The sequence below is a fragment of the Ictidomys tridecemlineatus genome, chromosome 1 (assembly GCF_052094955.1).
Source record: "Ictidomys tridecemlineatus isolate mIctTri1 chromosome 1, mIctTri1.hap1, whole genome shotgun sequence".
Lineage (NCBI taxonomy): Eukaryota > Metazoa > Chordata > Mammalia > Rodentia > Sciuridae > Ictidomys > Ictidomys tridecemlineatus.
In genome coordinates this window covers 198,542,298-198,614,386 of record NC_135477.1, presented here as the reverse complement: position 1 = coordinate 198,614,386, position 72,089 = coordinate 198,542,298, and positions in this window count along the sequence as shown.

Genomic DNA, 72,089 nt, shown 5'->3' with positions numbered 1-72,089 from the left:
AGTGCTGATTCCAATCCTCGTGGTGAGCTGAAACTACAGTGTTTTGAACTGGGAATTCAGGAGCTCAAGCAGACAGAGACACGTGGTAGAGAACAAGAATCAGAGCCCTCTTGGAACAGAGCAAGCTGAGAGTGTCTCTTGGGGCTGTAGAAGGGAAAACCAGCAGAAATCGAGGGGAAACAGTGCAGAACCTCGTGGCACATTGTATTTCAGCGTTTGCATGAGCACCCACCTACCTTTTCCACCCACAGCGAGTGCTGGCTCTAGTCTCACCCTGGCCTCCAGTGAGCTCTTGTTTCAAGCACCCCCTTGGGTAAGGGCTCTGGAGGGGGCTCCAGGACGCAGTGTCCACTGCACCTCTACAGAGGACCCGGGCTGCATCAGACTTTTTATGTAAGAAGGTGGCTCGGGCCCTTCTCTTTTAAGATCTTACCGTGATTCCTGCCTCGGTTTCCCCCTTTAGGATCCTGGGCAAAGTAATGGGGTTTTAAATCCTTCACCCACGCTGCAAAAGGCAGCCAGGGGCCCTGTTGGTGTGACCTTTTCAGCTCCGTGTGATTTAGGGGCTCGGCCATTTGTCTTCTCCCTTTGTAAATAACAGCCTTCAGAGAGAGGGATGGAGAGCCCTGGTGGCCCTCAGCGCCCACTGGGCAGCTGTTAAATGACTAGACGAGGCTCTATGTGGTCGCCACAAGGCTGCGGGGCTGGATCCTGTCCTCCACCTTGGAGCTCTTCTTTCTCGAGAGGGGATTGAGTTCTCCCTTGGGTGGCTGTGGTAGCCGACTTTATGTCACCGTGACCAAAACACCCAATGAGGACAGCTTGGAGAGGCGCAGACTTATTTTGGCTCATGGTTCAGGGGTCTCAGTCCAGGGCCAGCCAGCTCTGAGGCTCTGGGCCTGGGTGAAGCAGAACTTGGAGGCAGGGGTGTGGCAGATGGGTGTGGTGTTGGGGTGTGAGGGGGCGTGGCAGAAGGACTTGGCAGAGGGACTTGGCAGAGGAAGGCTGTCATCTCAGTGTAGCTGGGAAGCAGAGAATGAGAGAGAGAGAGATGACACTGAGCCTCCAGAACAGCTCAGTGACCTACCTCCTCTAATTAGGTCCCACCTCCAGGAGTTCATTCAGCTATCAATGGATCAATTCATTCTGGATTATCCACGGAGTAGGTCAGAGCCCTTAGGAGGCACTCATTGGCTAAAAGCCCTGCCTTGGAACCTTGCTGTGTTGCAAGGGTCATATTTTATCATCTGAGGCTTTGTGGGGACATTCTGGATCAAAACCTTAACAGTAACCTCTGGTAATATTCAGAGACACTGAATCGCCAAGGAATTGCTTCCATTCATTAAAAACCATCTTATTGAGGTGCCATTAACAAATAAAGAGCCACAGCTGTGTAATGTGTTCTACCTAGTGAGCATGGCAGTCATGAGACCATCATTGCAGTCTTTGCCATGAATCATCCCAGGCTCCCTAAGTTTCCTTCTGCCCTCATTATTATTACTGAGTGATTAGATGCTCTGCATTTTTGGAGAGCCTGGGCTAGGAAGCCAGGGCAGGATAATCACCTCTGTCACACTGGACCACTCCTGGGTGGCCTTCCCAGCACCTGACTGGAGTGGGCTGGACCTGGAGTCTGCAATGGGCTCAGGACCCAGCGGACTTGCTTTAGGAATCACCCAGCCTCAAGGTGAGGTTCCCCAAGGTAAGGTTGCAGAAGTCTTCCACGTAGGAGGAGGCTGTGAACAGAGTGGACCCAATGACTCCGGTTCTCCATTTAGCTTTGCATTCAACACAGTACCGAGAACCTGCCTTTTCCCAGGGTCTACTGGAGTATGTTGTAGATAAAGCTCTACTTGCAAAACTCTCTTAGGAAAGTAGAACAGTAAACAAAGGAAGCTTCAAAGTGGAAAAGGGCTACCCTGCAAAATACCTCTGGGATCACAGAGGGCTTGGCTACCTGAAGGGTTGGGCAGAGTTCCAGAGGAGAAAACTCTGATTATTTATTATCATTAAGATGATAATAAATAAAGCATCCTGCATTTATAATAAACCTTACCTGGGACCCTACCTCAAGAGAAACATCATGAATATATTTCTGGGGCTGGGGTTGTAGCTCAGTACAAAAGCACTTGTCTAGCATGTGTGAGGCACTGGGTTCGATTCTCAGCACTGCATACAAATAAATAAAATAAAGTTTCATCTACAAATTAAAATATATTTTAATAAAAAATATATTTCTGTGACTTAGATTATTTATGGTAAGTCTATTTTAAAATATTATTTAGGTGCTTTCATCAGCTCTCAATATGCTTGACATTTAGGTTGTTTCCAGTTTATTTTTTCTCACTGAAAACAATGCCTTAATAAATGTGCCTGTCGCTCCATCTTGCACAAATCCAATTCTGTTTCCTTAGGCGGCACTCTTTGCGTCTCTTTCAATGTGTTTTTATTACATTCTATTTGTAACTGCTAGAATTTTAAGGACATAACGTGATAAATTATCACAATTTTGATATGCCTGTGGGCACACCCCTTGGCTTGACTGAGTACGTTATTGGCACTGTGAAAGTTGCCCTGTGGCCCCTGTTTATTATAAGTAGATATCCTTCATTTCCAAAGGACATTTTAGGATTGATTTTTATGTGTGGAATTAGGCTAAAAGGATAAGTTTGTCTATCAGGCTTTTGAAATAAGCTGCTAAATTTTCCTCCAAATTATTTTTTGCCTGTTCATCCAGTTTTTTTCCCCCACTGTCTCTATTCTCTCTTTTATTAAAAAATAATTTTATCATCAATTTGATAAATAGCATGTCAAGAGCTTCCAAAGTGCATCCCTTTGGTTATCAAGAGATTAAACATTTTTATTTGGCAAAAAGTGGGATGTCTCAATGCCCACCAAATGTGCGTGTATTTTCCCCTAGGGAGCACATCTTTGTGACTCGAAGATCATTTTTGTGAGGAGTTAGCTGTAAATGTCAATATCCTACATAAATTTTCTGATCAATTTAGTGGGATCTGGTGCAGTGACTGGAGCTGTGCCTGGTATAACTGAAGATAGAAAGAGAGACCTAGAGTAAAATCAAGAGGACTGGAGGGGACTGGGTGTGGGGGAGCAGTGACAGGGAGAGACTGGGAATGCAGCGCTGGTGTCTGGCATGTAAGTCACCAGCTAGATTGGAGATGTTGCAAGGTTGAGAGTGTTGGCCTCTCCCATCAGGAGTCAGGAAAGACTGTTCTCCAAGTATGAATCATGGTGAGTGAGAGCATGCATCCAGGGGTTTGTGCTTGCAAAATGGGCTGTGTGGTGTATTCCCTAAGATGAGGATCCCTACCTGCAGCCCAGGCCACTGAAGGTGTTGTGTGACCTCAGTTCAGCCCCAGCTGATCTGGTCCTGATTTCTTCTCTGTGCACAAGGATGTGGGCACCTGCAGTCTGGGGACTGTACACCTAGCTGATGTTGGTCTTGTGTCTCCTGCACATGAAGTTATATGACTTCAGAAAGAGGGCTTCTGTTGTCCAGTCTGAACCTGTTCAACTTTGCTTCTTAGCCCTTCCCTGAGAAGAAGCAAAAGATCACAGTGAGAGCAATATAGTCTCCCTTCTGTTTTGCAAAATCACAATTTGAGGTGATAGCTATAATTACACCCATGTTTTTGTGCATCTCTTAGCACTTTTCCTATCAGGATGTGAATCCCTCTCAAAGCCTGAGAGTTCTGCATATTTTTAAGATTTGTCTGTATGTTTGGAATAAAGCAAATTTTTAGGATTATAGGGTCAATGTTTATGCCACTTTAAATATGATTGAATAAGATGTGATGCACATAAGTTTCTGAACATGGCTATCTGAGCAGGTATGTTAAGGAAAAAACAAGAAATAAGCTGAAGTTTATCTATGTGCACTTGTGGATTTTCTTGGATATATCTCAAGGTATTGCCTCCTCCCTAGAGGTTTGGGAATCCACCTTTGTGATGAGCAAAGTGGGCATGACAGTGAACTTCACCCACCAGCATTTCTCTTTCAAGGTGGGTGTCACTGTTGGCTGCCCAGACTCCCCTACAGACAGAGATCTTGGATATGGGCTGGGCCTCCAAAGACCTTGCATTCCTATTGCCACTTAGAGCTTAGCCTCTGCTGGCCATTCTGCAGGGTGGGTCGTGACTCTGGTAGAGAGCTGGTCTCTTCAACCATTCCCTTCCTTATCCATGATTCTAAGAAGAGATGGTTGTTATTGGAAAACTGTGCTGCTGTGTTGGGCCATGGGGACGCGACCTGTGCTCCAAGACCTCTTCTGGTCCAATGAGCTTCTGGGACAGATAAGCTAAGCCAACCTCCAAGCTACAACTTAGAACACCTCAAAGGGCCACAACCCCCTGGAGCGCATGGCTGCAAAGCCCTTCCATGTGTACAGAGACTACTGGACACATGTCCTTTAGCTGTCCTTTTTCCTAGAGAGATAGGAAACCAAAAACCAAAATAAAGTACAGCATGCTCCTGGTGGCCAGGTGTGAGAATCACCTGCAAACTTCAGGGCCAGGGAGGAGAGGAAGAAAGGGAGGTGCCAGGTAGAGTCTCCAGGGCACTCAGAATTGCCCAGCAGCTCTGCCTCAGGAAAAGTGCTTCAAAGAGCCTCAAGAAAATATGCCTGTTACTTGAACCAGAAATGCATGCATTTTCTCCTTGAAGAGAAACCTTCAGCAGGGTGCTTAGATAAACAGGCTCCATCTCACTAGAAAAGAGTCGTCTTTATTTCCTTTAATCCTAATGAGGTCAGGAGAGTAAATTCTCTCTGCAGTAATTCTCTGCAGTGTGTCCTGACACTGCAATGTTTAAGAACACAATCTGTGGCCTGGAGGAGGAAAGGAAGGGATTAGAAAAATTCTCAAAGATTTTAAGGCTGGACTTAAATTATCATTCAAAATAAAATAAATGCATCAATTTCCAAATGGACCTTTTGCAAATAAAAATAAATGGGAGAGCTAGGCCCAGTTGAGCAGACCTGTAATGCCTGCAGCTTGGGAGGTAGAGGCAGGAGGATTACCACTTCCAAGCCAGGCCCCACAACTTAGCAAGGCCCTGAGCAACATAGTGAGACCCTGTCTCAAAATAAAAAATATTTTAAAAAACTGGCGATGTGGCTCAGTGATTAAGTACCCCAGGGTTTAATCCCAGCACCCAAAAATAATAAAATAAATAAACAGGAGTATATATGATCTTAACTCCCAACCCTAGTTATTACATTAGATGTGGCAGCCTGTGCCCTCTTCTCCACTTTTTTGGTTTCATTCCCAGTGTACCCAGGAAGTCTTTGTTCTCACCAAGGCCACAGTGTCTAGGGGTTGGGTGTGGCAGGGATGGCTCCTGGAGTGTTGATACTTTTATGTCAACCCAACCTGATCCTGGTTTCCATGCTCCAAGCAGAATGTGTTGGATGTGTGTTCAACAATTCACCCTTTCCAAGGTCCCCTGCTTGGCAGCTTGCAGCAGCTCTGTAAAGATAAGCACCAATGGCCATGTCCACTCCACCATGTGGCACCCACATGATGGAGACTCCCATGGAGCTGTGCTGTGCCTTGTTCTTGGGGACATGGGGGTTGGGCTTCCAGGCACCTCAGCTCCTGGGTGGTGGCAGCTTCTTAACCCACTTCAAGTGCTGGTGGGACCTGCTACTTGCCTTTGAGATCTCAATACCCAAGCAACGCAAGTTAGTTAATTAATAAATTGGACACAATTTTGAGCACCTCTCAGATACCAGGCAGTGTTTGTTCTGGACATGATGGCATGTTAAAGGGCTGACACTTGTCATCATCTGTGGCCATACCAAAGATTCAAAGATCAGTGACACTCACCCTGTCCTACACCCATCCACACTGCATCTCCAAATGTTCTTGAACTCACTGGTGGGATGTTGCCATACGCAGATTCACCTGTGTCCTGAAATTCTTTGTGACTTCTCTAATTTTAATAAATATATTCAAAGGAAATATTCTGATAACCACCAATTGACACCAGTCTGATTTTTTCCATGAATGAGCAAGAGGCTAACACAAAGCTGAAACAAAGAAGCCCACCCCCGATTAGATTTCTTCTGTATACTATGGCCCCTATGGCTGCAAGTCCCCCTAAGTACCAAGAGCCAGGGAGGCACCCAAGGACCCCGGAACCCAAAAGTGGTCCTGAAAACCAGGTGGATGGAAGGAAAATAAAAACAGGAGTGACCAATACTGTGGATGCTATTTAATCCTGGGTCCTCATGTCAGCACTTATTGTCCCCCAAGTAGGGGACCCCGGATGCCATTCCTGTGCTTGACCAGGTGCCGTGTGAAGGTGTGAGTGGCTGTGAGTCGTTTCAGAGTGTTGTGACATAAAGCAGGTGGGTTTGAAAGTCCAAGACGCCAGATGGTTCATCCCATTTACCACTAGAGTCTATTTCTTATTCGGTGAGAGGATGATATGCACTTCAGGGACATCGAGGTGATCAAGACAGAAAAGCCATGGAAAGGGAGTTGACAAAGTGGGAAAGACAGCCTGGACTTGGATCTCTCCTCTGCAGAGCACTGGGGAGCCACCCCACCTCTCTGTGCCTTGGATTTCTCTTCTGTACAGGCAGGATATTGATGGTACCTACTTAATTACACCCTGGGTAAATGTCAGATGAGCTGAGCACTTTAGCTGGTTCACAGTCTGTGGTCAATAAATGTTCTCAGTATGACGTGTAGCATAGACGGGATTTAGCTTGTAAGACACCAAGTGGCCATGATCTTTTTATCTCAGGTGTGAATCGGGAGCCACTGCCATCATCAGATCCACCAGTCAGCAGACAAGGACCTGTGGGGGGCATGCTGATCAGGCACATGTGGAGGGGACACCTGTACAGTTAGTGTCCAGAAGAGGAGGACAGAGCCTCCTGTGGGCTGAGGGGAGGGTGGCAATCTTCCTGGGGTGGGAGAAGGTTGCCTCTCCAGGCCAAAGGAGGTGGCTGGATGCCAGGGACAGCTTCCAGTCATTTCCAGGGGAGAGTTTTAAGATGGAATGTGATGTGATTTGTGACCTTGAAGAACTGAAAGGTCAGGTCAGAGGCGGCTATTTCTCTAGAGCTAAAACACGACTCAGTGGAACAGAAGGTAGGGACAACCCTGAGAAGATTCATGAGTCCAGGGATTCTGTAATACTGGACAAGAGGCCCTGGCCAGTCCTGCCTTAGTTTAAGAAAAATTGTCCCCCAGAAAGAGGGAAAACTCCAGGGGGTGTTTAGGCAGACTCAGAAGACCACAAACAGAAGGAGATGGTGGAAAGTGATGGAGTTGGAAGAAAGGCATGCAGAAGGGCTCTGGGCAGGACACAGAGCTGCCAGCTGAGCACATGCCTGGCTTGAGGGGAGGTGACTGCTGCTCACTAGAGCCTATGATGGAGGAGCCAAGAGCAACTGCACAATCAAACTGGAGCTTCCCTGAGGGAAATGGCCCTCTCTGTGGACATTCTCTTCCCTCTCCTCCATCCACCTGCCACTAGAGGATGACAGGGATGACTCCTGTGTGACTAAGACTTGTCCCCACCCTACCCCCCATACCAATGACTGCAGTGCTCTCCTTCAATTTGCAATTCACCAAGAGACATCACACATTGTGACTTATTCTCTCCAGGTGAGAGGTGTGAAATGGGCACGGGGCAATCCTCATGATCTCTTCTTCAAGAAGACATAGAAATTGCAGTTTCAGGGGGTGCATTCTCTGGCCCCCCTCAAACAGGCCTTCCAGGACTCGGTGATGGACACACGAAGCAAACTTGTTCTTCGTTTCCGAATCTTAGGTTGTACCAACTAGACCAGCCTTCTGAATCGCAGCCACCAGAAAGCACTTTTTGTTTGAGAAATTTTATTATAATTAAATTAGATGCATCCCTAGTGAGTGTGAATTAATTAGTCAGAGTTGGAACCCTGGACACGAATCATTTTTTGAATATCCCCTGGTGATGATAAGCTTGGAAATCATCTATAATATTATCTATATGGAATTATCTATAATCTGCCTGCAGCTGCATTTTGAATGAGGGAACTGTCTCCATTCTCCAGCACAGAATACTGTCTCCAGGGCCAACAGCTTCTTTCACAGCTTTTAGAAAAGAAATGAATGCCTCCCCCCCCTTTTTTTTTGATGTGTTGTTACAGTCCTATTTCCCTGTGGCTGCCATTCCTGTGCTCTAGCTCATGCCATCTTTATTTTTATTTTCCTTTTTATTCTCTTCTTCTGCATCCTTTCTCTCATCCATCCAGCAATAAATAGAGTCATCTATTTCTAAGAGCAAACCTACATCTCTAGGAATAACCAGTGAATAACTACAGCCTCCTTCTCTGCTCCAGGCACCAGGGCCTGTCTGTGACTTCTACAAGGGAAATACATCACTAATAATGCCCTCACCAGTGTCAGAAATGTTCTTTTCCAATACACCTTCAACCCTAGGCATGGATTTGCTGGTCTGCACCCATCCCTGCATTTGCTTCCAAGAGTTTATGCAAAGGGTTCTGATACCCCACCTGGAAGGAAGTGGGTCGGGATGGACACCGATGCAGAGGGAGGTGGACAGAGCCTCAGAAAGGAGACTCGCACAGTTGTTGTGTTTCCTGCCAATGGAAGGGCTTAGGGAACGTGATGACTGTGCCTGAAACGAAAAGAGCCAGGCACAGGGAAAGACACAGCCGAGCTGCAGGGAGCAGTCAGCCAGGAGCATCACTCCCATCCAGAAGCGAGACTTGAGATTTGCGGTTTCCAGACATGCCACGAAGCTGTTTGCAGCAACTGAGATTCACTTTGATGACACTATTTCACAACTAGTGCTATCAGAAAGTCTATAAAAGAGAGGTGCCTGTAAACACTCCAGGACTAAAAGAGAGAAGTCCGCAAACATGGCATAAGTGAAGTGGTTTCTCTCCTGAGTTTTGGGAACCATTATTTGCTCAAGAAATCAAATGTCTTGATGGGATGAATCCCCAGCAGGGGGGCACCATGAGGGAGGATGGCTGGCTGCCTTGGGGGTGAATTTCAAGGCAGACACAAGTGGGGACCAGGGCCGAATCCCTTCTCCCGCAGTGCAGCTGCTCAGAAGATTAGATGGAAAGTGTTTATGTTGAATAATGTCTTCTGACTCCACATTGGGTTGGCATTATCTTAGAAGATGGAGTTTGCTGCTATCGGCTCTCTATTCATCTCCCAGCTCAGCAGCTGCTCAGATTACAAAAACAGAAGAGATGGACTCACCTATCAGGCCTCCCCAAGTCTTCCGCGATGGGCTTCCTGCCTTTTTTCTGGGGTGATTCTGTCACCTTTGGGAGTGCTATGAGACCAGGAGTGAGAAATCTGGGACTTCCCCAAGGCTGACCATGGGCCTCTTTCTAGGATTCTATTTGTCTTAACTTATTGATCACCTAGTCTTTTGAATCACTGGACAGTGATATTAAAAAAAAATCATGTTCTTGTTTATAATTATAAACACAGTTGGCAAACGTAGGCAGTAACTATTGCATTAGCCTCATTTTCCAAATGAGTCTCTGGAGCATGATCTCTCAAATATTTGGGCCAGTCCCTCTGTTGCAAGGTGTGGAACTGGACGTGAACCCAAGTGGCTTGGCGGGAGATTGCTGCATCTCTTGGTGATGGCAATTCCCAGGGAGGGCAGGGGCTATTCCTTGCTCCTGGTCTTGCAGAGATTTTTATTTGCCTTCCCAGCTCAGACACCATTTCTCCCGGTGGAGCTTTGCCTCTGGACTGGGCTCTCCAAATCAATAAAGAAAATATTATTTACTTGTCCTTTCAAATTTTCTGAACTTGTCCATCACTCAAGAGGCTCCCTGGGGCCACCTGCAGCCCCTCTTCAAAGCTCTTTGTCTCCGAATAATTGATAAAATACTATTTTCTCTCCCTTGGTTATAGCAGCTTAAGACGGGTAGAGCTGAGCTTTTTCAGGTAGGGCTGGTGATTCCAGAACCTTCTTGCTTCTTCCCAGCCCGTGCTGACAAGAGAGGTGGCACAGTGGTGCGGGCAGCTCCCCTTTCCCATGCTCTCATCCACCAACTATAGGCCACCACGTCATTGGCTTTCTAGCAGGACTTTCTAAGCTAGGCTCCATCTTCTGCTGGGCTGTGACCAAAAGATTACAGTTTTCCACTTTTGTCAAATCAAGTATTTTTGATACTGGGAAAATTCAATTTCCCCTACTTGAACAAGCATAACTAATAGGCTCCAAATGGCTATAGGTTTAGTGTCATAATTGTTAACGCCCAAATTTTCTCTATCTATAAAACTTCGAGAAACAATTACAGAAAACCTGCTGGTCCCTGTGTCTTGGAGCATAACTGTTTGCCATTATGCACCTCCTGGAATGCCTTGAGTGCCAAGCAGCTCTCTATTGTCTTATCTGGTGGTAAACCCTGGCTCTTTGGGCCTCTGGCATCCCTTTTTGCCACAGCCCTGCTGACTGGGCAAAGTAGTCGGGGCGGGGGGGTGGTGGTGGTGATGAGGAACTTGTATAGATTGATAGAGCAGGAGTAGGAGCCATTTATTTTAGGACAGGAGGGTATTTATACATTCCACACAGCTTATCTGATTAACATAAACTAGATACAGCAGTCAACCAATAAGGAATCTCCACACTTAATGGCTTGCTGGCTTTACTTCATAAACCACTCCCTCTGGCAAAATGTCAGGTGCCATCCTGACTTGTTTACAGACTCTAACACCTTTTTAAATACAAAGGGGGAAAATAACAAGCTTTTTCTCAGACAATGTTTTAATTAACTTATGTAGCTTGTCCTGTGGAATTTACCATGTAGGATTCCCCTCTTTTTAACACTCCAATGTTTGGGGACTAGATCTAGAAAGCTTGTCTTCAAGAAGAACTTGTTTTCTTTTCCCCTGGAGAGTCTCTTGAGTCACTGGACTGTGGCATTTAAAAAAGTCTTTATATTTAATCATAAATAAAATTGCAACATATTTTCAAGACAGTGTTGCTGCAGTAATTAATGGTCTTGAGAAGCCTCGCCTAGCTGCCCATGGCTGGGGACACAGATGGCAGAGCGTGGGAGCAGATTCTGTCAAACAATCATCCATGGGTTAAACTGGGAAGCACATGGAATTCTTTAAGCACTTTTCAGCCACTCTTAAGTACAAAAGAGGTATAATTTTAAACATCACTTGTAGAAATTGTAAAATTAACATCATAGAGATTTAGTGAGTCAGAAGCTTGTGCAAAGTCTTAGCAGAAGCCTCTGCTCATTCTACCTCATGTGGGCACGTGCGACTAGTGTGTCTCTCATGCTAGCATTAAATGCTTAGAGCATAGTCACAAGATAATCATATGCAAAGAATTCCCAGTAAACACGTATCAGTAGCTTATAAAAATAGAAGATTATTTGCTAGAGTCTGTGCTTCTTACGTCTCTGGGGGGGATTCTCTTAAACAAGTAATTAGTCTAACCATTAATTTTTAATTAGGAAAGTCTTTTTGCAAATCCTTTTGGTCTGTCTGGAGAATGGCTGTGAACCACCTTTTGGCTTATTTTTGTCCTCTGACAGTTAGGAGCTTAAGGAAATAGTAGAGCCTTTTCCTGAGAGGAGTAAACATCTTCTGCTGAAACAGTGGAATTTATGCAAGAGCTTTATAGTCAACGGATCTTATTACCCAAACCAAACCTGGAAATTACCACTGATGGGCATGAAAGAGAAATTGCCTTGAAAAAACTTCATGTCAACATTGTCAACATCCCAGAAACAAAGAATGATGATTTCCATTTCCCTTCATGTAGCAATCCATCTGTCAAATGACCACCATGATGATTCCAGAAAAGACAAAACCTGCTCAGGTGCACACCAAGGGATAAAACCGATGGATATTTTGGAAAGTCACAAAAAAGAAATGCCTACTTTAAAAGGCAAGGTGCAGCTGTTGCAGAAAATTGAAAGAATGAAAAGTCAGAGTGCAAGAGGAAGAGAAAACTCAAGGTGCCTGTAACTAAGTAAAATTATTTATGCAAGAATAGCCTAGGTGGTCTGAAACACAGTGAGGGATTCCGGATTAAGGAGGTGGTTAAACATACCCATGGCTTACAATCAGGGAGTCTCTCAAACCAGTTCTGGCTGAGAGCAGCTCATCAGGGGCTCCGGCAGCTAAGAGAAGCAGAGTATGAGGAAGTAAGGGGAGGTGTCAGTACCAAGCAAGCAGATGGGGTGGTGTCACTGTCCTGTGATTCCACGTGGCCAAGGGCCATTTAGAGAAGCTCAGCCACCCTCTTACCTTCCAGCCCTTAGCACCCTCCTGAGTTTTATTGTACCAAAAAGATAAGAAGTTTTTTCTCTTTCTAAGGTTTGTGGAATTACCATGTGGGAGCTGGGTAAAAATCAGGTGTGGCCTTGTGTTCCTTTGGTCCTGCAGTATCACCACTGGGATGGAAACTGAGGTGGAGAAAACTAATGCATTTTCAGTTGGGCCAGAGCAGCGGTCTGACTTCAGATGTTTTTCCTCCCAGGGGACCTTGGCAACACCTGGAAGTTCCTTTTATGGGGTGAGGGTTAGGGGGCTGCTATACTTTTATTTCATAGTGATGAACAAGCTGATTAAGAAGCTTACATGGAAATATACACTTGTGTGTGTGTGTGTGTGTGTGTGTGTGTGTGTGTGTGTGTGTGCGTGCACTCATGCACTCACATGCATTGGGCACCAATCCCGGGGCCTTGTACACACTCACCAAATACTCTGCCACTGAGCTACACTCAGCCCGAACACCAAATGTAGTAGAACTAGAGTAACCTAAACAATATTGAGGAAGAAAAAATTGGAAGTGAGCTGATGTTGAGATAAACAGGGTAACAATCCAACCTTCTGTGTATTGTGAAAATCAAATGGAGAAATGACACTGGATTGAGCATCTTGGAATAGACCCACAACAACATGGTTGATTTAAAAGAAAAGTGGCATGGAAGCCATTTGGTGCAGAAAGGGGGCATATTATCACAAAATGGTACTAGGATCACAGTATCCATAGGACTCAATGGCAACCATACTGCACGTCTCATTTACCAAAATATTAATTTGAGATGATGCAAGAGATAAAGGTAAAATATGAAACTAGAATAAAGTTCTTAGAGCAAAATATGGGGGTTCTCTCTGAAATTCCTGGGCTAGCAAAGAGGTTCTACCAGCACACAAAATCGGTAACTATAAAAGAAAAAAATACATTGAATTTCATAAAATCTTTAAATATTCTTCTCCATGAAGTACATTATTATGCAAATAAGCAGGCAAGGCACTGATGTGGAGAATTTATTTGCAAGGCATATACCTAACAAAGGAATTCTATTCAGACACAAATTAACTTTTTTAACCCAATAACAAAATATTAATCATCCAATGTTTAGAAAAAAATGTTGCCCAAAAGAAAGATATAAAATTGTAGGAAACAGTAGAAAATGTTTCAACATTATTCATTAGAAAAAATCTGTACTGAAAATATTAAATGGCACTGCACACCCACCAGGGTGAATAAGATGAGGTTAGATAAAATCAGAACGCCAGTGAGATGTCTAGTACCTGAAACCAGGGGTAACAGGGCATCCCTGGTTTGAAGAAAGCCCTGAAAAGTTTCTTATAATATTAAATATACAATGAGTTTCTGATCCTATAATTCTATTCCCAGGTATTTACCCCTCAAAAAATGAAAGCATGTTTATTGGAAGACCTATGCAAGGATGTTCAGATCAGCTACATCTGTAACACCCCAAGAAAGAAGAGCCCAAGGAATCATGACAGAATCAAGTAATAAACAGCCATGGCATAGAACGAACATGGAGTATACTGCTAAACATTAAGGAAACAGACGGGCTGCTGATAAGATGTATTAGTTATCTCCTGCTGCATAACAAATGACCCCAAGATATTTTGCAACATTCAAGTGACTTCTAAGAATAACCACAAAATAAATGGTTGCTTTCATAGTCCAGGGATTTGGAAGCATCTCTCTCTGGTTGCCACACACAAGGCTGCAGGGATATTTTCAACCCAGGCTGCAGTCACTGAATTTGGATCTAGAGCTGAAGAATATACTTCCAAACTGGCAACGTTGTGGGAGGCCCCAGTTCCTCCCCGGGGAGATGGTGGTGCATGTTCACCCCAAAGCAGTTGGCTCTCTCCAGAATGAGCAACCCCATAGAGCCAGGCAGAAAGGGGAGGCCTTTGAACACCTGCTCACAAGACTCATGCAGTGTTGCTACTGTTGAACACCAGCAGATGGCCAAGAGTGACTCCCACGTGACAGACAAGAATCAGCTGCTATTAGAGGAAGAGAATCCTGTGCAAGTATCTGCTGAAATAGTTTCACCTTGCTGGGCATGACAATAGCCATTATGGGATAAGGTGTGAGTTAGACTACACACCCTTCCAACATTTACTGAACACTAAGAAAAGGTCCCCATCTCTCACTACACAATTATATCCTCCAATTCTCAAATAAAAAGGTAACATCAGGAGGAACTTATCTTTCTCTGTACCTAAACTAGAAACAGGAAAGCTTTGTGGAGAGGGGAGTCCAATGACCACTGCAGGCAGGGTGGGTGGTGACAGCCTAAGAGAATGGGTTTAGTGCAGGAGTAGCAGGGCCAGATGCTGGCATGGATTATGTTCCTGCCACTGCATGGTGTCCATGGTAGAAGTATTGGCAGGCTTACGTGCCAGGCATGGGGAAAGCTGTGGCTTTGGTACCCTTGGTTTCACATGGGGCCAGCTGAGGCAGGGGTGACCAGACCCAGTTCCTGGGTTGCTACATATGGCTGAAAATGGCTTCATGCCCCTTTTACCATGTGCCATACCAGTACTGTTTTCATGTGGCTAGACAGAGAAGAATTACATGACACTTTTTAAGCGAAGCTGGTCTCCTTCCTCCTGGCCCCACTGAGGGTCCTCCCTGATTGCCATGCTCCTGTGCTGGCTCCAAGTAGAACATTCCACCAGCATCCTCACAGTCTTTTGTGACTCACAGAGGCCTGGCACCTAGAGGTGGGCCTGCAGGGGGCTTTGGGTCTAAACTTTGTCCTCCTGGTTCATCCCAGGGAAACAGGCAGGAATTGGGTTGGGTTAGCAGAGACTTGAGCCAAGTTTCTGACTTTCCTTGGGAGATAGCTGTAGGTGATAGTATGATTGTTTTTATATTAAGAGGTAAATATGATTTAAGATGTGAAAAAGAGGCAGCCCAATGATTTTCTGCCTGGGTGGAGAACACTGTGAGATTTACACCAGCTTATTTATCATGGCCACAGAGGTGCAAGGAGGCCTCAGGTTGCCTGCACAGAGCCTTCTGGATCTCAAGAAGTCAGAAGCTCCACGAGGTCCCTCCAGAGAGTTAGACTTCTGTTCAAGGTGCTCTTACGTCTTACATTCAAAGTATGACCCAGTCATTAGAGGATTAAGAAAAATAGAGCTCTCTAATTCTGAGTAGAGCCCCAAATCCATTAAAAGTGGCAAGAGGCAGGAAGGAAAACAAGGGCAGGGTTCCCAGGAAAGGGTTATGTGGAAGGCTTTCATTTAGGGAAATCCCAGAGTGAGCCTAAGAGCTGAAGAATGGGGGAGCCCCCAAGGGCCCAAATGAGCAGAAGGGGGACTCCTCACCACTCGCATGCTCCCAGGAAAGAACTCTGCTTCTTGAAGGGTTAGCGTCCCTCTTGGAAACCTTGCTGGAGTGACAGGTTTGCCCCCCTCTTTCAGCAAGTAAAACTGAGACCAGGGCAAAAGACAGGTAGCTTATGACCAAAGAAAAGTGAATGGTAGATAACACTCCCCTACACCCAACATGAGCAATCACATCGAGCATGGCTCTCTTCCTGCTTCTGGTCACTTCTGGTCATGTAGGAATAGAAGAAAGGAAACCTAAAATCTATAAATGGATAAGATACCCCCACTCCCCTGAGCACCAGCTCTGTGGGTTTCCTCCCCTCAGGAGTTCTCCACCCCCAACTTGTTCTGTTTCTTAAATAAAATTTACCTTTTTCTCTTGCCTCAGCATGCCTTGGGTATTTAATCCTCAACACCAGGGAAATGAGGACTTGATTCTCAGTTTTAATACCATTATCAATGCGGAGCCTGGGTCGCAACTAAGAACTGAATAAAAAGAGTGTATCAGAAAATGTCCAGTAGCTGAATTATCAGTCAAGTGCAGCTTTGGAAAAGCCGATTTCTGTTGCTAAGGTGAACTCTTGTTTAAAAACAGTGGAAGCAGAAAGGATAGTAGCAGATGGACACTAGCCATTGGACACTGGGACAGGATGCTGTCCTGGCCCGACTGCATTGCCCCCTTTTTATGCTTTCTCTGAAAAAAAAAGCAAGCAATTTCCATAAGGCCACTCTGTCTCTCTCCTGGCTAACATCAACAGGATGTGCTAACTTCCTTGACAAAACCCCCTCTTTTCTGGAGGGCTATCCTCAGGGCCTCCTTGTCCATAAGAAGAACCCAAGTTACCCGGAAGTGGGAACTTTGTGACTTTACACAGGCCAAAGACTCCAGGACTCAGAAGACAGGATGATTAAAAGCAAAGACCATTGACCCTAAAATTGGATGCAGTTCTGCTGTCAACCAAAAGAGGTTGTACCTTGGTGGGACTCTCTAGAAGCTTCCGTAGGACCATCAATACAACTGGAAAACTAAGGCCACGTGGTCACTTTCCTCTCTGAGATGATCCACTCTCACCCTTGAGATAAACTTTGCTAGACTTTTCTAAGTTTTAGGTCTTGCCAAAATTTTTTTCATGCAAGAGCACAAGAATCAATAACAAAAAGCAATGTTCTGTAACGGAATGATAGGAGATTGTATTACATTTCCTATTATGTTATATTATCATATATTAATAGACATATTATTATATATTAATAGATAGACATCTATGTACATGTACATCAGATATATCTATGTGTACATTAACTATTGTTTTATTTTGCTTGAAACAAAACACTTAGATTACCCAATAAAATATCTAACCGAAGGTAGAATTTTACAATCAGAAAAGTTCTGTTTTGAAAATGAGATGTAAAATTTACTAGAAAATTTGGGGATGCTAGCTTCTGCAAGCAGCATGTGTGAAACCCCCGGAAATCCACCGAATGCAGAGACTGGCCAGGATGAATGGAGGAGACACTGCCAAAAGCATCTGAAAACTTCAGCATGTAGATCTCTAGCTGAGACCAAAAGCTAAAGGGCTGGAGGAGGAGCGGGGGGAACAGACAGCAGAACCAAACTAAGAACAGTCTCCCTTAAGGAAACCAGATTGTTGCCCATAAGAACAAAGAAGGAAAAGAATTGGGAAAATAGGTTGTTACTTCCGTCCCCTGGAGAAGGCTCAGTGACTTAAAGGGACAAGAAGCTAGGCAGGCACAAGGGAGCCCAGCAGAGTTCCAATGTAAGCTTGGGCTAGATGTCTTCCTGGCCCACCATTCCATGGTGGGTCTGGGCAGAGAGCTCGGCATCTCTTGAAAATCAAAACCGAGGAAGGATGTCAAGCAGGGTGGGATCACTCAGTATTTAATCTGGATTGGGTTCGTCTCTTTTTACCCAAATCCACTAGCAAAAAATATATCAGCTTTTATGAGAGTCCTTTGTAGAGATACTATTTAATGCTTTCTTCTTTTATTTCGTGTGGGAAGTGGGGTATACAGGGCAAAAATTAACATTTCAAAAGTAGGAACAACCCTCCCTTGCCTTTTTGGTAGTTGCTTAGCAACAACTTGTCTTTATCTTGGTCTGAGGTCTACTTTTTGCTCAGTGAAGGACATTCAAATAGGTGCTAAAAGATAACAAGCCCCATACCCTGAAGTTTTTGCTTGGAATGTGGCCATTCACACCTTGACCTGCATCCCAAGGCCACATCTAATCACAATGAGGGAAGGCATCACTGTCAAAAGTCAATGGGATGAAATGTATGTGCTCTCTGCTGCCAAGAACAAATAATATAACTACCCATGGTAGTTAACAATCAATCATTAGCTTCCCTGTCATCACCACCATCATCACCATTAACTTCATCATCATAATCACCACCATTCCATCATCCTCACCACCATCATCCCCATCACCATCATTATCATCACCACCTTAATCTCCAATATCACCATCATCCTCACCATTGTCACTATCACCTTCATGATCCCCGACACCATCGTCACTATCACCATCACCATCACCATCTTCATCTTGTCACCATTTCCTCAGTGGAAGAAGATACCACAGTTGAAAGAATGAACAAGGCTTGTCAACAGAGAAAATGCCCTTATTGAGGAACAGCTCTGGTTATTTATAGAGCTGGAAGTGGTTTGACAGTTATGACAGTTTAACAGTTTAATGGTTTGACAGTTGGCATGGGGTGCTTTCTGATTGGTGGATAAGGATCATATGAGTGAGCAGGGCTAGTCTGAGTGGTGTGTAAGGTTCATGTGAGCCAACAGGGCTAGTCTAAATGGTGGATAAGGAACTTATGAGTCAGCAGGCCTAGTCTGATTGGTGGGTAAGGATCATGTGAGCCAGCAGGGCTAGTCTGATTGGTGGGTAAGGATCATGTGAGCCAACAGGGCTCACCATTGGACAGCTCTTCTCAGGGGATGGAGAAATTAGTCGTTGGAGTTGGGGCCACTCCCAACAATAGTAACTGCTCTTTTTCTCTAAATCACATTCATTTCCAAGAGTAGCTTTTTTTGATAACCACCTCCATTCCTTAACCATTATCTCAAACGCCACCATTTTTCACAAAACCTCGGCACTTGCTTCTTTCCTCTGGCACTCCAAGTGCCTTAAATCATATGTCCCAGTCTTATATTAGATTTGTGACTGAATTTAATTTGCCTCCTCTCACTGGTGAGCTTTGAAATGCAGAGTTGACTGCTCATTCAACTTTGCGAAGCCTGCATGCACATCTTAAATCCTAAATTCTCTGTTCAAAACAGTAACACCATGTTTTGAACACTAAATTTAGGATTTAAGGTGGAAAAGTCTGAGTTTGTGTTTTTACCTATGGAGTCGAAAATGGGGATTTTAAACAGCAAGTGTGGTTCATGCTGCTTATGAACACAGCTATGCTTCCTTCAGCTTCTTATTTTTTCCTCCTCCACAAATAAATACTTAAATCTTTAAAAACATTCTCCTATGATGCAAAACCATGCCATCTAACCATATCAATGTGTGGACATGTATTTTATAAATGCAAATGTACAAAGGGCTATTAATACTCACACTCTTCTCTACTTTCTTTTAACTCCTGGTATTAACCTCATCTCCAGCATTGATCAAAAACACCTCACTTTAGCCGGCAGCCACCCAAACCCCATATGCTCATCATCAGAAGACAAATGGATGACCCAATCTGCAACAGAGTGACAATGAATGCTGGTGAGTTGCAAACACACAAGTATATTTTTAACCATATTGAAATTCATAGCTACAAGATACCCAGAGACCACGAATGCAACATTGTGCATAACTTCCTCTGTATAAATGCAAGCCCCCTACCTTCTTCGGTCAGGAATCAGCAACCTCTTTCATGCTGCCAGGTTCTACCTCTCCTAGGTCCCCTCAGAGACTCTCCCACCTGTGCTTCTGCCTCTTTCCCACCAAGGGGATGTGAAAGCTGCTCCAGGAAGGCTCTTGTTGATGGTAGACCTGATAACTAGGCCAATAGGTAGTTCTAATCATGAACTGATAATGGAATAATATGTAGCTGATGAGCAGTGCAAACCCCATTGTTTGCTTTAATGGAAAGTTCATCCTGCTCTTCAGAAGCCGAATGCTACTCTTGGTGATGCCCAAGAAGGTCCCTCCCCAGCTGGACATGGTCATTCAGATCGGTGTGTGTCTGGGTGTGTACAGGCCAAGCAGAGCCAAGCTTAGGGTGAGGCCATGAACAGGGATTCTGCCGTTGCCTAAATTTGTGAGATTTTGTTCTTCCAAGATAAATGTTCATTCAATTTGATTTTTAACCTACTATATAATGGTATTGTTTATCTAGATGAGTGAATTTTTGACACGCCTTTTACTTTGGGGCCTGGGCCTGGTTGCTCATCCCCACTGCCCCAGACCCTGCTGTCTTGTCCTGGCCTGAGTGACAGGTGTGGCACTGAGTGTCCCTCACACCCTGTCTTGGGTCCATTAGTCACAGCAGTGTGTGAGAGACTCAGTGGGCAGCAGTTGGACCCTCGTGTCTTCCTGGAGAGGCTGCCAGGGTGAAGTGCACCTTGAGCTGTCTGTGCTGAGAGGAAGGGGCCGGGCTCCCAGGTCCCTCTCCTTGAAGCAGGTCAGAATCTCCCTCCCTGGCCCTCTGGTTCAGTGTGTAGCCCTGGTGGGCTCCGTGTGCTGACCCCAGATGGATGGGTGTGGGTGGCATGGAAGGAGAAGGAGGTGGGTCGTGTCCAGGTGTTCCTGAGGTGACCTACGGGGAGGCCGGGATTCCTCAGGAAGCCGCTGGTGGAGCTCTGCAGAGACAGGGTAGTGGGGAAAGATATGATGAGATCTCTAAAGTTCTGTGCTTTTGGTTTATGCCCAGTTGTCAACTGTGATCTACAGTTTTGTGGTGGGCTGACTCTGGCTCCTCCTGGAATCTTGCCTGTGAGTGAGAACAGACCAGGGACTGCACTAACCTAGGCCAGCAGGTCAGGGAGAAACAGCCCCCATGAGGATACCCTGGAAGGGGGCCTTCAGAGAGAGGCTGTCATGGTCACATGTGTCCTCTCTGGCCCCCCTTGTCCCCAGCTAAGGTTGCCCCCACCTTATCATGTGTCCCTGCAACTGAGCAGTCACAGGAGCAGGGTCCCTTGGAGGTCGGAGGTGGGGGGAGCCAGCTCCTGCTTAGCATGTTTAGACCCCTCCTCCCCTGTCTCCTTGGCCTTTTCTGGAGTCCCTAGGGAAGGTGATGCTGCAGCTGGCACCTGCTTGATGATGCAGGGGTCAAGCAGGTATGTCTGGACCATTTCTCCCATTGGCTTGTGGAGACCTGTGACCAGCACTCCAGCCCTCTGGCCCCCAGGCGCTGCTGTCTCCACTGACCGAAAGACGATGACCACTGGCTGTGACCTGGACATGGAGGATGGGGCTGCTGTGCTGTGGGGTTCAGAGACAGGCGACTCAGCATCTCTTTATGTCACCTGCAAAACACTGGCTGGAGGAGGGGCGGGGGCAATTTTAAATGTTAAATTTGATTCAAATCTCAAAGCTGAAGTGCCGAGACCCTTCTATGCAAGTATGAAAATTGATGCAAAGACCCTAACGTCTGCCCGCCACTGAGGAGGGGGGAGAAGAGGGACTGGGTGGGAGAAGGGAGCTGAGATGCCCAGGCAGGTCCTGAAACCCTCCAACGCTCAGGAGTCTCTGTCCCAGCAGCATGTCAGATGGCCAAAAGCTGGAGGAGGGAGAGCTGGGGAGCGCACTCTCATGAGCAAGTGAAGAAGTCATTAGAACTTCATCTGAGAAATGAGGTGGTTAGTTCTCAAGTCTGCCTCCAGCAAGCAAAGCTCCGTCCTTCCCAGTGCTGGTGGCAGTGGCATGGGTCATCTCTGGGAGGAAGCCAGAGTGCCATTTTAATTCCCTCTGACAGGGGGAGTCATTACATGGGAAACAGTGTGGGGGTGGCTGTCAGCTGCTCCAATGAGCAATGCCTGGGGTCGGCCATGCCCATCCTTCCCATCTACTCTTTTAAACAAAGAGGGACGTAAAGTCTGGACCATTTGATGGTCCTAAATTATTTGCTCTCCGTCTGTCATGGAGTGATGGTTTAATGCGATCCCTGCACTGGGCACGCAGTGAAGCCACCAGGGGTGGAGTCGTCACAGTGCACTGCTAACCCCAGGTGAGTGGCCACTCGGCAGGGCTATGGGTATAACATGGGAATGGTCTGGGCACTGACATTGGCAGGGGTGCCAAAGAAGGAGGGATGTCTCTGGGCTGGAAAACTGTTATTTGTATTTACACTTAGTGAAGGAAGCTTGGAGCTTTCACAGGGCCATTTCCTGAGTTGACAATGAGGTGCTGACACTTCTGGTATGTTCTCCATATGAACATCCAGCCCATGGTGACCTGAAGCAACCTCTCCTGACACAGGGAGGGGAAGAAATCAGCCATTTATTTTTGCTCACCTATGGTCACGTCTGCTTCTGGTGGCCTTTCATTTAAACTGTCCACCTTCCCATCCTGGAAAGACAACTCAATGTGCCTAGCGGGCAATGCTCTAGGTTTTGCACATTTAGGGTCCTGGGGAAGTTCATCTAAGCCTTGTCTATCTTCTCCAACCATCTTAAAGATTTTAAATTTTCAAATTTCAAATCTCAGCTCATTTCTGAAACCCCCAATGCTTCCTTTTGATGATAACAGAATATTCAACTTGAAGGTTTTCAACAAGAAAGTTTATTACTTTACACGCCAAGAAGGCTGGGTAGTTTCTGATTTGGTTCATCAGTCTCCCAGGTCCCCAAGGACCTGAGCTCTTCTCATCCTTCTAATACACCCATGGTGTATTGGTTGATCTTGTGTATTTGTCTTCTCTCCTCATGGTCACAAGATGGCTGTCAAAGCTCCTCACATCATATTCTCACCTATTTACATTCTGAGGCACAAAATGAAGACAATTTTTTACTTTGTCCCCCTTATTGTGTGTGTGTGTAAAAGCTTTATAGAATCCTCCATCAGTGTCTTCTTTAGTCACATTGGGTCACATGTCATTGACATCTATATTCAACAACTATTATGGGATGTGGGATATGTCACCAAGGAGAAGGGGCATGTGGCAGGCCCTGGGAGAGACCTTTTAATCCTGGTCTCTCTGGAGAGAGATCACCAATTAACTGCATCAGTCAACATCTCTGCTGTGAATTTACTCCAGCCACTTCCTTCCAGAAGCATTTGAGGTTCTGAAGGGGTAGGGGAAGGGATTGGGAGCAGTAAAACAATAAGGGGTAGTGGGAGTGCAAGGCCAGGCCCTTCACCTGATGAATGGGAGGACAAGGAGGTACAGAATTGTTGCCCAAGACTGTCCCCCATCCAGCACACAGGCCTGCTGTGCTTGGTAGGTACAAAAATGGTCTTCAAAACATTCACTTGAATTTATCAGGAGCAATCCCACAATTAGAGAATCCAGATTGATATTTGATAAAGAGAGGAGGCAGAGATGGGGTGGCATCCTGGGGCAGCACCAGGGGATGTTCAGTGGGGCCTGGGCTCTGGGGGACCCACGCCTGCTCCTCAGCCCTTCGTCTCCTGGTCCTGAAACTCAGGCTGGCCTGGCTCCCTGTGGGGTGCAGCTCTGGGCTGGATGAACCCTCCATGAACAGGAAGGAGGAGGCAGGAGGGGCATTTGGAGCAGGCCCCAGAGAGTCCAGCCAGGATCCTGGCTTTCGACTGCTGGGGGAACTCCCAGTCGCTGGGCCAGGGAGAAAAGTGGCACTGCTCACAAAATCGACATCAGCAACATTTGTGCCATGCCCTGTGATATTTCTTGACTTTCAGCATTGATCCCTGTGACCCTGTGGGTGGGCCTTCCTGGTCCCCATTATTTTAGAGATGAGGAGGCAAAGGGGTGAGGAAATTGATCCAGGTCCACTTCCCTGAGGAGAACTCAGGGCCCTGCAGTGTGGCCCTTGGCCCCTGGGTGCTGCCCAGAACTGTTTCAAGGACAGAGTCAACATGGGTTTCAGGCTCTGAGCTCAGACTTGCAGGTGAGGCCCCTGAAGGGTAGGGGAGCCAGTGTTCCCATCAGTTCTGCTCTGGAGGGTGAAGGGCATCAGAATCTGGCCAGGACACCCACTGTGCAGAGAGCAGGAGCAGTGTTCATCTCATGGTTTTGATGACCCATGGTCTCAGCATATCCTGGGTCTGGTCACATCTCTCTTCACATTATCAGCCAATCAGTGCATGTGTCCTGATGTCCAATTCACAACAGTTAAGAGGGTCATGTTGTAAGTTTGCTGACTAAATACGTGGTGAGCAGAGCCAAGTGAGCAGGAGCAGAGGACCAGAACATTACATTGGTGTAAAGCAAAATAAACACAGGGACAAACATAAAACCAGGTCCCCACTTGTGTCCACCCAGAAGATAATAAAGGTTCTTCACTATCAAGTCAATGAGGGACTTGCTTCTAGCCTCCCTCAATCTTATTTAAATTATTGAATCTACGAGATTGTAGAAATCACGTTCCTTTTCAAAATTTAATAGTTCAAACTTTAATAAACACGCTCTGGGTCCCTGGCTCCTGAAGCACTTGGCTGACTGGCCAGCCTCCTGGGACCTCTTTGGCCAGGAAGTGGGCCAGGCTGTAAGCAGAGGGACTCGGCTTTCTCCTGGTCAGCTTGTGCTTGTTGTCCTCTGAGGTGCTTAGAGCTGGTGTTTCTTCCAAAAGGACTGGCTCTCTTTTTTTAGAGCCTCGACCTCCACAACAGCAAGGGGACTGAGTGCCCCTGCGCCCTCCGTGAGCACCTGCCTGTGTGGGGGAATGCTTCTGTGCAGGCACATCTGAGACTCATCCCTGGCCAAGCAGCATGCCCACATCATTTCCTGCCTGGGAGGCTGAAGTCTCAGGGTCTGATGTTTGAATCCCCTTTTCACAGCTGCCAGGGAAAGGCCAGCACAACTGCAGAGTCACAGAGGCCCCGTGACATGGTTCCCCAGCTGGAAAACCCCAGCTGCCCCTGCAGGCTGCTCCTCAGGGGCGCAGCTGAGCCTCTGTGGCTGGGGATCTCCAGAGAACTTCTCCTAATATTGCCACCCAAAGTACAGCTCAGCCAGTGCACTCTTGTGTTTCCCGTCAGGTCCGATATCTGCTCCCCATTCTGGTCTGGAGACCCAGTTTCCCTGGGCTGAAAATGAACATTAGTAAATGTTAGAACTGCAAAACTTTCTCTCCTCAAAACGAAATTGTTCTCCTGGTTAATGGGAAGGACTAAGAAAGAACTGAGAAGGAAATGATGTTCCTCACATGGGATTCCGAGGACTTTGGAGCAATCAAAGTCACTCTGGTGACACATGACCACGTGGAGTCCTCACATTTGGGATGGTATCATGTACAGTGAATGGAACTGATGTTTTATTTTTATAACACCAAGGGCATATGAGTGTTTTAGGCAAAAACAGTAAGTTTGAGGGGCTGTTGCTGCAACCCCCATGAAATAGTGAACTGGAGGTCTAGTAGCCACCAACCTGTGTCACAGGCTCACACTATGGGGGTCCTCTGTCCCTTTAGCAGCAAATTTTAAGCCAAGAAATCCGTATGTCCTTAATCACAGCCTCCAACATCTCAACCCGCCTCCTAAACAAAAGTCAGTACTGCAGCAGGCAGCAGAGCCTCCAGGAGGTGTTCCAGGTGACGCTGAGCATCGGTGACAAACCAAGGCCAGTGAGCCAGACCTGCCACCGCTGGGGACTCTGGGGTCTTCTTCAGACTGGCTTGGCGATGTTGGGGGGAATAGTGTCCACCCCAGAAGCCCAGATTTTCCTCCCATGGCTTCTTGGAGATTATCCTGGAGCTAGCTTTCAGGTCTCTCCTGTAGGTCCTAGAACATTCTAGAAGCCTGCGTCCCCACACTATCTCTCCCTCCTTTCTCCATGTGGCATTTACTAATTGTTAGCATTTTAAACAACACTAATGACTTTTGCTATAGCCATCATAATACCACATTACAATATAGAATGTTTACGTTAATTCGAATTATCCCCAAACACACCCACTTTGCTTAAATGCGTGTATTTTAAGAGATAATGACATCTATGCTACAAATTACCTGTCATTATCACTTTCTGTAAGAGGACAAGTATGACATAAAAACAGCCTTGGCATAAAAGTGTTGTATTTTGATTATTTTAAATTTTGCATTTATTTTCTGATTGACAAATAATGATAGCTATTCATGGGGTCAGGGTGACAATTTGGCATGTGTATATTCTGTGCAACGATGGACTCAGGACCTTTAGGTCATCTGTCACCAATTTATCCTTGGCTTGTGATGAGGACTTTGGAAATGCCACCCTCCCGATGCTCTGATGGGTAGCGTAGGGTGCTGCTAACAATAAGCACCGTGGTGTCCAAGTTCAAACTGAGTCTCTGTGCTGTTAACTCCTGTCTCCCTGTCTTTCCCTGACCCAAAACCTTCCCAGCCTGTAGTAATCACTGTTCTGCCCTGGGCTTCTATGACTCAGCTTTCTCAGAGTCCAAGTAGGATTACAAGAAAGCAGTATTTGCCTCTGCGTCTGGTTTATTTCATAAAGCTTATGATCCAAATTGCTGCAGATGATAGGATTCCACTCTCCTTTATTGGTGACTAGTATTCTGTAGTGTATCTGTATCACATTTCCCTCCATTCATCTGTCGGTGGACATTTAGGGGATTCCATTTGTTGGCTGTCCTGAATAGTGTTGCAGTAAACATGGGGATAGAAACGTCTGTTTGATGTACTGACGGCGCATCCTTTGTAAGGATGCCGTAAAGTGGGATTGCTGGATCATGTGACAGTTATGTTTAAAATTTTTGAACATAGATTTTACTGTCTGCTTGAGGCTTCAGAGCAGAAACACCTGTTCTGAGGCTAAAATACCTTTGACTGCTTCCTTTCAGAATAAGGGAGGTGTGTGTCAGCAGGAGCACACTGAGACTTGCCCATTGTGCATCTGAAAATAGCCACTTCATGGCTGCTCTCCTGATGTTACCAGCTTCAGTTCAAGCACACAGAGAGCCATTTGCCTTACCACAAGCAGCCCCAGGAGCAGCATTCCTTGCTTTGTTTCTGACATCACTGGATTCCCACGAGGTGAGCAGCATCAGTCCCACGAAATCGGTCATGATTGGTCAAAATGATCATAGGATCTCATCTCCCTGGGTAAGTGATCAGGGTAGTGATGGAGCACAGATCCCAGCTCTGGCCACTGAGAAACATGGAGAGGCCCTCTGGGAGTTGTTGCAAGCTTTTTATTCCAGAATAAAAGCAAAGGCAATGGGAGGAAGACTGTGCTTTCTTTACTTCTACCTTCTTTAAGTCTACACAGTAAGGAAGTGATGCCTGGAGTCCTGGCAGCCGTCATAGTACTCTGAGTAAGCACTGTGCTGAGGTTGGAGGGCTGGAAGGGTGGAGACAGCCTGGGACTATGGTGACACCTCTGACTTTCTGGAACTCACCTCCAACATCTTATTAAACAAACACCGAGGATTCCTAAGTCTGCAGGACTTGCCTAGGAAAGGACTGTGTTCCATTTCATTCATTCTCCTTAGATAGTCATTTATTCATAAAATACATACCAATCACCTACTCTGCCTAAATCACCACCTGGTGTTGGAATACAACAGCTACAAGCCAGACAAAGATGCTATGGTCTGTAGAGGCTGTCATTGTACATTCCTGCCCCCGCTGCTGATGTGGATGGTCCCTTTCCCCTGTGGAGAAGAAAGAAAGTGACAACTACTCTCTGTGCAAAGGCCTGTCTTATTAGATTTAAACAGCTCCAGCTAAGATGGGGCTTGGACAAGGATGGCACAGAATATAAGAAGTTTGAAAAGGAAAGGACAGGGCAGGACAGAAGCAGCAGCTGTGACCCTCATCTCCTGACAGCTCCATTATAGCCTCGCTTTTTTTCCAGATTGGGCTTCAGAAGCAGGAGTCTCTCCCCAGGCTGGAATGTCCACCAGTGGGTGAAAAGGGACTTCACAGTGAGCTACCCCTCAGGACCTGTGGATGGAGGTAACCAAACCTGAAGGCAGGTGATCACCCGGGACTCTCTCTGTGTGTCCAGAATCTGTTTCCACCATCAGGAGCAGTGTGGCCCAGAGGAGCAACCATTTAAGAAGCTCTGCCTCTGTGTTTTCATGATTGTTTGTAGGACTAGGTTTTGTCCTCTGGGGAAGAAGGTGTGGAGTCTCCCCTCCTTTGGGGAAGAAAGGAGGTTATTGGCTGGGGCACTTCTCTAGGCTGTGCGAATGCAGAAAATTGAGGCTGAACAAGAAGGGACATGGACAGAATTCCCAGACAGGGCTGCTGGTTTGTTTTGACAGTTTTGTGGTTTCCCATAACTGCCTGCTGAAGCAAATACCTGTATTTATGTTGGGATTGAACTGGCAGGATTGAGCACTCAGGAGCAGGCAATTTCTCTGCTGTAAATGGAAGACAGCACCCAACACATCTCAAACTTCTAAAGGTATCTGCGTGGTGGATCGACAACACAAAAAATTTTGGGGAAAATGTATCAGAAATGAGACTCATCCTAAATGAGAACTGCTGGGGATGAGAGGCTCCTATCTTTTATCAGGTTAGTTAGAGACAGAAGCAAGGCTGCAAGGGTTTGTTCTGCTCCTGCAGCATGGCTGGTGAAATGAGAAGGGACATCAGGGGAGTGCTGGGCTGGCTGCTTCTCATTGCTTCCATCTTCTGATATTGCTGGGAAGATTCTACCAGCACATGGCTAGAAATAAACATTGCACTCATTTAACATGGGAAACAAAAGCAAAGTTATGAGTCAGAGGTATTTTAGCCTCAGAACAATAATGCGATGGATCTAGTCAAATGCAAGTGACTCCAACAGCAAGACGTAAGTTTTATCTGCATGAATCACAGCCACACTACAAATGGACCCTATGGTGTGCTGAGCTAGAGAGAGACAACTGGTAGACCCAATGCCCTGGCCTCTAGGTTTCTATATTGAAATTGTCCTGAACTTCTTTATGGTCATTGGTGAACTGACGTGGATGACAGATACTGTGAGATATTTCCAGGGTCCCCCAGTTAATCTACAAGGAGGCTAAAATTTCACTTATGTGCTAGGATTGGAATGCCCACCAGCTACTGACTGGACCCATATGTATGCCTTGGGGAAAATTTGAAGACACTTTGATGAACATTAAAAGTACAATCGATAATGTTTCCACATGCACAATAGCACTTAGAGGAGCATCTGGGACTGAGCCACATCACATCTGTCCAACCACAATTATTCAGATGTGATGGGCCCGACGGGCCTGTGGACATGGCCACATGTCATCCTGGGTGGAAATTAAGTCAGAATTTTGCCCAAGAGAGATTTCTGCATAGATAATGGGCTCAGATAACACAGTCTGGTTCTAGAAAGCAGACAGAATGGAAATGAGAACGTGTAAAGTTAAAGAAAAAATGGTTTTCAGTTCACAAAACCCCATACGCCCCTCTGGAGAGCCCATTCCCTCATCCAGGGCCAGGATTCTTCACTTTCCCTGGAATTTGAGGCACTTCTCAATTTTCCTGAGAGCAACAGAGTTTGAGTTTCTCTAGAAAGGATTCCCCCCCCCACACCCCCACAAGGTAAAGTCAGGCTTATTATTCTGGGAAGTATGATAGATCTTCTCGTGATTCTGTAATGCTAAAAATAAAGGTAAAACTCTGTAGCATGCATTCTTTTGATTTCCGACTTCATTGTAGACCAGTGTTTTCCTTCTGCAACCACTTACCAAGTTATTACCTAAGGAGGCTGCAGGTGGAAGACCCTGTTAGCCTCCCAAGCCAGAGATGTTATGACATGTCCCTAAGGGATGTAACTGAAAGATCTAGGCTACCTCAGTGTCCAGCTTCCTGATCTTCTCAGTCCCTAAGACTCAGGTTCATTATGGCAGACTCTCCATGGGGCCCACACTGATGCTTCCAGAAGTCCAAGGAAAGAAACCAATGTTGTTGGGAGGCCCAGAATGCAGAGCTGCTGCTGAGGATTTGGGAAGTGTCCCGAAGTGCCACCCACTGGGGACAGGTGTGTGGCAGCCTGCTACAGGTAGACTGTGGCACCCAGAAGCAGCTCTTCATTTCACCCTAATAATGTGAATCTATTATAAATGCAGGATTAAATGAAAGAGAGCATCGCGGCCTATGCTTTATGGTTTCCCTTAAGTAAATATATTTAAAAGGAAACTTTCTTTCACTACCAGAAAAGGCAAACTTCCTATCTCACCCACAGAAGCAACCCATCCCAGGAAATTATTAAATCTCTCCCTTAGACAATACTAAACCCTATTCATATCTGGTTTCCTTCGGAAGGCCTCAGCCTGTGACCTGATTTCCCTTTGCTGAATTGAAGATTTTCTAGTGGAAGAGAGGCTTTACAGAGGTAGCACTGGAATCAAAAGACTTTCTCCTTGGAGTCACAGGAGTCATTGAAAGGGAGCTGCTAGGGAAATCACCTAATGAGTCACTTTTTAAAAAGTCATGAACTGTGATAGCAACTGGAACTGCTCACGCGCTCCACAGCACTGCAAGGCCAGCATTTTATGGAACAGAGTGGATGTGGCTAGTCGAGACACTCAGTAATTAGTTCCTGAGCAATAAGGTGACTTGGGACAAGGTTTTCTCTGATAACTCATTCTTCTCTAATAAAGTCCCTTCTTTGTCAGACTTCAAATCAGGCTTCTTCAAGTGTCAGAGAATTTCTTTCAATCTCCAGATAATTGTATGTATAAAATATCCTCAGACTCATTGAAAAAAAAAGTCTTTTCAAAGCAGTTAGATTGAATCTTGTGGGTTTAACTTACTGAATTTTTCTAATGAATGTAATATAGTGGAAGTAATAGAACATCACTTCTGACATGAATATAAAAATACTGTGGTTTCTGTTTTGAGGGCTCATTCCTTCAGTTGCTCACTCTGAGGAAATCTGGATGCTGGGTTGTGAGCTGCACCGTGGAGAGGGCAAGAGTCTCTGAGCCCAAGGAGGTTTCCGGGCCATAGGCGATGGGGAACTGAGGTCCTCGGGGCAACACCCTATGGGAAAGGAGCCCACTGTAATACTGAGGGATTTTGGTGACCCTTCAGGTGAGATTTGACCCACATTCAGTGGCATGGCTTTGCCTCCAGAGCCCTGAAGTCAGAAGAGCTCCAGAAAGCAGTCTGTGTTTGATTACAGACCCAAGAAGCAGAATGTGTGCTGTGTCAAGTTGCTAAGGCAGTCACCAAAACACGGAACCCATGGCCTCTGAATACACCAATGCAGGTCACTCATCTTTGACCTCACCTGTAGAGTTGCTTTTTTCATGTTTAATTTACATCTTTTTTTCCCCTGAGATGCTGTTGTGGCTCAGTGGTAGAGTGCTTGCCTCACATGTGTGAGGCACTGGGTTCAATTCTCAGCACCACATATAAATGAATAAATAAATAAATAAATAAATAAAGGTCTATCAACACTAAAAAATATTAAAAAAACAAAACAAACAAACAAACAAACAAAAAACAGGGACTTGCAGCATGTAGCTCTCTGGCAATCTGTACAGCTGTTTTACTGACCGCACTCAGTGTCCTCAGAGATACCTTGTGTCTCTTTATGTAACTGCATTAACTTGACAATTTATCACCGAACATAATGTGCTTTTAAATTTCTTTTATTTCTTATAAGATGCAAAGTCAATACTGTTGGTCGGTCGGAACCCCTTTCCTTTTCTTTCTTGCCCCATTTCTCTTTTTCTTTTCCTATTTATCTTTCCCTGTGGTTGGATCCTGAAAGTAATCACAGGACATTGTGGGAAATTGAATTTTAAAGCATTTTTAAAAATAGCACTTTTCCAAGTTTCCCCTGATAAAATGGCAGTGCTTTTAACTACTTGTTAATGGATTCAGAAGTTTTCTCAGTAGTGGAGCACTTGCCTCACATTCAGAGGCCCTGAGAGCTATACCTAGCACTGAAAAACAAGAACAGAGTCAATAATAGAATGAAGAATTTTAATAATTTTCAACTTACGTAGCAGAGTTAAGAAGAAGTAACAACTTTTACAAATAAAAATGGAATCTACACATAAATGTGTCAACACATACACACAAATGATCTTTAGTATGGAAATTGCATTTACCTAAAACATTAAGTATTAGCCAGTGGATGTGTGCAATTAACTCTGCTCTTTCCAAGACAGACATTGCATGGCCCATGCTTCCACAAGAGTCCTCGTAACTTAGTAATAAATTAAGAAATAAAAAAAAAAATTGAACATTAAATCAGGAAGGATGATGACAATGACAAAAACTTTCATAGAGATGTCTAGACAGTGACCATTCACAGCTTCCTGGGACCCAGCAGCAGATTCATCACCTGAACCCCTACCTCCCCCTGCCCACAGGGTGGGTCACAGGGACACATGCTTCTCCCCATAGGACTCTTTGGGACAACCACAAGATTCCATTATTGTTCTTTTGCCCCCTGTCTGTGCATGCCATCACTCCCTGCTGATGGAAGCAAGAGAAGGGCTGTTTTCCCTGTTCACATTCATTGGCTGCAAACCTGAGAAATGTGGTAGATGAGCTTGTGAGAGTTTCCTTGGAGATGACACGTATGTGGTTCCTTACCTCTCTCCTCTAAGGATGGCTCTGCTTATTCTTCCCTATATCCTGACAACAATTTAAAAGGCAATGCTCATAATGAGTAGTTTACTGAGTAGTTACCATGTGCCAGGAATTCCTCTAAGAGCTTTGTATTTACACATTCCATTTTAACACGGAAATAGCCCTGCAAAGCAGTAATTCTGTATCCCTCCAGACACTGACAAAGAAGCAGGGAAAATCTTCATGTCTCCTCATGCCACATGGCCAACAAGCCACAGAGGGACTCCTGAGCCCTGTTCACATATTTCCAGACAGACAAATATAGCCCCTTCCCTCTTCTTGAAAGAAAACCTGACCTTATACTTGGGCTTGGATGCTGGAGCAGATTGTTAGGCCAATACCTGTCTATCACTCATTGATGTGCGATTTTGCCCCTTAGTTTATCACCTGTAAATAAAGAATCATTGAGATCAGCTGTGAATACCTGTCACATAGTAAGGACTACATAATTGTCACCATCACCATCACCACTACCACCACTAGTATCATCATGATCATTACCATCACCATTATCATCACCACCACCATCATAACCATCACCATCATCACCACCACCATCATAACCACCACCATCATGATCATCACCATCACCATCATGATCACCACCATCATCATGATCATCAATATTACCATCACTATCATCATCACCACCACCATCTTCACCACCACCATCACGATCATCACTACCACCACCATCATTGCCATCATCATGTTTATTTTTCTTCTTCTCAGAGTTACTACACTAAATTATTCAAATGATAGTGTCTTAGTTAATGCTGCCATGACAAATCACTGTAGACTTGGTGGCTGAAATGAAGAACACTTCTTTTCTTACAGTTCTAGAAGCTGGAAATACGAGGCCAGGCTGCCATCATGGTTCAGTCATGGTGAGGGATTTTTTCTAGGTGGCAAGCTTCCTCTTGCTATGTCCTCCCATGGAGGAAAGAGGGTGAGTTGGCTCTCTGCCTCTCTTTATGAAGATGCTGTGCTTATCAGGAAGGCTCCACCTGTTCACCTCTCACATCCCCACTCCAAACCATCACAGTGGGGCCAGGACTCGAACAGATGCTTGGCAGGACACAGCATTCAGCACTCTGCAGCCTCCTTTCTGGATAAGAGTCTCCTTCTTCCCTTATTTAACATTTCCATCATCACTCAGACTTCCTAACAGCCTTCTTTTTTGTTTATATACATTTTTCTTCTTGTTAGATTTTTCTCTGTCCCTCCTGTCAAGCACAAGCTCTGAAGGCAGGGTTTTCATCTATATCTGCATGTCTGAAACAAGGCGCGACACAGAGCAGGTTCTCCATCAACCTCTGGAGGGTGAGTTTGACACAATGCTGGGAGCTCACTCATGTCACTCACAGGAAAGCTTAGATGTGGCCCCTCACTGGATTTTGCCCAAGAGTCACTCCTTGCATGCAGTGAGCTCTGGGGCAGCCACTGGGTCCTGCTGAGAAATACTTTCTTTCTCCTGGCAGCAGATCCCTGGTACCATCAGCCTTCATTTGGCTACATCCAGTAACCTGCAAATGACCATTTTACTATCAGCTATTAATTTTGCTGCCCACTTTACAGAGCTGTTAGAGAAAAATGCCTTGAGCAGCAAGATTTCGAACCTGTGGCTCCAGGACCACAGTTAATTCAAGTGACAGGTTCACAGCCTGCTATCTGGGTGACCTTACACTGACTTCTAGGAAGAAAGATGGTTGCTATAAGAGCTTATAGAAATAACACTGGGTACTCTGAAGCCAAGGAAGGGGACTTCTCAGGTGGGAGGAGGCTTAGCACTTCTGGGCTTAATGGCGTGAAGAAATGAAATTTTGCCTCATGCCCACTTGGAAGGAGCACTCAAGAGGGGGTTTGAGGATCACATGATCTTGAACTTGAGGAGTGAGGAAGGTAAGGCCAGCCCCTGCTCTTCCAGCCCCCAACCCCCCAGCTCCAACTGTCTCCTCTGTACAGTCAGCCTCTCCCATTTGTCCTGCCATGTGGAGCAGGGCCAAGGACACAGCCTGTTCCTTCAGTCTCAAGGACTAGGCAGAGCTGGGAAGTAAGGAGTTGTAGGAACATTGACCACTCATGGTGCTGCATCCTCACAGCCCTGAGAATGGTTGCAAATCCAATTAACTAGCAGTAATTCCAACCATTATTCATGAACAATTCCTAGTCAATTAATATGATCTGGGGTCAATACAAATTTTGTCAAGTGTAGGAGGAAAAGATTTGATTGAGCAAAGAAATGAAGATTGTGGAGGTTTAGACTAATTTAAGATAATCAACCCTTGGGAAAAATCTATTTGTTGGCAAATAAATAATATTGAAATGATCATAACATAAAAACAGAAGGCAATAATGGTGTATGGTGTTCCTGCCTGCTCTACACAATAGCATCACCAGGTCTCAGAAGCACCTGTCCAGCGTTAGTGCGAATTGAAGCTAGGGTTCTCGAGTCCCCAGCATCGGCATCTTGACATGTGGGCTGCAAATCCAACTTCAGTCTCTTTCAATGGTCTTTTTTGTCTCCATGGGTTCAGATTTTAAACTCAGCTCTTAGGGGATGCAGTTTAGGTGTCTTTTAAGATCACGAGGCATGCAGTTCATGAGCTGGAAGCCATATGTGATGATTCTTGTGGGGGAATCTGACATTGGATGCTCGGTACTTGATGATTGTAATTGAGAGAAACTGCACTATTTGAAAAAATATGGGGGTCTAAAATCACCTTCCTATGATAAAAAATGGCTCTGACTTGGAAAGTGTCTTTTTGGACATAAACAGAACAATTTCATAAGCCCATTCCCAATTGCCCGTTTTGTCATCAGTAGAGTGTGACAACTAGTTGACAACTTTTCACTTGTCTTATTATTATAAAACCTGAGAAGCCCCCAACTACAACTATATGGACCTTTAGCTTTTAGGAAATGAGTCCCGGATACTTCATGTGTTATTCTGGTGTGAGGAGGAGGCAGGGCCTTCTCTCTACTCATTACCAAAATACAAGGGCCTGGGGATACAGCTCAGTGTTTAAGAGCCCCTGGTTCCACCCCCAGTGTCAACACAATCAAACAAAAAAAGTATATTGACCTGAGTGTCCTCTCTACCTTGTCTTTGGGATCCCCTCAGTGGTCCTTGTTTTTCCCATTTTCCAGACGAGGGCACTGAGTCTGGGAAAGGGCAAGAAAGTTCCCTGGTTTGACAGCAAGTGAGTGGTATGTTCAGGATTTATACCCAGACTTTCTAAATCCAGGCTGGAGATCTTGAGCCTGAGGTTATATAATGACTGGCTGTCATGTAGACTTAAGATGTCACCTCTTCCCTTTCCACCCAAGCACAGAGGATCAGAGTAGAAGATTAAAGACAATTAGTCAGCTTTTTCCTAGTGTATAAATGATCCAACAATAAAATCATCATTAACATTATTACACGCCATAATTTTTTTCATATATTTCCAACCTTACAAAGATGTTCTTTTTGGTTCTTCAAATACAGTAAGAGATTAGTATCTAGATTAGTACCTAGATGTTTGGTTAGGTTTTCATTGTTGTAGCCAAATTACCAGAGAAAACCAATGGAAAAGAGAAAAGGTTTATCTTGGCTCAGGGTTTCAGAGTTTCAGTCCATGATCAGCCAGCTCCATAGCTCTGGGCCAGAGTGAGGAAGGATACCAGGTGGCAAGGCATGGTGTGGGAATGCAGCTCAGGTTGTGGCCACTAGGAGGAAGACAAAGCTATGCTCACTAGAGACAAAACACAAACACAAAGGCATATCACCAGTGACCCGCCTCCTCCAGCCACACCCTACCTGCCCACAGGCACCACTCAGTGAATTCGTATTCATGGATTTGATTGGAGCTTTTATAATGTATTCATTTCACCTCTGAACAGTCTTGTACAAGGGCTTTTGGGAGAGGCCTCATATCCAAACTGTGACACTGGGTGACCTCATGGAGAACAACAGAACTGGAAGTTTCCTCCAGAAGAAGGGTCAATAGTGTAGCTATTAGGCCTTGTTGGGGCCTGTGGGACAGAAGCTCTGCATTCTAACATCCTGCATGCATGGGGAGAATATCTAAGCTTTATACATATTTATATCAAACAGCAGAGTAAATATCACACACCCCCTTCCCAGTTAACTTAACATGCCAACAGGTAAATGACCCATAAAGAAAAAGAAATGATTTTCTTTCCTACCATTGAAAGGGTAAAGTTTCTAAGCTGCAAAGCCTGAGTTAAAATGTAAAGGACTAGGTATTGTAAAGTTTCTAAACTGCACTCAAAACCTGAAATTCCTGTAGCTGTTAGGACAATTCCCGGGACTGCCCAGTAGATATTCCGCCTTACCATTTAGTGTTAAATAACCTAGGACCCTGTGCAGCTTGGCACGTAGGCATCTCAGGGCCCAAACCAATCAGTTTTAATGTATCCCCCTTCTTAGGACTGACCTATCACTCCCGCCAGACCTGTTCCCACCAGTGAATGTACTAATCATGTTTAAGAATTGTTGTTTGATTTTCCCATGGTGTTTGGTGATTTGTTAAAGGAGACTATGATGTATGTAAAGTCCCTGCCCTCCCCAAAAAGTGTACTTAAGCCCTTCTCAACCCCTGCTCGGGGCTCTTGGCCACTCTCCCTTCTTGAGTGAGCCTGGAGCCCCATCGTGCTGGATTGGATCCTCAATAAACCCCCTTTTGCTTTTACATGAGTCGGTCACTTGGTGGTCTCTTCCTCTGACGTTCACCGGACCCTTACACTGTGAAAGCTTTTATATTTGCAAATATTTTCAGACCTAATAGAGCAGGTCGTAAAGTGAGTTTGGTGCATTTTCTTGACACAGGTTTTACAAGGTTTTAAAAGGACTTTGGGTGGTGTGCGGTGTTCAACGTTTTACTCTATTATGTTCTGATCCCTGTTTATTGGGTGAATTACTCTACATAGCAGGGAATTTTCATAAATTTTGGTGTGTTGGGGTGAAAACAAACCACTAATAGATCTCCCAGCCCATAACTGGGGTGTGATGGCAATTATTCTTTTAAAAATGCCTGACATTTTTAAGAATGGGACTTTGAGTCACACTCCAAGGCACAATGCCTGGTACTCTGGTTGGAAGTGGTGTGAGCTGCAGGTCCAAATCCACCTTCCATCAGGGTTCAGTGCAGAGGGATCTAGTGGCAGAGGAGGGATTCTGCCCCACAGCCTCCCAGGGTTTCAAACTTCCTCTTCTGTCTTCATTGTCCTGGGACTGAAGATCCTCTGCTGGGTCCTGCAGGGTCATGAGGAGTGGAGAGGGCTGAGGGATGTGTGCATGAGCACGGCTGGAAGTGGTGCTCACGATCCGCACAACACAGGGGGAAAACCCCGTGACCTGCCTCTGTCAACTGCGGTGGACACCTGTGCACCAGGGAGGATGGGTACTGGGGTGGACCACCACAGGTCAGCTCGTCTTGTTGCATCCAGCCTCATGTTGGGAGAGTGCCCTGTGTTGAGAACTGATGGCCAAGACACTTTCAATTGCAAACGGGGCCATGTGTTTCTCCTGTTCACATTGGAAACCTGCGGCCTGCACTAGCCTCTGCCCAGGGCCCTGTTCCTTCAAAACCACTGTGCTGAGAGCCACAGCCAGTCGTAATGGCTCCTGGCATTTTGCCAGAAGTAATGGTTGAGAGGCAAGCCATTAAGATGAGCTGAATTGATTCAATTGTATATTAGACCTTTACTGTCTGAGGATTGACTGGGGAGTTTTCATTTGTTGGGGAAGTTCTGGTTGGTTTGTGGTGTGTCCTGGAGAAGGTCGTGTGGGTGGCATTCTGGGGAATTTGGAAATAAAGTTTGTTCCTGCTTGAGTGGCTTATGATTTGTGCCCAGCCAGACTGTGGCACTGCTGCTCCAAGAAAAAGAAAGATCAAAGCATTTCATGGGTTTCTAAAAGAAGTTCTGCCTCTGTGTGTAGGCAGAATGCTTCTTTTCTCCCCCCCTCTATAGTTAGAAAAATGGGGTGGGGAGTCCATGCATTGTGTAATCGTGGGGGGGCACACATAGGTTGTAACATTCCTCATGCTGAGGCCCATCTGAGAATTCTACCCAATGTTTTCTCAAAGCACAGAAGTTAATTCATTGTTAATTGGTTTTAGAGGTTTGCCTAGAGCATTGGTTCAGAGCAAACTTGGCTACCAAAATCGTTGAATCACATAATTTACACTCGTAGCTGGGTTTGAAAGGGCTTGATTGCTGAGTAAGCATCTATTGGGTAGAATAAGAGGCTTCTCTGAAAGTGTGTTTTATTCTGCAGGTGGCATTATCTGGGTTGGAAGAGGATTCTCCACGCATGTAGTCCAACTGACAGCACCAGACCTCCCCCCTCCCCAGCTGGCCTTCAGCCGAGGCGTGGCATGGACATCCTTCCTTCCTGTCCTTCCTGTGTCTCTTTGAGCATTTTTTTTGTCTCTACTACATGAAGGTCAGACACCGAGCTAAGCACCAAGAAGACCAAGACAAATTATATGAGGTCTTGACCTCATGGGCAACATCAGCTAGGTTTCTCTTTTAAGGAAAGATATTAAATATTTGACTAAAGACAAAAAGTGGGGGGCTGTTGGCTGATGTAGCTAAGCCACTTGGGAGTGTGGTGGTTAGGGATGCAGACACAGTTGGATCCAGGGGCTATTTCTTTCATGGTTTTGGTGTGTCCCTCCAGCTCACTCCCTGGGGTCACCTTTGTTGCCACATTGGGACCTCCTCAGTGACATCACTCTGTCAGGAACTTTGGGCAACACTGGGTTCACATTTTGCTTGTTGGTTTTGTTTTTTGTTTTGCCAGAGTTTTCACCAAGACCTGGGAGTCATCCTGATTGTGAGTTGGTTGGTGTCCCAGAGTCTCCACAGACCTGCCGGGCGTGGCAGCGGCTCTGGGTCCTTGGGCTCCCATGCTCACCCACAGACCACACTGCACAGGGCCACAGTACGGCAGCACAGCCCTCCCCAGCCCAGTGCACCCTTCTGGTAATTGCACGAGAAACACAGTCTGTACCTCAGCCAGTCCTGGATGGGGGTCCATTTCTTCATTGAAAGCCACTCGATACCCCTGTAATGGAACGTGTTCAGTGTCCCCATCCTGGATTTTTCTCTAGTTCCACATTAACAATGCAGAATGCCACAGCCCCTGGGCTTCATGGGGACAAATAGGACCCCAGGTGGTTTGGGCTCTTCTGTGGCCTGGTTTGCACACGTCTCATTCCGGGGCTCTCCTACAGGGAAGAGCGGCTGACAGGGCTTTTGCTTTGCTTGATGGCTTTTCTGTGGCTGCCCACATGCATAGGAGACTCCAAAGCCTCTCCAGGTGCCCTGGGGAACCTGCAGCCAAGGGTGACACAGGGACACTGGGCAGGCGCCCCTTTGCTTGTCCTGCCCTCCTGTGCTGCTTGCTTTGGGTGGATTAATATCTTCTCATCTCTCTTCTCCCGTGGTGTGGAGTGGTGACTAGGTGGCCGGCTTTTGCTCTCCAGTGGTCACCCAGGACTGCGCTGTCTGACCAGGAATTTGTCCTGCCTTCCTGGGGCCGCCCAGATCCTGCTGGGGGAGTGAATGGCCGGGAGGTCTGCTATGAGACTCTCATCACTGAGACATGGCATCCACACCATGTCCAGGGAAAGCTGGCTACACCCCTCCATGCCAGCTCATGGCAGAGGTCTCCCTTGTGATGAGTGTGAAAAACATCAAAGCAAACCCTCCACTGCCCAGGGGTGAGACCAGGGACAGTTCCACCCACTTTGACTCTCCTTACTCTTCAGAACTCCTAATCATCAGCCTTGATTTTATTTATGGATTTATTTTTGGTTTTTTGGTCCTGGGGATTGATTCCAGGGGAGCTCTACCACTGAGCCACCCGCCCCAGGTCTTTTTACTTTATTTGAAGGCACAGCCTCACTCACTTGCAGAGACTGGCCTCCAAGTTGCCATCCTCCTACGTCAACCTCCTGAGTCACTGGGGTTACAGGCATGATCCGCCACACTCAGCAATAAATCCCCCTTTTAAAGGTTCTAGTGAATTGGGGTGCTACACATCATCTCCATTATGAATGAATCCTTCTTTCAGACTAAACCACAGGATATTCATGAGTTTGCACTTCAGTCTTACATCATTAATTCTACATCTAGATATTAAACGTTTACGTTGTCTCACTTGAAGTTGTTTTGAAATGGAATCTCTCTGGGAGGCTGGGGAAGAGGGTTGCACCAGCTCACCGCGTGCAGTTTCATAACTTCACTTTCTTACCTGTGAGCTGACTCTGCTATGCTGAACTTAGATTTCCATTCACCAAATTTCACCTGGACAGGGGACAGAACAAGGGCAATAATGACCACACACTGCAGGGACAGGACCCCTTCAGGACCACCTCAGAGGCTTCTTCATGTCACTGCTTACTCAACACTAGGAGGCATCTTTTAAATTACTGGCAGGGGAAGAATGCCTGTTGTTTGAGCAGTGTGCAACCTGTGCGGCTGAAGAGGGTGGCATTTCTAGTGTTTCCATTCTAAGCCTTACCTCATTATGACCTTCTTAGGGTAGTCCTCATGTTGGGACCTAGTGAGCAGCAAGGAGCACTCCACTGACTCAAATGTCAGATGTTACCATTAATGGGCAGCAAACGAGCACATTTCACGAACTAAGTTCAGATACCAACAAGTGATCAATGGAGGATTCCTCAGTGAGCTTTGAGACAGGCGGCAATGTCCATGTGGACATTTTAAAGGTTATTCCTGATGACCAATGAGACACCCTTTCCTCCCTGAGGCCAGGAGGGAGCCAGGTGGGGCAGCAGAGCATGGGTGGTGGGTTCATTGGAACAGAGCTGGTGCCCGGCTCCATCCCACCTCCAGCAGGAGGGGTGCAGAGGACCAGCCCCAAGCCCAGGCTAGGAAAGGTAGTTTTGCCTGGAGACCTGGGCACGTGTCCCCGCAGTGAGTTGGCTTAGTGAGCAGGTGCCGACTGTGTACCGGGAAAGCCAGGGCAGCTGAGTGGCTGAGAGGAGGGCTGTGCCCGAGGAGCAGGACTGGAAGGTGGCCCTATGCTGGGGACTGATGTGGCACAATGCATGCGACCTGCTGAGACTCCCCTGGAGATGGGGATCTCCGACCCAGGCATGTTGCAAAAGGAATCCTGCCCAAGGGAGTGGAGAACCAGATCAGAGGACCCCATCTCTTTCTGGGGCAGAAGCTGAGGGGAAAGGGCAGGAGCAGGTAACAGAGACAAGTCCCCTCTGGTTCCAAGAGTACATGGGTGAGTGGCCCAGAGAGGGCACAGGGCCAGGACAGGTCACCTGGGAAGTACAGAGATGACCTGCACTGAGGCAGCATCGTGGGCAGAGACTGGGCACCCCAGGACACATGGGAGGGACAGTTAGGGATAAACATCACCCTGCATTCAAGCTTGAAATACACCTCCTCCAGGAAGTCTCCCAGGGCCGCCCATTCTCTCCATACATCAGGTGTAGACCTTTTGGCTTACTGAGTTAAAATCAGCTGTTCAATATTAATAATCACTGTACTTCTTTGAGCCTGAAACACCATCAATTGTAAGTTACGATCTTATTTTATATCATAGGATCTGTAGTTACCTTTTTTTATGTTTGCCTAATTTCTCTCCTCAGTTACTGTGAATTATTAGAGAACAAGAACCATGATTTATGTTTTTGTCAACATATGTTCACTCATACATTCATGGATAAGGGATTAGTTCAACTACAAGAAAGAAGCCTATTTGAAGGAAATACCAAATGTTCTGAGAAGTTTCCATCATTTCATTATGAAGATCCACTCTTCGTGAAAATAAATAAATAAAAAAAGAAAAACCCAGCATGAACTGGAGCATTTGAAAGAGGGGCAGTTACAATTTTGCAGATTGAAATAACTCAATCAGTTTTGCTCTTTTGAAATTTTACTCATGCACACGCATGAATACTCCCAGGATCTGGGGGCTGGAATTCCCCTGCTATGGTCAGCACTGAGACCCAGGAGGCCTGGCTGTGTGGCCCCAGGTCTGGAGCTGGAGTCAAGGCTGTGGATTCTGCTGGAGTCGAGGACCAAAGGAGCACCTTGCAGGGATTTTTGGAGTGAATTGGATCGCGGCTCGGCTTTTTCTTGTTGGAATAGGATTCAGCTTAACATCCAAAACGGTTTGTGCCTGTGGCTGCTTCCGTCCTTCCTCTGTCCTTATTGAGGTCTGAAGGAAAACCAACTCACAATGATCAAAGCGGCCATTTGGGAGGAGGTGAGAGCCCCTCGTCTGCCCCACCTTCTGTGCTCGGTGAGATGCCAGCTCACTGAAGGCGCAGTGTTTTGTCTGAATGAAAAGCTGGGCACAAATGGCATTTTAAACAGCACAAGTTTAAACTTTTGATATGAATTCATTTAGATGGGTCATCTTCAGTCCCTTAAAATAACTGTCTATCTTGTCTGTCCCACAGGGACCCTTCCTCCATGTTTATGACCTTAAATCAGAAAATCATGATGATCAAGGTTTAAATATTTAGTTCCATTGATTCCTTGTTTCGTTTTCTTTATTCCTGAGTAGATCAGAGTGGGAAGGAAAGCCAGGGGTTCTAAGGGAAGTGAAAAACCAAGAGTAAGCACAGAAGGAAAGGCCTGTGTGTTTGTTCTGTTCGCCTGGACTGGCTTGATATCAATCACTCTGTTCAGTCTGATGAATACATAGGTTTCTCTGTATCAAAGAGCACACCCAGCAGGCTCTGGAAGCCAAGGCACGGGGATTCATAATGTGCTTTTCCCATCTCAAAGACCTGCTTATTGGCTGCACTCTGCACACCAGACATGGGGATCAACCAATAGGTCTAAGTATGCTCACAGCACCTGATAGTTAAAAACCCAGACATAAATAAGTACGATCTGCATTTTCTGGATGGAATGCAAAATGGTTTGTGCCTGTGGTCTCTTCTGTCCTCCCATTCAGACAAAGGAAGGGTCTTAACTGTTGAATCAAGGGATGCTCTTAGTGCAGCCATTCAAGGGACTCCTGCACCCCCTCCCCAGGCTCATCTTGAGCACTTCCAAGCACAGTTTGCTGCACCCACCTCATAGAAAATAGTACTGCTGAAAAATAGGGATATTTTAAATGTATACAAGCTTTACACTCAGTCAATTCACAATTTACTGGACAAAGTTAAAAGAAAACTGCAAGAAAGATTGCTGTTTCTCTTCTCTTTCCCTCCCTCCCTTCATCCCTTCCTCTCTTCATTCCCTGATTATCCAAGAAAGAGAGAGAGCACAGAGACAGGAAGAACACAAGACAGGAATGGAGAACAGTGCTGAGCTATGCCTGTTTGCCCCTGTGGATTCTAAACTGGGCTTCTTTTTTTAAATTTCACAGCCTCCCTTTGTGTTTTCTGAAGCCACACATTTTTACTCTGACGTTACTTTTTTCTCTCTTATTTGTGGTTTCTTTTGGTTTTATGGTGATTACTATCTTGTTCCCTAAGAAAAGAGAATAGAGTTAAAAGAAAAACCAGATGATTCAGCTGATGAGATCTCATACAAAGAGCCTAATTGTGGCCACTCTGGAGGGTCAGGTTTGAGTGGCCAGTGTAGAATGCAGATGAAACAGGGTGACTGGTGAGTGAGGCATTGTACAGCTGGGGCTGCGCATGGGCTGGTAAGTTGGGGACAGCAATCTGGATGTTTGTCTCCCCTTTTTACTTTTTTAGGTGGATTTTTAAGACACTCTAGAAACTTTTCTCCTTTTCTTCCTGTGTTTAGTAGCAGCAAGGCAGGTGCCCTGAACTTTGCAGAGTGGGCCTCCCTCACCATCATCTGGTGGTGCAAGCCGAGTCCTGGAGTAAGCAGCCCCCAACCCCCCCTGGAAGCCAGGAAACCAGAACCCTCTCTGTCAGTGCCACTCACAGGGATTCTGTGTCCTGGCCTCTCCCACCCCAGCTCCTTGCATGGGCAGGATGCAGGTGATGGTGATGATACAGAAGCCTCTGCCTCTCCTGTATCCTGCTCCAGGGGTCCAGCAGATTGCCTGTGGTCCTGGGCACTTCCATGCTCCCTCCATGTCTTGTCATGCAGTTCAGTGGTGATGGGGATGGAAGGAACCACTCAGTTCTCCTGGCTGCTCCTGGCCCAGGGCTGCAGAGGTTCCTTGCAATAAGGTCTCAGGGCTGCTTGTGGTCCTTGAACCTGGTTGATGTGAGATTTTAACAGCCTCTCCCATGGGAGTACCCCAAGGAGGGAATCCAGGGTGTTCAGCTTTTTGCAGGGGCCAATACACTCCCTCAGGAAGATCAGCACCCATCTCACCCACAGGCGCCATCTTGCACCTTTGCCATGGACAATGCATGGGAAAGCACACGGCTCTGTGCAGATTGTGTGTGTGGCATTTCTTCCTCTCGCTGCCCTGGGACTCAGGGAGGAAATCCGCCCAGATGTGGGACCACAGCAGCCTCCACAGCTGAAGTTCAGTTGACGGAATCTGCATCAGGGCACACGTCATGCTGTGGATGTGACATCAGGGAAGTCCTGACCAGAGGAGCGATTGCCAGGTCATCTCAGAACTTTAAGAGATCAAAACAGAGAAACGTGTGGAGAATAATGTTAAATCCACCCAATTTGTGTTTTGATGCATTGGTCTCAGGTTCAAAAAAAATTAAAATAAGGAAGTAAAAAAAAAAAAAAGCATGCTGGGATGGTATGTTGAAATCGATGACAGTTACCTTCAGTCCTTCTCTTGGCCACAGTAGAGTTTCTCCTTTTATTTGAGGTGACACTATGATAAAATCAAAATATAGATGTGGTCATTGCTGTAGGGAGCCTGTTAACTATGTTTTAAAACAGAATTTGGTGTCAATGTTCTTTGTAACAAAGTCCTTGTTAATCAGTAGGGTACAAACACATAGCAGGGCACTAAGTCCTTTGGTATATTCACAGTTCTTTATCTTCAGAAAGCTGTGTGTGTGTGTGTGTGTGTGTGTGTGTGTGTGTGTGTGTGTTTGTATTTATAAATAAATAATAATCTATACGTAATGCATTTTTAAGTATGCATGGTAAATATAAACATTTATGCATATAATATTCACTTTGAAAAATGAGATTTATATTAATACACTCTAATATTTATTTAGTATATATTTTAATGATACAATAATAACTGAGTGATGGTGAACTAGCAGACATTGTGATTATAGCTTTTTCTGAGCTATCTCACTAATTCCATGCTATGATCCTTTGAACTTGAGGTTATGGTCATACCCATCTTACAGTGGAGAGAACTTGATCTGTCTCAGGTCACAGAACCAGCACTAGCCAGGGCAAGTGGGTCCTGGGCTCTCTGACACTGCCATGCTCTTCACTGAGCCAGAGGAAACAGAAATGGTCCCTCTACAGCAGGAGATGAGGGCAGGAACGAGGGGGATGATGTGGGTGTAGTCTGCCACTCAGAAGAGTGTTTAAAGGAGACACAGGCGTTATCTGCCACAGAGAGTGCTGTCACTAGCAGCCACCCAGAAGGATGTGGAGAGGCAGCTGGTGGTCCTTAAGCCCCCTGGAAGCATATGCCCAGTCCCAAACAACAAAGTCTGCAGAGAGCTGGAAATCAATATTTGTCAAGCGGTATAATTATATGTAGCTAGCACAAGTACATAGACATATGTTCATGTGTTACAAGTGTTCATTTGAAAAGTAAGCATTTAAAACGTACCAGTTCCTCCTGTATGGGATTTCACCATTTAAAAAAAAAAAGCCTTTTGGGGCTGGTTTGGTGGCTCAGTGATAAAGCACTGACCTAGCATGTGTGAGGCCCTGGGTTTGATTCTAAGCACCACATGTAAATAAATGAATAAAATAAAGGTCCATCAACAACTAAAATTTATATAAATATAACTTTAAAAAAAGAGTTCCATTATTCTTTTTTTTTTTAAAAAAAAAAAAAGGCTTTCATGTCATAAAGAGGAATTTCCCCAGTACACATCACCCTGGGATGGGCTGATTCTCTATCAAGTTGCTGACCCTGTAACAAGGACCATGGGCCAAGGATGGGGCATCAGTTCCAGGGACCCCAGCGAAGCTTCTGGGGCCAGTGTTCGTTGGTCCAATAGCATCCTGTGTCCAAACACACACAAGCTCGGGGGAACCCACTCAGAAGATGGACCCTCAGCAGCCACCTGTTCTCTGGAGCAAAGCCTTCTTCTCCATCTTGAGGTGATCGGGGGGAAGCTCCCTCTCCAGCAGGTGGGAAGTGATCAGAGTAGAGTGCACAGGAGAAGGAGTGAGGAGGTTGCTGATCCACAGGCAGAGTGGACATGGCTTCTACCCCAATCCCGTAGCCGAGCTCTGGAGATACCACACTCCAGGGGCAGAGATGGAGCTGCCCAGCCCTGTGACTGCCAAGCTCAGGGATGTCCACCTGCACCTGTGCACAATGGGGCTCACAGCAACTGGCCTCAGCAGGTGATGTTGGTCCCTATACCAGGGGACCTGAAGGTACCCCATAGTACCCCTCGGTACCCCACCCACCCACCCGGTGACATCTCTTGCTTGCACATTAATATGTTTGGTGAGCTCCGTTTTACCTAGAGAGAAGGTCGTCCCTCTTGTTTGGGTGTTACTTCAAAATAAATAAAACCTTGACCACAGCTATTGAGGCTCAAAAACTGCCTGCTGAATGCTGGTGGCTCTTCAATGTGTTTTAAAGTGACAGTTTTTCCCAGGTTTGAAGGAACAATGTATCCTTCTGAGGGTGAACCCACAGTTTGATAAAAACACTGAACAGTTCAACCTTTTTCTTCCAAAACTCTATAGATCTCAGTTTCTGTTTAATCTTTCTCTGAGCAAAACATTAGAAGGTGCTATTTCTAAAGTGGGACATTAGCCTTAGCTTCAAATATTTTCTAAATGACGTGTTAGTTACCTTCTCTGAAGCTCAGCAATTTTTTTTGTCAGCCAGATACATTGAAGAGATTCACATCTCCCTGATGATGTTAACTGTCCCCTGGTGAGATGGCACGTGGGACCTTGCCAGCATCAAACCCATCTCCACCTGCTCACCACCGGGCCTCATTCATGAGATGGAAGCCTCTATTCCCCATTTATCAGTGCCTTTAATCCTCATAGCAACACTAGGAGGGGAAGGTTATCATGCTCTCTTTTTTGTGGATGAAGAGACCTACAGAGAAGTGAGTCTCTTGCCTAAAGTGAAGCCAGTGAGAGAATTAGATGTCACATCCAGTCAAGTCCTATTTGCAAGCTAAGGATGGTCACCAAGGTGCCTACCACATGCTCAACAGATTAGGGCTTCTTCTGGAGAGGGTCTAGGACCCAAGGAGAGACTGGGACCTCATGCTGAGCTGGGCAGCAGGTGGAGCTTGGTAAGCCTGAGCTTAGAGTCACCATTCCCCACTGGCGTGAGCACTGGGTGTGTCTCAGGCAGCCTTCCAAGTCAGGCCCTGGTGCAGAACACAGCAAGACAAGCCTCTGAGAATGTGTGCTATAGCTGGCGAGGTGAACTTTGTGGTGAGGTGAACTGCAGGCAGAAAAACAATCCAGAGGATGGCAAATGGGAAACAGATGGTGGGTAAATGACAGAAAGGTCCAAAAGGCCCTGCCCCTGGGGACCTTCCTGTCACTGTCCAGTAGCTGGGAGGCCTTTGCCCTAATGCCCCAGGAGGTCTTGTCTGAGGGCCTGCACTGCCAGTCTTCTGCTGAGTGGGCAGAGGGAAGGCCTGGGGATGGCCTGTGAGTGAAGGAGAGGAGTAAAAAATGAGAAGTTGAAGCAGTATCTCGGCCACAGTGCCTGGCCACAGGACCTCGACCATGGGGACCTCAACCTGCTCAGTGTCAACAAAGGATCTCGAGTGTGGGCCATGGGAAATGGAGAACAACCCAGAGACAATTTCAAGTAAAGCTGAAACCAGGTGGGACTCTGCACCCTGAGGGGAGAACAGTGACCCAGAACTAGCTCTGCCAGTTTTATATATAGGGTCTCACAATCAGGAAGTTAAACTGGAGGGGCAACTGTAAATTGTTCAAAGCTTTTGGGGGAAATCTCATGAAAATCAAAAGGAGATCAGGAAAGGAAAGAGACCAAGTGGTAGGAGGCAGGCAGGAAGTGGTAAGTGCCAGGGAGTGATGTTGTTCAAATTGTATTGTTATATTGTGTGCCTGAATGAACATATGACAATAAGTACCATCATTATGTACAACTCTAATGCACCAATTTTTAAAAAGTGAGGAGTGTTAAGAGTTTTATTCCTGCATTAAAATTTTACAAGGCTTGAAACATTTCTGTGGCTGTCCTGCTGCATGCAGGAAGCCCATTGTCCTGGACCGTCTGATATCTGTTGGTGTCAGAGCCCTGAGTCAAGACTGATACCACCTTCAGCTTTTGGCACCAAGTGTTTCCCAAGTTTGACTTTTGCCATCAGGATAAGCTGATGGCCAGAGCTCATCTGCACTCCAGATCATTCTAAGCAGAATAGAAAACTACAAGGGAGTTTGTGGCATGAAAGTTATATGATTTGATTTATGCTTTAAATTAACCTCTTTGCCACACAGTAGAGAGTAGATTATGGGAATATGTGTACAGCTAGGGTCATAGATAGGTAGATAGGTGTATATCAGAGAGAAAAAGCAAGGTGGGTGTATTGGCACATTGGAGATGTGGCCTGCATTTCAGTGGCCTTGGATGTTTCTTTGTAGGTTCATCTTCTCTTGCCTCGGGAGGCAGGTGATGCCAGGGAACTTCTGCAAAAGATGTGGCTTTAAGCTCTAATATCCCAATCATAAAAGTACACTTGTCAGCCTGGTGGGATTGAAGGTAAGGCCTTTTTTGCAAAAGGAATTCTGAGACTTGTTTTTAATTCTTCAGCATCAATTTCCCTGACAATCAGGTTACTTCCTCAGAGGTGAAAGACATGTTCAGAAGCTAATTTTTAAAATCATGAGACTGCACAGTTACTAGTTTCACTGCCAAACCTCTTTGAAAAGATAATTTTTTTGGTTCCAAAAAGTATTTTGTATTCACCATTAAGGGACCATAATAGGACATATAAACAGGAAATCCAAGGAAACTTAAAGAGATGGACCAATGTTGATTTAGATACAGATGTAACATAGAATTAAGGTAGCATAGAATTAAGCTTAGCCGTTAATCTGCCTGACTCACACACAGGTCCTGAAAATAAGCTAGATAAAATTAGAAAAAGGTAAAATTCTCAGATATAATGGTCAATTGCCAAGATTCTCAAAAGGTAAAGAAAAAAAAAAGCTGTGCGTGGCATGAATTCACTGTTTCAATGATCCTAAAAGACTCAGAACCCCCTGGGGCCAGGCAGGGGAAGAATAGTCCACTGGGATCTTCTGTTACTTCCTCGCCCCATGTTATTTTCCTGGACCAAGCATCGAGGACTTTGTCCATTAGAAGGGCCATCTCACACTGAATTGTGCTCAACTAGTAGAGAATTCTCCTCCCTGGCCCATGAGCACCATGGTCTCTGTACTCCAGAGAGAGGAGCCCACATCTCATCAGAGGTAGGAGGTTAAGTGCCTGGCATTTAACCCCAAACCCTCCTCTGAACGTCTTCCTCTGTGTGTTCCTCCAGGTGGGGCTGTACCTGCTTGCACTGCTTCAAAGGTGCCTGGAGAAAACATATGCATCTCTAACAGGCACCCAAATGTCCAGCCTCGAGGAGAATGTGTTACATCCCAACCCCACATTCCGGATGCACAACTGTACTCCTTCATTTCAGCTCTGTGGCTTGCTGGGAAGATGTCGGAACCCTCCAGTCCTCCAAATTCACCTTGTGGAAGTTGGCCCTGTGGGAAGTCAGAGGTTCTAGAGGCAGAGAGTTTCACAGGAGGCCTTAGGAAGAAAATGCCAGTAGCAGAAATGCAGAAGGTTATCCAGAAAGTTCTTCCAGGGCAAACCCCAGCTCCGGAGGCCAGAGGGTGCAGCTGAAGATGAAGTAATCACTTGGAGAAATTGTTGATATTCATTTTAGACAATATTTATAAAGTGCTATCTGTTTAGCTCCTGAATTGGTAGAAATGTGGAGAACATTATTATTTTTATTTCCATTTTTCTTACATGGACACCTAGGCTTGAAAGAAAAGGCTTTGCTCCAAGGGACACAGATGCTAAGAGGCAGAGAATAAATCTCACCCCACCCTGTTTGATGTCCTGGGCCTCCTCCCCTGGGTAGTGCCCCTCCTCCCTCTGTGGGCCTCGCCATGGGGGGGTTCCACGTGTGTCCACATTGAAAACGCATCGTGGGCCTTCAAAAGCAAACAGACTCCTAAAACAGGCATCACACAAGGCCAAAGAGAGATTCCAACACTGGGCTTCATGCAAACCCAAAGGTGCCTGGTCCTCAGGGATTTGGGAAGTGACCCATGTGCAGTCTAAAGTAAGTTTTTTTTTTTTTTATTTTATTGTTGGTCGTTCAAAACATTACACAGTTCTTAATACATCATCTTTCACAGTTTGATTCAAGTGGGTTATGAACTCCCAACTTTACCCCGTATACAGATTGTTGTTTCACATCAGTTACCCTTCCATTGATTGACATATTGCCTTTCTAGTGTCTGATGTATTCTGCTGTCTGTCCTATTCTCTACTATCCCCTCTCCCCTCCCCTCCCCTCCCCTCCCCTCCCCTTTTCTCATCCCTGTTTAATGTAAATCTTCTTCTCAAGCTCTTCATCCTTGCCCTGTCCTTGTTTACTCCCCTTATATCAAAGGGGTCATTTGGTATTTGTTTTTTAACGATTGACTAGCTTCACTTAGCATAATCTGCTCTAATGCCATCCATTTCCCTCCAAATTCTATGATTTTGTCGTTCCTTAATGCAGAGTAATACTCCATTGTGTATAAATGCCACATTTTTTTTATCCATTCATCTATTGAAGGGCATCTAGGCTGATTCCATAATCTTGCTATAGTGAATTGTGCTGCTATGAACATCGTTGTAGCAGTGTCTCTGTAACATGCTCTTATTAGGTCTTTAGGGAATAGACCGAGAAGGGGAATAGCTGGGTCAAATGGTGGTTCCATTCCCAGCTTTCCAAGAAATCTCCATACTGCTTTCCAAATTGGCTGCACCAATTTGCAGTCCCACCAGCAATGAACAAGAGTGCCCTTTTCCCCGCATCCTCTCCAGCACTTATTGTTGTTTGACTTCCTAATGGCTGCCAATCTTACTGGAGTGAGGTGGTATCTTAGGGTAGTTTTGATTTGCATTTCTCTAACTGCTAGCGATGGTGAGCATTTTTTCATGTACTTATTGATTGATTGTATGTCCTCCTCTGAGAACTGTCTGTTCAGGTCCTTGGCCCATTTATTGATTGGGTTATTTGTTATCTTATTGTCTAATTTTTTGAGTTCTTTGTATATTCTGGTTATTAGGGCTCTATCTGAAGTGTGTGGATTAAAGATTTGTTCCCAGGATGTAGGCTCCCTGTTTATCTCTCTTATTGTTTCTTTTGCTGAGAAAAAACTTTTTAGTTTGAGTAAGTCCCATTTGTTGATTCTAGTTATTAACTCTTGCGCTATGGGTGTCCTATTGAGGAATTTGGGGCCCGATCCCACAGTATGTAGATCATAACCAACTTTTTCTTCTATCAGATGCCATGTCTCTGATTTAATATCAAGCTCCTTAATCCATTTTGAGTTAACTTTTGTGCATGGCGAGAGATAGGGGTTCAGATTCATTTTGATGCAAATGGATTTCCAGTTTTCCCAGCACCATTTGTTGAAGATGCTATCCTTCCTCCATTGCATGCTTTTAGCCCCTTTATCAAATATAAGATAGTTGTAGTTTTGTGGATTGGTTTCTGTGTCCTCTATTCTGTACCATTGGTCCACCCGCCTGTTTTGGTACCAGTACCATGCTGTTTTTGTTACTATTGCTCTGTAGTATAGTTTGAAGTCTGGTATCGCTATACCGCCTGATTCACTCTTCCTGCTTAGCATTGTTTTTGCTATTCTGGGTCTTTTATTATTCCATATGAATTTCATGATTCTTTTATCTATTTCTACAAGAAGTTCCATTGGGATTTTGATTGGCATTGCATTGAACTTATAGAGAACTTTTGGTAATATCGCCATTTTGATGATGTTAGTTCTACCTATCCATGAGCAGGGTATATTTTTCCATCTTCTAAGGTCTTCTTCTATATCTTTCTTTAGGGTTCTATAATTTTCATTATATAAATCTTTCACCTCTTTTGTTAGGTTGATTCCCAAGTATTTTATTTTTTGGGGGGATATTGTGAATGGAGTAGTTGTCCTCATTTCCGTTTCAGAGGATTTGTCACTGATATACAGGAATGCCTTTGATTTATGCGTGTTGATCTTATATCCTGCCACTTTGCTGAATTCATTTATTAGCTCTAATAGCTTCTTTGTAGACCCTTTTGGGTCTGCTAGGTATAGGATCATATCATCTGCAAATAGTGATAATTTAAGTTCTTCTTTTCCTATTTTTATGCCTTTAATTTCTTTTGTCTGTCTAATTGCTCTGGCCAGTGTTTCGAGGACTATGTTGAACAGAAGTGGTGAGAGAGGGCATCCCTGTCTTGTACCAGATCTTAGAGGGAATGCCTTCGATTTTTCTCCATTCAGAATGATGCTGGCCTGTGGCTTATCGTAGATTGCTTTTACAATGTTGAGGAATGTTCCAGTTATCCCTAATTTTTCTAGAGTTTTGAACATAAAGGGATGCTGTACTTTGTCGAATGCTTTTTCTGCATCTATCGAGATGATCATATGGTTCTTATTTTTAAGTCTATTGATGTGGTGAATAACATTTATTGATTTCCGTATATTGAACCAGCCTTGCATCCCAGGGATGAATCCTACTTGATCATGATGTATAATTTTTTTGATATGTATTTGAATCCGATTCGCCAGAATTTTATTGAGGATTTTTGCGTCAAGGTTCATTAGAGATATTGGTCTGTAGTTTTCTTTCTTTGAAGTGTCTTTGTCTGGTTTCGGAATCAGGGTGATGTTGGCCTCGTAGAATGAATTTGGAAGTTCTCCCTCTTTTTCTATTTCCTGAAATAGCTTGAAAAGTATTGGTGTTAGTTCCTCTTTAAAGGTTTTGTAAAACTCTGCTGTATACCCATCCGGTCCTGGGCTTTTCTTAGTTGGTAATCTTTTGATGGTTTCTTCTATTTCCTCTATTGTTATTGGTCTGTTTAGGTTGTCTATATCCTCCTGACTCAATCTGGGCAGGTCATAAGACTTAAGGAATTTATCTATGCCTTCACTATCTTCTATTTTATTGGAGTATAAGGATTCAAAATAATTTCCGATTATCTTCTGTATTTCTGAAGTGTCTGTTGTGATATTACCTTTTTCATCCCGTATGTTAGTAATTTGAGTTCTCTCTCTTCTTCTCTTCGTTAGCATGGCTAAGGGTCTGTCAATTTTATTTATTTTTTCAAAGAACCAACTTTTAGTCCTGTCAATTTTTTCAATTGTTTCTTTTGTTTCAATTTCATTTATTTCAGCTCTGATTTTAATTATTTCTTGCCTTCTACTTCTTTTGCTGTTGTTTTGCTCTTCTTTTTCTAGGATTTTGAGATGAAGTATGAGATCATTTATTTGTTGGTTTTTTCTTTTTTTGAGGAATGAACTCCAAGCAATGAATTTTCCTCTTAGAACTGCTTTCAATGTGTCCCATAGATTCCGATATGTTGTGTCTGTGTTTTCATTTAACTCTAGGAATTTTTTAATTTCCTCCTTGATGTCTTCTAAAACCCATTGATCATTCAGCAACCTATTGTTCATTCTCCAATTGATGCTTGATTTTTCCTTCATTCTTTTATCGTTGATTTTCAGTTTTATTCCATTATGATCAGATAAGATGCATGGTATTATCTCTACCCCTTTATATTGTCTAAGAGTTGCCCTGTGACATAATATATGGTCTATTTTTGAGAAGGTTCCATGTGCTGCTGAGAAAAAAGTGTAACTACTTGATTTGGGGTGGAATAGTCTATATATGTCAATTAAGTCTAGGTTGTTAATTGTGTTATTGAGTTCTATAGTTTCTTTATTTAACTTTTGTTTGTAAGATCTGTCCAGTGGTGAGAGAGGTGTGTTGAAGTCTCCCATGATTATTGTATGGTGGTCTATTAGACTCTTGAACTTGAGGAGAGTTTGCTTGATAAACACAGCCGCACCATTATTTGGGGCATATATATTTATGATTGTTATGTCTTGTTGGTGTATGGTTCCCTTGAGCAGTATGAAGTGTCCTTCTTTATCCCTTTTGATTAACTTTGGTTTGAAATCTATTTTATTAGATATGAGTATGGACACTCCTGCTTGTTTCCGCATTCCATATGAGTGGTATGATTTTTCCCAACCTTTCACCTTCAGTCTATGAATATCTTTTTCTATCAGATGTGTCTCCTGTAGGCAGCATATTGTTGGGTCTTCTTTTGTGATCCATTCTACTAGCCTGTGTCTCTTAATTGGTGAATTTAAGCCATTAACATTTAGGGTTATTATTGAGATATGATTTGTTCTTCTAGCCATATTTGTTTATTGATGTTTCTAAACCTGATTTGTTATCCTCTTTGACTATTTTTCCCCCTTTACTGTCCTATCTCCCATTGTTGGTTTTCAGTGTTATTTTCCATTTCCTCTTCCTGTAATGTTTTGCCAAGGATTTTTTGAAGAGATGGTTTTCTAGCTGCAAATTCTTTTAACTTTTGTTTATCATGGAAGGTTTTAATTTCATCTTCTATCCTGAAGCTTAATTTCGCCGGATACACGATTCTTGGTTGGAACCCATTTTCTTTCAGTGTTTGAAATATGTTATTCCAGGATCTTCTAGCTTTCAGGGTCTGTGTTGAGAGATCAGCTGTTATCCTGATTGGTTTGCCCCTAAATGTAATCTGCTTTCTTTCTCTTGCAGCTTTTAAAATTCTCTCCTTATTCTGTATGTTGGACATCTTCATTATAATGTGTCTAGGTGTGGATCTCTTATGATTTTGCACATTCGGCGTCCTGTAGGCTTCTAGGATTTGTGATTCTGTTTCATTCTTCAAGTCTGGGAAGTTTTCTTGTATAATCTCACTGAATAGTCTGTTTATTCCTTTAGTTTGGAGCTCTGTGCCTTCCTGTATCCCAATGAGTCTTAAATTTGGTCTTTTGATATTGTCCCATAATTCTTGGATGTTCTGCTCATGGTTTCTTAGCAGACTTGCTGAGCTGTCTATGTTCTTTTCCAGTTGAAATACTTTGTCTTCATTGTCTGATGTTCTCTCTTCTAAGTCATCTAATCTCCTGTTAGTATTCTCAATTGAGTTTTTAAGTTGGTTTAATGATTCCTGCATTTCCAGGATTTCAATTTGTTTGTTTTTTATTACCTCTATCTCCCTGTGAAATTGATCTTTTACTTCCTGGATTTGTTTGTCAATGTGATCTTTCATTGTCTGATTTTGCTGTCTCATGTCTTCCTTGAGACTCCAGATCATCTGAAGCATATATATCCTGTACTCTTTATCTGACATTCCGTCTGTTGCAGCTATTACCTCTTCTAAAGTTGAGTTGACCTGCATTGCTTGTGGACCTTTCTTTCCTTGTCTTTTCATACTGCTCGCGTTTCTTCCTGCTTGGTGCAACTGTTGTGTTTTTGAAATTTACCTCCTATTTATTTATATTGCTCTTGTATAGTTGGGAAGTCTCCCTTGCAGGGCGGGTAGTGGCTGTGCTCCTCCCCTAATTAGGGTGGTCTGTCTACCACGCTAATTGGTCGCAGGTCTGCCCCCACTGCAGGCACTGGTGGCTGTTCTGCTCTGACCCCACTCCAATTGTGGTAACGTAACTACCACACCCTGGGGTCGTTTGTCCTGATCTGGATGTGGGTGGCGGCTCTGCTGTGCCCCCACTCCAATTGGTGTGACGTGTCTACCACGCTGGCAGACCTCTAGGCCGGTGGGTCGCAGTTCTGCACAGCCCCCACTCCCAATGGGGGTACCTGACTACCTCTCCAACGGGTCGCTGAGCCCCCTCCGGACCCGGGAGGCGACCCTGCTCCACCCCCACTCCAACCAGTGTGACGCAACTGCCTCAGTGTTACGTGTCCACCACGTTGGCAAGCTACCTGGCCTGTCTTGCCAGTGGGTCGCTGGTCCTATTCTAAGCGTGGGCGGCTTCTCTCTTCAGCACCAGCTGCATTTGGGGTTTCATGGTACCACACCGGCGGGTCACTTGGCCTGCTCTGGGCGCAGGTGGAAGCTCCACTCTGCCCCCACAGCACCCAGCAGGACCCTGGCCGAGAAGCAGTCACCGCCGGTTCCCTAGCCTTGGGCCAAAGCAGCTTAGGTAGCAAGAACCCCGCCTTTCCGATCCAGATACACTCTCTCCGCTGGGAGCTGGCCCCAGCGAGCGACCCCCGGGGTTCCCCAGCCCCAGGCCAAAACTGTCCCGGGAGTCAGAACCCAGTCGCCCCAAGCTCAGCGCACGCTCCACTCGGAGCTCGCCTTCACAGGCAGTCTCCGCAGATTCCTCAGACCTGGGCCCGGTTAGCCCCGGGAACCCAAGTCCCGGGAACCCAAGTCCCGCTGCTCAGTGCCCGGCGCACGCCTTGCCAGGCACGAGCCTTCAAGAGTATTCTTCACAGGATCCCTAATCCCGATCCTGAGCAAGAAATCTGTCTGCTAGACGAAGGCAAATACCAGCCTGAATTCACCTGTTCCGTAGCTGAATGAGCTGAGATCAGCAGAACAATTGGATGATTACATCATCTCTCCAAGATGGAGGCCGCCGTCCTCCGTGGTCAGACCGGTGATTGGAACCGCCGCTTCTCTCCTCTGTCTCAAGCCGGAACTCCGCACCAAGCGCTGCCGATGTATCGCTGGCAGGAGCCCTCCGAATCCGTATCGCTGTTCTCCCTCTCCTCGCTGTTCTCCCGCTCCGGCTCCCTGCCGATCCCCAGCGCGCACCGCAGACAACCCGCCGCGGAGCTATCAGGCTATGCGACCCTCCGTGCGGAGAAATGGAGCTCCCACTGCTGAACCTCGCACAATGGAAACCTGTCTATTAGATTCTGTAGCGCCTCAATTTCACTGGAAATTCCCAACAAGATATCTTTCAGCCGTTTCATATCTTCTTTCACTGGCTCAGTGATGCAGCGCACTGGGGTGATGCACTCCCTTCGCCGCCATCTTTCCAGAGTCTGTTGTTTTTTTTTTTAACCAAGTCTTTTACCCATGCACACATGCGTGCACACATGCACAACAGCTGAGCAGAAAAGCCACCACGTCTGCTCTGCTCAATGTGTTGGTTCTACACATGGCAAAGCAATGGAACTGGCACAGACAGGTGTGATTGGCACAGCTGGCAAAGATACACAGAAGCTTTGTTAGGTGTGGACAGTGCACTTCTCAAATCATAGAGGAAAAAACAGCCCCCAGTGCCCGCTCTCCGTGGTCTCGTCCCACTCTTCAAAAGAACATCACTGCACATGCAATACCAGTCGCAGGATGCAGCAGTGCCTAGGAGCCAGGTCTGGATGTCACTGAGTGGCATACAGTCCCCTCCTTCTATCCTGAGATGGGCAGGCCAGGAATGCCCATCCCTCACAGAAGCCAGGAGGTCTTATTATTTACAAATATGTGTTTGTGGGTGCATGTGTTTCTTTTGTGCCTAAAACAGTCATACATGGCAGGCGGGAGCGACTCAGGAGACAGGCTGAGCAGAAGGGTCAGAAGCATTTCTGCCAAGACAGATTGGTTCTGGGTCAAGCTCTGCCTGCGTGACTGTGTGGACACATGGGATCTTCAGTGCTCCATGGTGAGGGCTCTCCCTGCCCCGGCCTACACGGTGCTCATAAATACTGTGGAATAAATGTGAACACGTGTGCACCAGGCTCCTGCAGGAAGACAGTGAAGGTTCTGTGGCCTTTAACCACACGAGCTCCAGGTTGGTTATGGAGTCAGATGGGAAGCGAGTGTCCTGGTGGTGCTCCTCATGGCTTTCAGGCATGTCCCCGTATCTTCCAGAGTCCAAGGTGACTCCACGCACCTATGGCCACACAGGTGCTTCCTGAAGAAACATCACGGGCCCCTAAGCAGGGTTAACCACATTTCCACGGTGACTCCTTGAGACTAGGCACAAGTTAAGGGGTATCAAGGACAGTGGCTTCTGGAATCCGGGCAGCCAGCTTCATCCTGTCTTTTTGTCTCAGCTGTGCAACATGGGCAGCTGCTTAAGGGTCCACTGATTTCAGAACACTTTGAATATTACTTGTATTGACAACATCTCTAGTTCATAGCTCTGCTGTGATGAGGACAGCACTGAGACCCAAGCTTGCTCACAGTGAAGGCTCCTAAACAACTAGTCTCTCTGTTGTGAAGTCTCTTCACCACTCTCTGTCTGGGGTGCTGAGCAGATATCAAACACAACCGCATCTGAGGTCTTAAAACCAACATGGGGGCCCACAAGATGCTGTGTCAGTCCTGAGGTAAGGAGTCCAGGGTTAGTGGCACATCTGCTAGAAAGCAAACATACCAAAACATAAAATATACCAAAAACAGAAGACAAACAAGTTGTATTTTCACTCTTGAGATCATTTTAAAATATCGAATTTTCTAAAAATAAGCATTTAATGACAGAGAAATGCTTAAAATATGCTGAAGTTCAGAAGTTAACAAGTTCTTCTTTTAAAAAGCAATAAAACTCTTCAATAGCCATGAATGGGCTGGGCCCAGTGGCACATGCCTGTAATCCCAGTGCTCGGGAGGCTGAGTCAGGAGGATCGTGAATTCAAAGCCAGCCTCAGCAAAAGCAAGGCCTTAAGTAACTCAGTGAGATCCTGTCTCTAAATAAAATACAAAATACGGCTGGGAATGTGTCTCAGTGGTCAAGTGCCCCTGAGTTCAATCTCTTGATTCCAAAAAAACCCCACCCATTAATGTTATTTACAAATATGTGTTTGTGGGTGCATGTGTTTCTTTTGTGCCTAAAAGAGTCACACATTAATAACCTATAAAATACAGGAGTGTCTCCATTGGGAATCAAGATGATTTTCCTTTTTAAATTTTTCTTAAGTTTCAATGTTTACTATGATAAACATATGTGCTTTAATAACTATGAGGTCTTCAACAGTAAATCAATGGTAAGTCACCTGATATGGCCATACTTGGCAATGCAGAAATACAACTGGCACTTTAAGCCAACCATCCACATGGCAGCCGCCACTTGGACGTCTTTGGGGACAGCTGTCATGCATGGGAATGGCAAGATAGGAAATACGTGATCTGGGTACAATAGGACACGTTCCATTATTGCTAAGGTGTCACAGACAAAATTATCATGCTTTCAACCAGTTTTTGTTCCATTTAATTTTAGAGCAGAACATTGGGCCCAATTTATCAGGATCTTATTTATTACTGATTAGTAAGACACCAAATGACGACAGAAGGGGGTTTCACATTCGCTCTCACCGCATGAGCAATGCCTCCATTCCGCTGATGGTGTGATTCCTTTCTTCCCTCATCAAATGCAGCTCCAAGGTTTGTCTCTGTGATGCACAGATGCCAGATGCTCTCCCTGATTAGTATTTCAAGCTCCATGGTGATGGTCCCCAAGCTAGTGAAACCATTCCCCAACATGAGGGCCTGGCCCTGTCCCCATCCCATGCTCCATGGTGGCCCTTCCTCCTGACCTTCTCAGCTGCTGGCTTTGTGGACCAACCCTCAGGAAGCTATTTTTAGCATCTTCTACTGAATACTTGTTGACACGACTGTGTATGCGAGTGGCAGCTACGTGGGGACAGGGTCCTAAGACTCTGAGAATCAACCCTGCTGATGCTCATCCAATGGCACTTAGTCTCTCCCTGGTCATCAAGTTCGCCTTCCAAGACATGGCAGGTGTCACATACAAAGAGTTTCCAATGCGTGTGTCTCTCCAAAATTCATGCATTGACACTTAACCCCAGTGAGGTGGCCTTGGAGGTTGGGCTCTTAATGGAGATAATTAGGTTTAGATGGGGTCAGGAGAGACAGCAGGGAGTTGGCTTTCTCTCCACCCCTCCATTTGAGGACAGCAGGAAGGTGGCCATCTGAAACCCAGAAAGAACACACTCACTGGGAACCAAGCAGCCAGCTCCTTGACCCTGGGCCTCCAGCCTCCAGAACTGAGAGAGATAAATGTCTGCTGTTTGACCCACTCAGTCTATGATGTCTGCTTCAGCGGCCTGAGCTGGATAAGGTGCCACCAGCTCGAAGGCCAGCATGGTCCATGACCTCCTGGTGCCTGTGAAAGGTAAGCAGAAGGAACACATCACCAGGGGCAAGGAGCATCCGGAGTCGGTGGCTGCTCTGCAGATCTGTCTCCACCCAGCAGCACTGTCCAGCTGTGTGCCCACTGATGGTTCATCCTCAGCCTGGGACCCGGAGTGAAGACAGGCAGTAAAAGCCCCCAGCCCATTATATTCCATAATTAAAATACTTTACATATATTTTTTGCAGATATCAAATACGACATGTAGAGAATGGAAATCTTAAATCTTCAAGATGACTTAAGACAGATGCAGCGAGTTTGGAAAGTTAATCCTTCCAATTCTGCAGTGAAGGCAAGCAGGCACACAACTCAGCAACGGCCCTGGGCTCTGGAGTGCCCTACCAGCAGTCCCAGCCCAGTTAGTTTCCACAGCTACCATCTATGGCAGGACTTTTCAGTACCCTCATTTTGCAGAACAAGAAATGAAGACTCAGAGAAATTAAGTCAGCACCCAACGTCACAAAGCTGATCCATGGCAGAGCTGGAAATCCTGCCTATATCTTATAGAATCTGGATCTAACTAACATCTTTATCCTCTCCTGCTCCTACTAGAGAGGTAAAGCCACTCAAGGTCCTGCCTGGACATTCTTGGCAGTGGCCAACTATCTGTGTCCGTTCAGGTTGCTAGAACAAAATAATAGTTCTACAGGGCAGGAATTCTTACATGGAAGTGCCAGAAGACTGGAGTTTAGTGGGGACCTACTTTCTGGTTCCTTGGTGTCTTTCTGCTATGTCCTTACAAGCTGGAAGGGGGCAAGGAAAATCTCCAGGGTGTCATTTATGAAGGCAGTAATCCCACCACGAGGACATCACCCTTATGTCACAGTCACCTCCAAAGGCTACACCTCTTGACACCATCACACTTGGGGGGAAAAGATTTTAACTATGGGGGCCACACATTCAGACCAAAGCCTCACATCAGACCTCGATTTTACCCTCCATGGAAGGTGAAGGGATACATGATACTAAGCCTGGATCACCCCATGATTAAGGATCACCATGGCAACCAGGCTGGACCTCTCCTCCAGACTTCAGCCCTGGGGTTTCTGGAACCATTTGTGGACCTGGTGCTGGAGGCAGAGGGATTGAAGGATAGTGTCCAGGGGCTGATGATGGCATGTCTACTTCCTTCCTGGCACAGACTCAGGATATCTCCCTTCTAGAGCCAAGCAGCTTTGCGCTGACCTTTCTGGGCCCCATGTGTCAACTTGGTAGAAAGAATAGACTACAGAGCCAGAGACAGGCCCTGGTGCTCTCATTCCTGCCTATGAAAAGCAGGCAGTAACGTAACCTGTGTCCTTGTCTGTAAATGGGGTGCCCACAATATCTACTCCAAATGCTTAAGAGCAAGAAACTAAACATGGGCGGTCCATTGCACCTGGCACCAGGTGAGGGCTCATTACCAGAACCAGCTTTTTCTGGTGTTCACAGGCCCATTCTGAACCTCAACCCTTCCTCCGGACAAATGGCCAATCCCCTCTTTGTCTTTCCCGTTACACACTTGATTTGGGGCAGCTGCCTTCATGTCAATTTTAAATCAGCATTAATGAACGGGCACACGGAGACCCTGGTCCACTCAGCAGAGTCCACATAAAAGGATGGAACAGATGACAATTAGTCAGCATCTTGTCCTCTCTCCCTCTTTCCCACTAACACAGCCACTCAACGCTCCTGGCCTCCAGTCCTGTTGCTAGGCTATTCTCCATGCACTTCCTGCTGCCTGTATTTCTGTCCCACCAGAGTCCCCAAGAATCTCTGCCTCCCACTCATCCTCAATGGTCTCCCCACCCTTAAATTGTTTATTCTCCATCCTCATACTTTTCTCTGAAACTAACCCACCGGGATATCATCAAGGTGTGCTGGGATGGGAACAGGGTTTAGAAAGCATCAGCCACACAGGGAAATTAAAGAGGGCCCTCCTGGGTGGAGCAAACCCTGGGCATGGTTTGGACAGTGGGGTGCAGCCAAGGAGCTGGTGGGTTTTCAGCCGTTTGTGGCTATTTCCGGGCATGATTTACATAGTGGGTGGGAGTCTTAGACCACAGGGTCAGAAGTGTGCCCGGCACACAGTAATACTCATTTGCCACAAAACCTTTCCCACTAAAATGTGAAATCAAAAAAAAAAAAAATACCAGAATTTTTTTTTTTGAAGTGGTGAAATATATCCTCAACAGAGAACAGCGAGCAGAAGCTCCCTCGTTGACACCCAACACCAAGCAAAAACCAGAACATTCCTGCCCAGGTGGGGACTGTGGATCACATCTCCTCCTCTGCCTCCCAGCAGCAGCCACGATCATTATTTTTAAAACAATCTTTGCTCTGCAGGAACAGGGGTAGGGCAGAAAGGTGAGGGAATGTAGTGGTGCAGGAGAATGAAAAGGAGCAGGTGGGTCACGTGCATTTCTCTGTATGTCACAATGAACCCACAACTACGTATGACCATAGTGCACTCATCAACACACGGAAGTTGCTTCCTTTTCTTTAGTTGCTTACCCGCATGACATGCATATACACAGACACACAGATGCATAGAGAGTTTGGACTTATGTGGATCAGATTTTTTTCTGAAATCAAGAATAAAAGACTCACCCAACCTGAGAGGTCCAAGTTCAGCTGCTTCCTCTTGCAGCTGTGCTGTGCCACCTAATACATCTACTCACTCTCCTGTCAAAGCCACTATGGCCCTTTTTAGGGTGAACTTGTTATTAGCTTCCTGATAAATTATTCTTGCTCTGCACCCACAAGTGTTCCTCCAGGATACACCAGGGGTGAAGACCAAGGAGTGTAAGTAGTGGGTCACTTTGCATGACTATTCACCTCCGCTAGGTCATTCCCAAGTGTTTTTTTATGATGCTGTACCAACTTACAGACCTAACCACAGATGAGACCTCCTTTCACTTCCTCAGGTTGGGAGAATTTTAAACTCTTAAACAATGGTTGCAGGACCTCATGTGTTGAGAAACTGGAGAAGGGCCCTGTCTTTTTGTCAGGCTGTCCAACAACTCACAAGGTTGTGGAGAAGGTCTCTGGCCTGTGTAAGGAGAGCCCTCTGGAGCTGGTGACCTCCCCTCAGAGTTCTGTCCAAATACAACCCTTCAGGGCATTTCCTCAGTACTGTTTTTAAGACAACTTGTCTTGATTTATTGGGTGTTGGTGAGCACTGGCCCTCATCTATATTGATCTAGGATTTCCTTGTTTTCTCATTTGTCATCTGTCTAACCCTGCAGGTCCATGCTGTCATCACACAGTAAGGTCACCATCAGCCACAAGGAGCTACTAAGCATGTGAAATGATCTAGTTCAAACTGAGGGGGGAGCATTGTAAATACATACAGTGCTCCTCCAGGATTTAGTAAAAATGAGAAAAAATAATAATTTGAATAGTTAGTCATTTTTTAAAAATATTTTAATTTATTGATAGACCTTTATTTATTTATTCATCATTTATGTATATGTGGTGTTAAGAATCAAACCCAGTACGCTACCACTGAGCCCCAGCCCTTATTAGTAATTTTTATGGTAAAACACATAGAAATGAAAATGGTTTAGATAAATGGGTCAAATAAAATACATTACTAACACTAGTTTCTGTTCTGCTTTTAATGTGTAACAAACTACGCATGTGGCTCAGAGGTCAGCACTGTGGAAACTGAGCTCCCCCAGGCCCCCATAGCCTCTGTCTCTTATCAATATACCCTCAGCTCCTGCAGCACATTCTGCACTTGAAACACACCTGCTAAGAACATCAGCCCAAGAACTCGTAAATGTGAAACAGTTTTCTACAACAAGAATTGCGTGAAGCTTTACCTTGGGTGTCTCCATTCAAGTTAAAAATCAAACCGTATGTGGTTGGATTTGAGATGGATTTGTAATGCAGAGGAAGGGGCTCTTCCAGCTCACTGTCTACTGTCCCTGGAAAAGTTAAATACAAACTAAAAATAAGAGGCTTAGTGCTCTATGTCAAAAATAAGGGAGGAGATTTACCTCCCTTAATTCTCAAAGCATTTATGTTAGAAAACTGGGGATTTAAAGTACTTCCTCCTCTCTCTGAAATGCACACACAACCTTCTTAAGACTTAATGGGCTCCTCGTCATCTATATGACTTGGGAATGTCTTCCTGAAGGTCCTGGGAGCCACCTCTTCGGAAAGTAGACTTGGGAGGATAATGCCAGGCCTCCCTATCTCTGTAGGATGAACAGCTTAGCTCCCCCAAGTGACTGTCTTTAAACTGCAAAAGCCATCCTCTGTGATAAAGATATCAATTGGTGAGCTGCTTCTGTAGATAAAGCCAAGTCTCAACAGAGATATCGCCTGCCCCCCAACACCCGGTGAACTCAGGATGAGCTATGGAAGACAGATGGTAGCCTGGTGACCTCTCACTTGGGGACCAGGTATCTAGTCCGTGTATGCAGAGCACGTAGTCTCCCCTGCTATGCAGTGATCTGTCTTCACAGCACCTTCACGGGTGGCCTGCGGGGTGCACCCAGGCGCCGGAGCATATATTCAATAATACAAATGATTTCTTCCACGACAGCCTTTGTGGTGGGGTTATTGGCTTAAGAAAACTTGGTTTTTAATTCTATTCCAATGCTCCCCTCAAAACTGGAAACACTCTAGATGGCTGACTAGTTAAATGTCACCATAAGGGAACAAGAATGGGGGAGGAGGATCAGTCAAGAGTTACTTGAAAATAACAAATTTTTAAAAATTGGACCTGTTATCTACAATCCCCTCCAAGTCTGCAGCCAACTAAGATGGCAGCTCAGCCCAGTGGCCTGCTGCCAGGGAAGATGGTAACCATTCACTCTCAAAGGGAAATTTTCAAAAAAGGTTCAAATATATTAATAACCCTTCCGGGACTTTTCCAAAGGGCACCTGGTCTCACCACCCTGCAGGTCAGCCCTGCTTGATGGATGGCTAGCCAACCAGCTCCTGGCCTGTCCTGTGCCTGTGCAGGGGGCCCACCTGGCCCCACTTCGCCCTTGGTGCCCTCCCATTGTGAGCGCAGCCCGTGACAGGAGCTGGGTCATCATCAGCTAGGTGGTTCCCTTGTCTTGACCACAGACGCCACACCCAGGCAGCGCCAGACCCTCAAGGGACCCAGTGGGACTCCAGGGAGACAGGGGCAAGATGTCTTCACTTCCAGGCCTGAGCCCCCTAGGTGTGGGGCAGGTGGAGACTGAAGGACATTGACACACGTGGGCCACCACGCCTGTGGAGCACACGGACCCATGTGGACCCACAGGCAGCGGCATGGACCACACTGGGCTGAGCATGAGTGGTGTTCCACCAGGAACCTGGAAGCCCACTGTGAGCATCAGGCTGTCCTGGTGGAGACAAGGCTGATGGCCACTGTGCTCTGCACTAACGGGGGCCGCCAGGTGGACACAGGCTCAGGCGCACCTGACCAGGAACACCTCGAATCTCAGCTTGAGGGCTCTAAGGTCAAGGCCACCTCCTGGGCTGCTGCAGGAGCCTGGCGTTGGCTCTACCCAGAACCCAGCTGCAGAGACTGAGAGTCCCCAAGAAGAGGCCAAGTGAGAGCATCCCTGGCAAGAGGAGGTGGGCACAGTTCGCTCCCCATACAGTGGCTTTCCACCACCTATTCACAGGGCTCCCAACATGAGGATGATCACCAAGCCCTCCTCTCCATCGGCTCTGAGTCTCTCTAAGTGCAAAACAGGGAAACAACTGAGCTGCAAATCAGGGAGCACACTGTGGGACCATGTGGCACTGCCCAAGGGTTTCAATGGAAATGTGCCAAGTTCTAAACTCTTCCTCCTGCTCTCCTGCCTGACCGACTCCTGTGCACCTGCTCCTCACGGCCTCCAGCTCCCCGCTTCATCAGCACAGCCCTCAGTGCATCCTCCATCCTGCACTGGAAAATACCAATGATGGAAAGATGGGGACCCAAGAATATTGAATTTTTTTAAAAAAAAATCTCTGTTTCTTTGCTCCCCACGTGATCAGCAGGCTGGAGGGCAGGGTAGACCCCTGCACAACTCACTTCATGCCGAGTGTGGACAGACTCAGTGTGGTATAACCTGGAGCCTCACAAGCAAATTGAGGGCACCTTGACCAACCAGAACCATGAACCCACTTTGAGAGGCGGTGTCATGTGAAGGTACAGAGAATGACAAGGTGACTTGGAGAGAAGGGGACTTGGGGAACAGAGAGGTGAGAATATGGCAATTTCACATCTGTTCTCCTTTGTCTCTCTGCCAGTCTGTGGGAAGAGAAGTGGAGCTTTGAAAACAATGATCACGGTATCAGGCAGAGTGCAAATTGTGATAAATTGCCTTCTACAAGAAATGGACTCATCTAACTTCAACTTTGCCTCATTAAGGACTAATAATTGAAGACTTTTCTGCCTAGTTAATTTTCAGTTAACTAGAACATGCTGTTCTCTGAGCATTTCAGTTGATTAAAGTTAACTGAAATGTCACATAATAGTCTCCTCCATTTTTATAGTTATTAAAAAATAAGGCTGGTGTCCTTCCAACACACACATGTGGTGAGGCAGAATCAACACATCACTAGGAGACTGAATAACAGAACTTGAAGTCCTCTGATATCTACCATCTATAATCTCTTCATTTCTCTGAACTTCCACATCTTTAACCATAACATGAGTTTGGACCCCTATAGCTGAAATCATCATCATGATAAAATGTTTTACACTGCAAGGAATTAATGTATATGAGAGTCCTTGGAACTGGTTATTTAAATCTGCCATTTGTTTGTCACGTATGTTTAATGTAACAACAATAATAGTCCATAATAGGTTATGAAGTGCCACACAGGCCTTGGCCTGCTTAAAACATAGAAACTTATTTGACTGCAAATGAGTGATAACAAAGTGCTATGAGGTGGATGTTGTCCCATTTTACAGATCAAGAAACACGGTTTAAGTGATTTACCTTGAGACCCAGGTTAAGTGACTTACCTTGCCGAGGACATGTAATTCACTTAATGGTGGAGATGGAAACCAAGCTGCGTAATCATATTGCATCATGTATGAAGCAAGGTCTATCAAATAATGAAGTGTGCTATCATTAAATAAATGCCAAATACAGATAAAACACTGTGGATGTGGCATTTTGTCCTATGTGAATTTTTACCCAATTAACCCAGTTATGAAGCAGACTGTGTTCTGGTCAACATAAGTCCTGTTTTAATGCAGCTCTCTCATCAGTGTGCGAGAGAGCTCACCCGATGATCAGGTCAACATTTTAACTAACGTTCCTTGTCATCCACAGCCAACTGAGCAGAAAGCATTCAGTCCCTGCGGATTGAGGGTCTCTGGCAACAGGATCCCATAGAACCAGATTTCAAAGCAGAAGGACCAACACCTGCAGAAGAAACCCACGAGACGTACTGAGGGGGAGACTTGTGCTGAAGAGGGCTCCTGGGAAGTTCATGTTTTTGGCGAGGAACAAACTTTTGGTGACATGTTTTTGGCGAGGAACAAACTTCGCTTGGCATTCTGAGGCAAGTAGTGGACTCACCTGGAAGACACACGAGTGGACCATACAGTCTAAAACTTAAAGGGCACCTCGACGTCACACAGCCTGGGTTCAGAAAGTGCTGCTCACAGTGATCCAGATGGCTCCTCACTCCCAGTTTCTGTGGCTCCTGGTCTCTGCGCTCCGCTTCCCTCTTGCTCCAGTCCCTGTTCTTTCCTTTCTGTGCAGATGTGCTCTCTCTGAGCTGGTGAGTCAGACCCAGTTGTGGCCATCCCAACCCAGACTTTGTCATACCTTTATTTGTGACCATCCAACAGAGGATGGACAGAAAACCTGAGTCCTCAGTCATATTCTAGGAAAGAGCTTGGGCCTGGCCCAACACTAGCCCAAGTGTTCACTTTGATCTAATCACCTCAACACCAGGCGGGGATCACTGCACAACAGCAATCAGCAAAGCAGGAGGTGGGGGACCCTGCGCAGGCCACAGGACTGAGGGACAAACAGATAGAGCTCGAATAGCACAGCTGGGCACAGTGGCACAGGCTTATAGCCTGTATTCTCAGCAATCGGGGCCTGAGGCAGGAGGATAGCAAGTTTGAGGCCAGCCTCAGCAAGTAAGCAAGACCCCGTCTCAAAATAAAAAAATTAAAAGGACTGAAGGCATGGTGCAGAGGTAAGGCACTCCAGGGGTCACTTCCCAGTATCCTCCCACCCCAAAATAGAGCAGGGAAAATACAGAGTACCTGTCCCCCAATGTTGCTACCTGTGGAGGGGCATCATGAAATCCCCGATGAGCGTGGGTCATGATTGAGGCCAATGAAGCTCTACACCAATCCACGGGGGTGCAGTCACTTGAGTCCCCAGCCAGACACCTGACAAGATGGTTTATCCCCAGCCTGACCACCAGCCAGTCATCCAGAGATGGCATCATGCACAGAAGGGAAGGGGCCCTTCATCACTTTTAGAAATTTGTGCTTATTTTTGACATATTCTTCATGGAAGGGGACAAGAGAAGATTTGCTGGGTTGATAGTCATTATGCTTCTCTTACACTCAGAAATTGAAATAATTTGATGTTTATGGAAATAACCGTTTTCGATGACTTTAACACAAGAAAGCATTTATTATTCTCCTGCCATATCTATTCACAATATCTCCTAAACAAAAGATGTTAAACCCACATCTAATCATAAAATTAGAGAAATATCAGGGCTACAGGCAGATCCCAGTGGGAAATGTAGCATTTGCAAGGTACAATCTCCAGGACCACAAAAACAAAACAAAATTTAACACCATTATGTCCTATTTATTCCTCAAAACCCCAAGAGACTTAGAGTCCCATACAAAATATTGACTTAGAACCTACTCTGTGCTAAGAAGAGCTGAGTTCAGTTGCCAGGAAACATGTCCAGCAACAAGCAGCATCTCCCAGGGCCAGGACCTAGGGGGATGGAAGCATCTGGGGACCAAGGGCAGTTCACGGCAGGGCTCTGAGTGTGGAGGAGCAGAAGAATCCAGAAGCGGGAAAGTAGAGTGCAATGATGATTTGTATCTCCAAAGACCTCATTTGTCCATGCACCATGTCAGTAGCAGCTTCTTGGCTCCACTCAACTAAACAGAAGCCCTGTCATTCAGCCCTGGGTGGGAACGAGAAACCTGGGAACCAAGCTCATGGCATGCAATAGGGCTGACAGCCCTCCAGCTCCGAAATTCACCTCAACTCCACATTGGCCAAGGTTTTCCTCAGTGATGTAAATGCTTCTCCTTTTGCTGCAAGAAAAGCATCTGCTTTACAAAAGAGTTGAAATAATGACAACTCTAAATTATACTTCTCATCTTAGTGAACAGAACACCACAAAGAATACAGATATAGTATTAACACAGTGAATCTGGGTTTTAAAAACAATAATATATGGGAATGCATATAACTTAATCATGTGGCCAAGAATAACACCATTCCCAGGTGAACCCATAGGCAATCTTTTGGGCGCAGATTCTGTGTGTAATAGCCAAACCTTTAAAAATATCCATGACAAAAAACTAAGGCCCCATGGTCTAGTGGTCAGTTGTTATAAATCCACCATTAAAGCCTGCCAAAACATTTTTTTTGCAACATGTCCCAATAATTAGCAAGGATGTCTCTGGTTGCTTCTTGAAAGTGGGGCAAGGCCCAGGCTCCATGCAAAGGGATTTCCACTGTAGCTGATCAATGCCTTGTGGCATCTACAGAGTAACTGTGCCAACAGTAAAATCGTGTTCAGGTAATGTCCGTTCTCATAGTTCAAATATTCACTCATCTTAGGTTTGAGATGGTTTATTTCTACTTTAATTTTTTGAGAGAAAAAAAAATCAAGTTGATTTTCAAGTTGTGCTGAAGGTCTGTCATTAAATGCATGCAGGGTCACATTGTGGCAAAAGGCCAAAGTTTGATGAGGGTATTAAAATGGTGCCAATATAAATCACCATAGCAACAAACACATAAATTCAAAGCCCAATTTATCCTGTGGGTGCTGAAAACTTTTACAGCTATTGAAAATTGAAGCAAAAATGCAAATCAAACATTTAGCTGCCGAGAGCCTGGGAGTCAGGTGTCCATCAACTCTGACTGATCTTAAATCATTGGCACTGGTCAGCAATGAATACCACAGGCCATTTCTTCTGAACTACCCAAGTGTTAAAAGATCTGAGTGTGTGCAAAGGATGGGTGTCCTGTCTCCACAGCTGCCATAAATAGACTCCAATCTTTATTTATTTGGCAGTACTGGGGATGGAACCCAGGGTCTGCACAGCTAGGCAAGTGTTGTTCCACCACAGAGTGACATCCCAGCCCAAACAGACTACATTCTGAGGTTGTGGGAGAAGGAAAAGTACAAAGTGACATTCTCCTTCATTTTTTAATTTCATTAAGTCTTTCCCATAGCAATAACGTCTTCTCCCTCATTAATAAGAATCAAAAAAGAATGAGAAGACAGACACCAAAATAAAGAGATATCACCGACACATGAGCAAAATATATAATAAAAAATATATGAGGAAAATATATGAGGCACCAGGAGAGTGTGCTTTATCTTTTCCTGGTTTGACAGGCACATAAATCTCTTGTTGCTTCCTTATCTAAAACCAAGAGCTAAAAATAAGAGGTGGCACCTGTGTTCTTAAATAGTGTTTTATGATGACAGTGACTTTCAAGGGAACAGTGTATTTTCGGTTGAGCATACTGTGCTGTCTCCTGAGACAGGCAAAACCTTGGGGACTAGACTGCCTGCAACTGGATAGCTCTTTGTAGAGCACGTCCTGGATTCCCTCTTTTCTGTATGTCATTGAAAAAAGGTTGTGGTGTAAATTCGTCACCCTCTTGGCCCTGTCCCCAGAATTTTCTGTCAGTCTTCCCAACCTTCTGCTGTAAGAGACACAGTGTCAGACGCTGTTGGTCCAAAACACAAATACTACACTGCCTCACTAGGCCTGGGATTTAGAAAGGAAATATAAGCAACCTCATTCCTATTAATTCTTAAAAGAAGGGAAAAAAACCTCTAAAATAGGCTTCTTAAAAGTTCCATTCATTCACTCACTGATAAAACCTTTCAGCTCCTGAGACATGTCAGTGTTGCACTAGATACTGAGAACTCAGAAGGGAAAATTCCATTGTGTCCTCAGGGTGTGCACATTCTCATAGAGAAAGGGAAGAAATGCAGAAACAGGTCCAAGGATGTTTGGAATTCAGGCAGGAGTTGCAGTGGCAGAAGGACCAGGTGGTGGTGATGTCTTGAGAAGTGACCAGATTCTGGTGCACTGTGAGTTCCTGACAGACATTCGGGCCATAATGAAAAGAGAGAAGTCAAGGATAATTCCAAAGATTTTGGACTGTGGCAATAAAGAGTATCACAGATTCACAGGGTAGACTTTGTATGTGTTCTACTTGAGGGACCTTTCATACTTCTGGCAGAAGATAGCATCAAGAAG